The 72,089-nt window shown below is 30.1% G+C and overlaps 3 protein-coding genes across 3 annotated transcripts; 1 reads left to right on the top strand and 2 right to left on the bottom strand.

The window, feature by feature from the left end:
- Positions 1 to 33,242: 33,242 nt before the first annotated feature.
- Positions 33,243 to 36,896, bottom strand: LOC123297932 (probable ATP-dependent RNA helicase ddx20). The gene is made up of 5 exons (XM_044879768.1): positions 36,607 to 36,896; positions 36,369 to 36,542; positions 35,085 to 36,313; positions 34,002 to 34,982; positions 33,243 to 33,803 (listed from the first exon to the last, which is right to left on the bottom strand). The coding sequence occupies exons 1-5, from the start codon at positions 36,791 to 36,793 to the stop codon at positions 33,243 to 33,245; spliced, it is 3,132 nt and encodes a 1,043-aa protein (XP_044735703.1). The 5' UTR covers positions 36,794 to 36,896.
- Positions 36,897 to 40,316: 3,420 nt separating this feature from the next.
- LOC123297575 (probable chitinase 10) lies at positions 40,317 to 41,598 on the bottom strand. Its single transcript, XM_044879297.1, has 2 exons — positions 41,531 to 41,598; positions 40,317 to 41,472 (listed from the first exon to the last, which is right to left on the bottom strand). Exons 1-2 carry the CDS (start codon positions 41,535 to 41,537, stop codon positions 40,403 to 40,405), a joined length of 1,077 nt encoding a protein of 358 aa, XP_044735232.1. The 5' UTR covers positions 41,538 to 41,598; the 3' UTR covers positions 40,317 to 40,402.
- Positions 41,599 to 53,545: 11,947 nt separating this feature from the next.
- LOC123297930 (mucin-2-like) lies at positions 53,546 to 67,052 on the top strand. Its single transcript, XM_044879766.1, has 4 exons — positions 53,546 to 53,567; positions 53,642 to 56,965; positions 61,652 to 62,803; positions 65,656 to 67,052. The coding sequence occupies exons 1-4, from the start codon at positions 53,561 to 53,563 to the stop codon at positions 67,005 to 67,007; spliced, it is 5,835 nt and encodes a 1,944-aa protein (XP_044735701.1). The 5' UTR covers positions 53,546 to 53,560; the 3' UTR covers positions 67,008 to 67,052.
- Positions 67,053 to 72,089: the final 5,037 nt, after the last annotated feature.

Genomic DNA, 72,089 nt, shown 5'->3' with positions numbered 1-72,089 from the left:
TACTAAACATGACCTCACGCAATTGTCATATGCATAAATACTTTGCAAACGTGAAGTAATTTATAACAATTTCTTTGGGGTCTTTCAATAAGAATGATACTTTTTTTAATTTGAACAAAAACAACAAAAAACTTTTTATTTTGAAAAAAGTTTTAGCCGTACCTACCTTAAAAATGTCAACCGCCGACCAACAAACAGGGGTGCCATTAGTTTAACATGTCTGTATAATCTGTCTGTGGAATTGTAGCCCCTCGGCGGAAAAATTGAGTATGTATATTCAATAACACTTTAAATTAAAAATTTAAAGAAACTCCCGACACAAAATATATATTTGAATTTTTGAAAAGAAATTTGATCGACAGGGTTCTAAGTTATGTTTCAAATGCGAGTTTTTCTTGAAACATATCTAAAAGCACTCAATCAATCACCTATTAAGCAAACAAAGCAAACAAACAAATCACAATCTATTTATCCGTTTGGAAGCACGAATCGATCACATCTGATTTGGTGTCGGGAGTTTCTTTAAATTTTTTATTTAAAGTGTTATAAATCTTTTCTTGGCATTGGATTATTTGAACTCCTAAAAATCAACAATTTACGTACAATTCAAGTCACAGAAGTGTTGTAATTGAAAAAATGCGGCATTCAAATTGAGCCTGTAAAAAATTGTGTCGGCAGAATATTTTGTGGACAACATTACTTCAATGTCGAAGCTGCAAAATAAAGCACAATTTTCTCTTATACGTATTATATTTACTTTAAATAGTATCGCTCTTATTGAATGATTATATATATTAAACAAATTCATTTCATGTCTTTATTGTTTTCATTTTTATCAAATTGAACTGAACCACAAAAAGAAATTACTGTCAACAACTGACGAATTTATGTTAGGAAGTTCAATTAGGTACATATTTATAATAGATAGACCATGAGCTCATAATAAAAGAAATTTATATGATTCTTTTTAACCACAATTTGGGGTATTAAAATTCGTTGTGTGCGTTGTCATGGTATGGTACAATAAAATCGTTGCCAGCGCTTCCAGTGACAAATTTTGTCGATAAAGGAGGCCGTTATGACTAATTTGCAGTTCTTTACATGTTAATGTTATAGAAAACGTCAAATTAAAATTATTGAAAATCACACTAATTAATTAAACTTAAAAAATTGTGAAACTAAGAAATCAAATTGCACAAATATTTGTTTTTCGTTTCAGTTTTCGTATTTCGACATTTTTTTTTTCAAGTCAATTGAGTTAAAAATCGGTTCGATTAATTGCAAAGCTGCTCTCCTTTTTTAAAACTCTTGAAAGTTGGAAACTACCCGCCTATTGTTTTTGCGAATAATGTTGTCAAACACTTTCTTTTAACATAAACGACTGGCGAAATTACATCATCTCTATTAGAAAATTGAAATTATCAACTTTATTTTCATAAAATCGACACGGTTAAATTCTCATTTTTTTAATTACTCGACCTATTAACTTTTCAAATTGCGGACAACACGAAAGAAAAACTATGCTTCATTATGGGCGTACGGTCTAAAAATTGAATTTATGTCAATTTAAATGAAAATTTATATTTGAAATCAAATCAATTGTTTTTTGTTTAGTAGTCGATCGATGGTTGAGGTATTTTTTATTTGATGATCGATGAACATTTGTGATTGGTTGTGATGTGTTTCCCTATAAGTATACGTGTATTTATTGATCGGTATCTATTTATAATGGTTATCTCTTAAATCAATAAAATACTTCTATAATATTATACATTTATCTTGTACTCACTTCCCGACTTAGGCACTATTATTATTGCATTTAGTGTAGATTTTTTTTCAAAGAAAAATATTACTTACCTGCTAGTTTCTTAGTGGTACACACATTTGAAAATATATTCAGCTAATCTACAGTGATTTTTTGTATAACTAGGTCTGCAGTTTTTACGTATGTTGTAGTAAAAATTATATTTTCCAGCAGCTAATGGCAAATGGGAAAAGCTATTAAAAATATAATGTATGATGACGGACTTTGTATGAGAGACTTAAACTTTGATTAAAAAAACACTCAAAAATTTAAGCCAAATATATACTACATTTGGTTTCAAAATAAAAATACTAAATATGAAGTGTGAAGTGTGAATTTATTTGTGTATAATGCAGTGTGTCGCATTTAAGATGCAGACATCCTCATATTTTCGTTATTTATAGGAATATTGATTTGAAATTATCGACAGCCACACAGGGTGAAGGGTCACATTTTTTAAGATACTTAACCGAAATCTGGAATTTATATTCATCTTACGATTATTAATATTTTGCCAAGCGTCAGAGAAGATTAAAGATGTCGAAAGGAAGCTATTAGGAAAATTTCCTTCCGATCCTTACGAAAAGTTTTTGTATAAAAAGTTGTTAGGCCAAACATTATAAATCATTCAGCATTTTAAATTAAGGATTACAACAATTTTTAGAGGTGCACTTCCCAACTGCGAATGCGAGAACCCAGCTTATGGAATCATCGTCTTGGTATTCTGATCATCATTTCAAAATATGATATACAATTTTGGTTTATTTTACATTTTGGTGGAGGCGACATGAAAAAATGTATGTTAAATTCTACCTTTTGGTTTTCCAGTTCGGGAAGGTTCAATTTTTTTAACACGAGAGTGTGTAACCATCCATGTAGTTCTTATAACCATATGCGAGCTATCATCATCGTCGACTATAGTTCTGTACAGACGCATCGACGACATAACACTAACAAGATAAACAATTCCCAGACAGCCAGACCACAAATAAAATCTTCGTATGCGGCATGTGGTTATTTCTATGTTTGTTTCATCAATTATTATGCAGTATGTGTTGTTTTGAATTTGTAATGAAATGAAAAAAAAAAAAAATAAATAAATTGTATATGAACAGTTTTTGTTTTGCAACTAGTAGGGATATGTAATAGTAAAACGTAAAAAATTGTTTTTACATCCTTTCTTTGAGAAATATTATTTTTTACAGAAAACCATTTATTTTCACTGGATTACATATTATATAAATTGTTATCTATTGAAGGAAGTCATAGAAATTTCTAACAAATTTAAAATTATAAACATTTGTTGAAAAACTATCTATTCACCGATAAGAACTATTTCCTGAATTTAATATGTCCATTGATAAGAACTACTTTACTTGTTTAACAATTGAAGAATGGATCTGTTGATGGATTTTTATTATGTGTTAATGTAAAATTTTATGTTGTAATTATAAATATATTTTTGATACTACGCTAACAAAAAAAAAATGCGGCATTCATATTTTAAACGAATTGAAGGCTCAAACCACGAAATATATATTGCAAACTGTGTTGTTAAAATAAGCTACAGGAAATCTGGAAAAAGAAATATAGTCTAAAGTGCATAGGGGATTATGATTTTGTGACTAACACACATACGAAACTTCTTCTCATTAGTTATTCGCTTTTATTGGCATGTAATTTTTATGTTTGTTTTCTAAATTTTTAATGCAAATTATGCGCTTGGCATGTATCCAAGAGACCCAAGTACAACTCCCGATATGTGTGTATTAATTTCAATTCTCTTTAATTTAGAAACTTTTGTACCTAAATAATCCCGCTGCGGAATCTTTTCCCGGATTACACTTTTAACATTTTGCATACAATATACTTGACAGTCAGTAAAAGAAATAATATTTAAATATACTTGAGAATATTATAGTTCCATCTATATCCTCAGTTGAGAGGGAAAGGGGTCTTCTGCCAATGTTTCATCGATAACATCATTAAAAAAACATACAAAATGTACTAATGAGATATCTACATGATCGTGGAAAAATCATATAATAAAAAAGAATTAATTAATAATTTTTTCAAGATTAAAATTGAAATTTCTGCATATACTATTGAAATTTTATTACTTCAAAATTTTGCATGAAACAAACTTCAAATCTAAAATTAAATTCAATAGTTAATGGAATTCAATATGCATAGAATAATTTTTTATAAACTCATTTGTTTAGTTAAAGACTTTACTTCTAATATCGATTACCTATCGATAAATCATTATATTCATGATTTATTTATAATTAATGTCTTTTTATTTAAAAAAAAAATCAAACATAGCTTCAAATTTAATTAAGAATGCACGACATACAATTATCTGGTACATTTATTTGCTTCACTAGATACAAAATATCATTATAAATATCCTGAGTCCGAAATATCTTCCATTATTTGATTTGCAGAAAAATTTGTAGCTTCATTCTCAAAAGTATACAATACATAGAAATATTATATATTTTTCTACAATTTTCAAACTTTCATACTACCTTTTTCAAACTTTGAACTGTTTTTTCAAGAACGGATAACTTTAGAATTAAATGTATAAGAGATGGCTAGGCTAGCAACTGGCCGGTCCGAGACTATTTAACAAACAATATTCTTACCTAATAGCTAAGCTGAAGGTGAGTAAAATATATCTATAGATACTTTAGGATTATTATTAAATAAATACAACGCGGGATTTGAGAATCCCATAAGTCCGATAAGAGTTAAATTACTAAATATTTGTGCAATCTTACCATATCTCTTATTTCCCACTTTTCCATATACCTCTGCGTAAATTTCCAACTTTGCAACATCAAGATCGATAATAGAAACGATTATCATAAAAATTAAATTTTCACCAAAGAGGTTTTTTTTTGGGCCTTGCATAATCTCAATATTCAGACAATAGTAGGCTATCGAAAACTAATGAAATCATATTTCGGTTATTTTAATTTTGAATATTCCCTAACTATGATATTCTGACCTTCTAGATGCTATAATAATTGAGACGATGCGATGTGTTGTATTTCGGAATAATATGGTATTCATTTAAATTAAATGACAACGTCAATTTCTTCTAGATATTTTATTAGTAAATTATCTATAGGTATTATTATACTTTGTATATTATACAATTTCAATTAAATGTCAACGTATAGGTAAGACTTCGTTCGACTAGCCAATGGACGACAATAATGAATGAATTAAAGTGTACGGACATTAATAAAATAAGTCATTAAAATTACCTATATGTCTATTTTTTTTAAATAAATACATTTTATACATATATATTTATTTGTTATATTTTGCATAGTGATGCCGGGGGAGAGAAGCGAAAAGACACCATAATAATAAAGATCGAGAAGCTTCGTGGAACACTCGGTAGGAACTATATTCCTTTTATACCTTGGTACATCATAAATGTTGCACTTGCTTTTTTATTTACAAGATATTTCCTTATAGCTACTTTTCGTTTTACTGCATGAAATAATTGTAGTATTAGTTGAAAGAAGTCAAACTTCTGTTTAAAAGTCAATCCAATACGTGAAAACATTACGTTTGGTTTGATATGGATATTTACTATGACATAACATAAAAATTGCATGTACTTGCTATAAATTACCTATGTTTTCTTTAACTTCTGATAACTTCCACAACTCAATTATTTTTAATGACAAAACATAAAATTTTGAAAAAAATACAAATTGACAATTAAAAAAATATTTTTGGATTTTCGCAAAATTCGTCTCAATCTAAATCGATTGAAAAAGTTTTAGTTTCCTAGATAACCTGATGGCGGTTTTTGGTGTCTGTTACAGTATTTTTGGTTTTAACTCCCAACCACCAAACAAATATCGTGCGATAAGGAACATAGTTCCAAAATTTTGATCAACGAGAAATATTCAAGAGGTAGGCGATTTCCTTAGATTTTGAATCTTTGCTTTCGAATTCTTGTTAAACTTATGAACCAACCTGAGGAATAGTTACTATATTTGCTCCAGAAAGGGAAGCAGAGTTGCCCAGGACGGTCCCGAGTCCAGGTTTCATACCTTGTTAAAATTAATTCACTATTTTCTTGCCACCAAACATTTGAAAAGTCCTGGCACTGCATGAGTATTGGAACTTGTGGTATACAAATGAAAAAAAATTATTCCCAAAATTTTCATTTCTTCACTGTTAGACATCAGTCAAGAAATCATCATGGAAAGAGTTATGAATCTATAGTAAGGTTCATGGCAATATTTCAAGCGGATAATTCAATTTTATAACATGTTTCGTTGTAGCGAGAGGTTAGACTAGAAAATTTGTCTTGCTCTCGTCTTGCGGCAACACTATTATGCAAGTCAGCTCTTATAGCTGGCAAACCAAACAGGTAAATGATATAATATTTACGATTTGTACAAAATGATATACCCCCAACTGTTTATATACCTACAATTATATATTATATATATGTTGCCATTGTGGTTTTACATTTAATTGGTATGACGGTCATTTCATTCACCGCATCACACTAAGCAATTCACTCACTTTGAATGTTATAATTTTCAAATTATTATCATTATTATTATTATTTTATTATTAATATTGGGTCTTTCAATAAGAGTGGAACATTTTTAATTTGAATACAAAAAACAATTCGTAACGTAAGAAAGTAACATGTATTATTTTTGCAAAATCACGTCAAAATGTACAACACAACTTTTTGAACGTCTGAATTTCAATGTTCTAGAATTTAATTATGTAATAATGATATCAAGTATATTTTGGAATTCAATTTTAGATCTCCAAGTGATTGTAAACAATGTAATTCAGATTCATTTTTCAGATAAATTAGTCCAATGTAAAGAAAATAATAAAAAAAAAAAAGAAAGTAATAAATAATCCCCATTTTTGCATTACAAAAAGGTTTTGAATGCAGTCCTATTAAAGAAATGTTCGAAATAGGCTCTTTTCCGCAACAAAAATTGGTTTATACGTTACAGTAGTATCTGATTTGCACCAATAAAGTATTATTTTTAAAAAAATACCATTTATCTTATGTATTTTGCATTTTAAAAAACCAGTTCAAATTTACTTCTAAAGTAAGGTAGAGTGTCATAGCGTGCTGAATGATATCAAACAGTGACATACAATCATGTTTGTATATGTAGGCTTACATGTTTTAGTATTTGTAAGCTTACATAGCCTTTCATATGGCGTGACGTAGAACCTTTAAAATACATCTAATTGGTGTTTGCTATCACGTGACCGGATGTATAATATTTAAAAATTTATTTTTTTTTAAATAATCCTTATAATTTATAAAAATTAATTTTGTGTTTTGTTATTTGAATGTCATGATTAATCATTAGAAACTTTTATGCAGCCGAGTTATTCTTAGTGGACAAAAGCCTATTTTTCGAATTCGAGATATTTTGTTCACAACAAAAATTCAAAATTAAAATTTCAAAAAGTATTATTCTTAGTGAAAGACCCTATATTATAGTTTCTTTTTTATTTAAACCATTAATCATTATATTTTTTCTATAAATAACATTTTAAATTAACTTAATTTATTGCAGTATTTATTTTTATACGTTTATTTATATAGCATTTTTTATACAGAAAATATTTATAATTTACTATCCATTACCACTTCCTCTTCCACAATTCTAACTCTTTGGCCTCCTTATCTTCATTAGGTTTCATTTAATTCTCACTCCTTGGATACAAAAGCGGATGTCAGTCCTTCCTCCTGATGTGAATCTCCAGTTACTGATCTGGCTCTGTTGGTATATAATTATAAACTTAAGTTTATAACATAACACCCCAAAAGGAAGAAAAAGCGGGGCCTTTAACCATGCATACTACCCTCAAAAATACAAACATACTCTATGCTTCAAATAAATTTTACGAAATGTCTTGAAACTTCACATGAAATAGAAACTTTAGATCATAGGGTATGAACTTTTATTTTTAAGTTTAGTCTCACACTTCAATGTTTTTAATGCCCCAAACAAAATGTTATTGCATCGCAAAATGTAAATTTGCGGACGCACCTACAATGTCTTGTCTATTGATACAGATGTAGTATGACTTCTGAATTACTTACATATTATACCTTTATTTAGAGTTGAAAAAAGTTGGAAATTTTTGTTTTTTTATCCTGTACTATTATTTAAGTTTAAGTGACGATTTTTGCATTTTATAAATATATTTTAAGAGCAGTTTGAGCAAAATTTTTTCTCTATATATATAACCTGATCTCTTACAATATCCCCTAGCGTAACGGCTATTATTTAGCAACTATTTTCAGAACGCCTGCTTGCAGAAATGAAGAACTTTCCTCAAAAAGATAAATAACTTCCAGTCCAGTAGTTCACATAGCGACTTTAACAGTCGGGGCCCATTTAGATCTAGACCGGCTCAAATCTTTCCAATAATGCACCCCTACTGTTAAAGTTGCTTTGTAAACTATTGGACCTGTATCTTTCTTTTCAAATTTTATTTAACACGTCGGGTTTTTATTTTTCTAATTATTTATTTTATTGTAGACTTTTTAGTGTCGCACCACTAAAAGAACCCTCTTATTATACTATATTAAAATTTTTATTCCAATTTATCAATCCCCTGTTAATTTCCTTTATTCTGATATACTTCACGCCAAAAATTTTAATTTTTTTTCTGTTAAAACACCTGCCTAAAGACACTTAAGTTTTTATGACGCATATAACAATACCTTAAATGTCGAAATCCGTCGAGCTGTTTGGACGATACGAGGTAATAGAGAAATTAACAAACAAATATTCGTGCAAGTACGTGTGAAAAACACAACTAACCACTTCTTGAAAGTCGGGCAAAAGAGTATGTTGTAGCGACTGTCCATATATCTAGGCCATAAGAATCATTTGAGAAGCCCTCTTTCGCAGAGTATATTTCAACTCTTCGTGTATTTTGATAGGCAGTGTGTACTTCATGCATCTCATAACCCTGGATTTATCACATACGGAAATTGGTACACTTTAGCTTAGTTAAACCATCTGGGTTGGCTAGGATATATTAAACATTTATAAATATTGGCAATGGAATAAACATACTGGAGAGCATATAAAAAAGAGTACGAAGAAGTTTAGAAAGATACTTATAAAATATAAAATATAAAATAAAGAAACATTATATTAGAAACAGTTTTATAAAATGATGCAGTTTTTACCATAAATACAAAATGTTTATACACACACATACAAGATAATGTTAAATGTATGGATGTAGTTCTTTTTCTTGTTTCGGTCAACATCTAAAACTGGACAAATGTGATGAATATTGAACGGTCATGATGGTGGTCGCTAACATCAACCAACAAGAAATAATGTTCTTTATGTATCGCAACAACAACGTTACGTTTCGCTACTATACTTACTTGTTCTTCTTTATTTACACTGTGTGTAGGTTAAGGTGTTGTACCTTAGAGACAGTGTACCTTGAATCACCTTCCTATTAGACAGAAACCTACACTCTTCAAGTTATTGCTACCTATGATACAGAAATGATATAAAGACTGGTTTTATAGCTGTTCATACGCTTTTGTTTTCAAATTAAATGGAAATAGTTCTGATTAGTGCAAAAAGTAAACAAGTAAAACTTTCAGAATTTAAAACCCTTCGACATATTTTTCGGATACGAAATCATAAACTCGCACTTGAAACATATCTAATCTCGCTATGAAATTTGGTTTTTGCTTAGAGCCTTCCCCAAACTGATTTTCAAGATCAAGGCCTATTTTTTAGTTGTTCCAGGTACGGAACTCTAGTCTTGCACTTGAAAAAAAGCTGATAACACTCTCTGTTTAATTTCCTTTCAAACAAAACATCAAAATCAGTTGATCCGTTTAGGCACTACGATGCCACAGACAGACAAACATGCAGACACACACACATAGCGGTGAAACTTATTACTTATTATTTTACCCCTTCTTTTGGTTCGGGGTTTAAATATATGTTGAACTTCCAATTATTTATTAAGAAGTTGACTGTTGTGTTTTAAATTATTTTCGAGAAGATCGAGGTAATCGAAAGACCGTGCACATAGCGTAGATTCAACAAAATTCTCGCTTAAATACCAACATAAATTAAAATTTCCAAATTTTTTTCTGTTAGAAAAACCAATCTATGAAAAATATAAAAATGTAACTTATGACACAAGGTACAACACTATCCCGTACTGTATTGCTTGTTCAAAATAACAATTCTTTGTTTTAGTTATTGAACTTGAATAGTGTATGATGATAGAAAGAAAGAAACAAAGATGAAAACAATTCATAAAAGAGATGAGAAATTCGAATATTTTCTGTACACACATAAACAAACCAATATATATTTACAATTACTTTACTAGACTTTAAAACGTATTATTATTTGTTTGTATTGTCAGTTTAGATGATCAAAGATTATAATTCTTAGTTTGGTCATAAAAGGTTTTCCAAAGAGGTCCTCGAACGTAAACAACGAATAGTGTCATGTAGCTGTTACAATCACAACTGTGGTAGACAAGAACAATTGAAAAAATTTCGGGTACGGAACCCCAAACTCGCACTTGAAACGTATCTAAGAACACTCTCCATTAAATTACCTTTTCCTCAGAGCTTTCTCCAAACCGAACCGATTTTGAGGATCATCGCTTATTTTTTAGTTGTTCCGGTTACGGAACCCTAAACTCGCACTTGAAACAAAGCTAAGAAACTCTCCATTAAATTTATTTTCAAACGAAACCAAAAAATCTAAATCGGTTCATCCGTTTAGGAGCAACGATGCCACAGACAGATACATACACAGGCACACATATAGTCAAAGTCAAACTTATAACACCCTATTTCTTGGTTCGGGGGTTAAAAATGATGATGACTAGAAATAATGGAGAAGAAGATGTAAAATGATTAAAAAGCACACCCAGCTTTTATTAAGTTTCACGTCTTCAGGTGTCTATAACCAAATCTTGCAAGTTAAATTTCACCCAGTTTCCGATAGAGCTGCAATTCGTAAGGATGGCATGGCCTAATTTTTGGCCATGACATCGCTTCTACGGTATTTGAGAGACATATTTGTTTAAGTTTTAAATAATAAATTTTAAGAAAAAAAAGTACTTTTTAGGGGCAACCACATTTTATTGTACTAAAAAGATTCATACATGACTATTTTTAAAAACTTGAGGTGCTCCGAATCACCTTGATATTTATAGTCATAGAAAAAATTATAAGTATAAAAAAATATGGAGACAAATAAAAAACTATTTTCTACTATTTAGTAAAATAAAAACAAAAAGGTTTGTCCTTGTCCCTTAAAAAAATTTTTTTTATAATATTTTTTAAACACTGTTTACTGGCCAACAAAAATATATACGGCAGTTGTTAGTCTTCGCGCGAAAAGAATATCCTTGAAGAAGGCTACATTTTACGTATCATGGTCGATAGAAGGTTTCAACTACTCAGAAGTGGACAAAATTTAATGATCAAATTAATAATTTTTTAAGACATCGATGACACATATTGGATCCTTTCCAATAAAGCCAATACTATGCCTATTTAAACACACAATTTTAGCCATTGATAATAATATTAAAGCTAACAATTTCAATTGATTGTCTGTGTATTATATGCACGATGACTATGCTTAATAAAAATCTAAAGAGTTGCCAGTTTTATAGCATTTTAAGCCTCCTTATCTTAAAAGACATTGATCGAATTGGTAAAATGGTATGGTGAAAAATTTCTGAATATAAATTTCTCCAAACACATTCTAAATGATTAATCTACCGCATACCATATATAAAGTGTTAAATAAAACAATTTAGGTAAATTATACGTGTAAATAGGATCGTTAGAAATGACTAATATTATATTCTACGTTGAACATTTATAAATGCTCACATATGTGTTTATACTATTGTGTGCCGATCTTGACTGATTGATCGATTTATTGATTGAACAAATGACAGATGAGTATCGATCGATTGACAGTCGGATATTCATTTTATGCCTTGTAAAAAAAAAAAACAATCATAACCAAAGGGCATTGGTCTTATCAAGTAACTTGTAATGTACACACAAAACGTTTGATTATATTTACAAAAAGCGATGTATCAGTTTTTACAAGATGGTGTATTATTATTGTTGATATTATGGTATAAAAATATTATAAAAAAATAAACAATGTACATTTCATATACATACCTGGTAATAACTAACCTAACTCGTGTTAAAAAGATGGTAAAAGATGTCAAACACTTCTTATATAAAGAATTATACATTTGTCTTCACCGATTAGGGTATTTAAGACAAAAAAATAATACCGTAGGATTTTAAATAAATCTTTATTTCAGAACAAGAGCCAGTAAGAAAACGAGTAAATTTATGAATACCTGCTGTTAAGTCATATCCACTAGAATACAACCCTGACACTAAGTTGCCAATTTTTTAAAGAATTTCTAGAATAGATCTTTAAATTATTCTTTTCATTTTTTATCTCCTGAGTAAAGAAACTTTCAGGGGAATCTGTTCATACAGTGTGTAAAAAATACACAAATATTTTTGTATTTTTTTTATCAGAAAATAATGTGTTATTATTTCAATCGCTGGAGGAATTCGCTTAGCTAACCCAGCTCCTGCGTTACGATTTTTTTTTAAATTTTGACAACCTTGATTGAAAAAAGTTGATCTTAATTGAAACTAAGGTCAGATCCAATTATTATCCTTTTACAATGACTATTTTCTTTTACAATATTATCCTTTTACAATGAAAACCAATTCTTTTTATTTTTACTAACTCTTCTTTGTATTGTTATTGATACCTATAGATCGATATTTAATCTAGAATTCACTGAAAAATATTGTGTTCTATCAATTTGTCGATATTTATTTTAGAATAAATTGAAAAACCAAATGAATTTTTGATAGCAAAAGCCAAAATGCTAAATTAAATGTCGATATGTAGGCATAAATTATCAATGCAAAGAATAGTTACTAAAAGCTACAAAATTTGTTTGTTTCATGATAGATGGACAACATTGGACCGTAATTTTTAATTTTTCTTAATAAAGATTGTCAACTGTTGGGCAAAATTCACATTTGGCGACAGAAGCCCTTTTCATTTTTCAGACGGCCACAACTTTTCATTAGATGACACAGATTTACGTTTCTTCGTGCTGGCTCTTGGTCCTATTTTGCATTATGAAACATTACTTGATTTGTTTATTTGTCTAAATAATCAATTAGAAAAGCAACAATTTGTTGATGTCGATCGATACCTTTATTGAAGTATGAATAATATTGAGAATTTAATCAGATTGCAGTGCTAGAAAAACTTGTAATTTTATTTGTTTTATACATTTTCTTATTTGGTAAATCTTGTTGAAACTTTTAACAACATTTAAAACGTTATGAATTATTTTTAACATCAATGATTTCTCCAAGTCATAGAATACAATGGCAGACAATTAATTATGATCCCATATTGGAAAACTACCTTAATTGTTTATTTAAAAAAAGATATTATACCATGGTACTTAAACCTGTGTGGACCTATGGCATTCAGCTATGGGGATGTGCTTGCAATAGTAATATCGAAATCTTGCAAAGATTTCAATCAAAAGTGTAGCGAACGAATAATCGTTCATATTACAATGACTCTTTTAATGAATAAATAAATCAAAGTAAAAGTTTGATTTTTATGTCAAAATTTCCTACTTTCTCAGAAATGAATATACGATGTGCGATGAAAGTAGACTATCGTATATCGTACATTAGCATGTACGATAGATGAACCGTACATGCGGCTTCGAACCCTGAGAAAATTTCTCTATTTAAATAAGTTATTTTTATTATATCGTAAGAAGAAGCTTTGTTTCTCGATTGCATTGATATCATTCGAAAAACTATTTGAACACATTCATTTTAGTTTCGATTTAGTCTTGTACTTACTGTTTGAAAATATTTTAATATCACAATTAAGATAATTTTTCTCACACGAATTATGACAAATCGACATCTTCACATAAACTTTTTATACAACATGCCAAACACGCATATTTACATTTTCAGAAACACACACATTATAATACACACAACCAAAACTTTCATAAAATGTTCATAATTTTCAATGAAAAAATATTAAATAAATGGTTTTAAAATTTGATGGTACATATATATATAATCATTTTGTTCAAAAAACAATATAAAACTGACCAATGTATATTTACTAAATAAATAATCATCCAGTAAACGAGTACACCGATTTAAAATATCTTAAACATATATTTACTTTTAAAGGACCCACAACAGTTCAATAAATTCACCAATATCATACCTATATTATGAATGTTGTTATATAGTTCAACCAATTTAAATTATATAACAATATACCGCAAGCCAACATTGATATAATCAGCTTTGATGAGACTTTGCATATGTGTCTTTTATGTCCTCTAGTAAAATTTCTTACAAAAGAAAACTCCCGGGAGCGGGTCTCTTTCATAGGTTCTTTAAAAATTTTGAATGCAAATCTGAACTTCAAATTGATGAATATCATTTTTGTATTTTTAGCTTAAAGATAATTGAAAAATAAATGAAAATCATTTCGAAATTAAACAAAGTAGGGTGAACTAAACTGAAAACTAGAAAATAGTAATAGTAATTTCCAAGCGTTTTATTATTCAAAAATATTCATGTCAGAATTACAAACAAAAAAAAACGAATATTTATCAAATTTCAAGCTCGAAAAATCAAAAATTCCCCAGACCACGTGAAAGACAACGACCCGCTTTCGAGAATTTTTGCAAGTAACATATTCACAATCCAAATTAAATACAGTATAACCTCGAAGAATTCAATGAGATGCAAGTATCCTTACCACAAGCCTATGACCTGCTTAACAGTACTATTAATATTTCAATATAAAATTATTAAAGTAATAAAGATAAAATTATTCCTTCTCATTCTGGTCTAGATATTGGGACAAAATTATAAAATTATTGTCATCGGACCTTGATATATGTACAAATTTTCAAGGTAATCGCACAATTAGAGGTTAAAATTTTCTTTTAAGATTTTATTACATTGTTCTTAGTAAAGTTGCTGCAAGCGTGTTAAGGATGTACGAGCGCCAGGGCAATCTTGGATAAAAAGCCTTGATTTTTTTTTAAAAATGAAGATTGATTAAGTCTAAATTTATAAGGGGAGTTGTCTGATTACATAAATAAATTCATGACTTCAAAAGTAGGCAAATTTAACCTTTTTTTTTTTTTTTCGAAAACGGTAGATGGATGATATTTTCATAGATTTCTTCAAAACTAGTCGGTGATATTTAAAAAAAAACTACTTAAATTAAAGCTTAAACCTTAATAAATTATTGAAAGCAAAAAACACGTTGTGTTCTACTCAGTGGTGGATTTACACTAGGGGCAGTCGGGGCAAGTGCCCAGGGCGGCAAATTTTCTAGGGCGGCAAAATTTGGAATGTAAGAAAATATTTTCTATACAATATATAATTAACTAATTCTTTTAAATAAACATTTTATTTTTCAAGAAATATAATTTATGCATTATGTATCAAATCAAAATTTTGTATATTATAATATGGGAAATTTAAGTGAAAACTATTAAAATAGTTTAATTAATTTATTTCCATAAAGGTTTGCAAAAATAAAATTTGATATTTTTATTTTCTGGAATTGATAAATTAATATACTTTTTTTGAAGAATTAAAAATATTTTCAAATTATGTATGTCTTTTTGATAAAAGAAAGATATCAAAATTATTAAAATAAAATTTCAGTCATAGGGCGGCATTTTCTAAAGTGCCCCAGGGCGGCAGAAATTTAAATCCGGCCCTGGTTCTACTAATTAAGGATGTATATGAACACGGTAGTGGCGACACAAATTTAAATAAATATATATTTTCAATTTTAATGGTGAATTATGTTATAACTTGACAGTGTAAGACGAAAAGAAATAATAAAATTTTTCGTTATCTGGAGTAATTTTCAAAATATCGAAAATTAAAAATTTTGTTTAGTTAATTAATTTTCGATATTTCAAAAAACAAGGCAGATATCGAAAAATTTTATTTTAATTTTTCGACTACATTCATGAAGCTATAACAAAATTCATAATCAAAATTGAAAATCAGGTATAAATAATTTCAACCACAAGTCTAAACTTGCCTTGGCGCATGTACTACCTTAAAAAAAACTTGTAATAAAAATTGGAAACGGTCATACTTATATTTTTAGAAACTTATCAACTAAATTCTGTATTATATAATACCGAATTTATCCAACATATGTTAACATTTAATAAACGGTACACACAGTATACAGGGTCCGTCACCATATGTGGTACATTGAGTATTTTAAGACGGTATCAATTTAATTTAATTTAGTATTTCATTGGATATATATATATATATATATATATATATATAGATAGATATGGACACACACACAATATTTTTTATTTTTAAGTAGTGGGAGATTTTGGTACATAACAAAAAATAAAAACTAGTATTTCATTGGATATATATATATATATATATAGATAGATATGGACACACACACAATATTTTTTATTTTTAAGTAGTGGGAGATTTTGGTACATAACAAAAAATAAAAACTATTATTTTTTGTTATGTACCAAAATCTCCCACTACTTAAAAATAAAAAATATTGTGTGTGTGTCCATATCTATCTATATATATATATATATATATATATATATATATATATATATATATATATATATATATATCCAATGAAATACTAAATTAAATTAAATTGATATCGCCTTAAAATACTCAATGTACCACATATGGTGACGGACCCTGTATAGACATACGTATGTTTACAACACATACGCATTAATACATGTACCTAAGTACTGATGTACCTACCTACCTACCTATACGAGTACAAAAATACGTATAGAAATGACAACGAAGAAAATGCATTGTGTAGTCCTTTTTGTCGGCATCGAAAAAAAAAATGATCATCATGACATAGCGTATACAATTCACTGTCTTATCTGATTTGGTCATTCAAAAAGCAAATAACATTTATACAAGCCATGCTGGATTTGGCTCTTGTAGAACACATTAATAACTTTCGGATTAGGAAAATTTTTGTATTGATTAAACATATCTTTCTTTGGAGAAATGTTGGTAGGATATAAAATCTGGAAAAAATTTAATTACGAACAATCTTTAAAATGGAATCGAGGTTTCATTTTCCGTCAAAATTCAAATTGCATACTAATCGCATCAATTTTTCGACAGTTATTACATGACAAAAATGTAGCCTCGAATCATACATACTGCACACATATTTTTTTTTTTTCGAAAAGGTATCATAAAGTTATGGACACCTCAAAAATAGAAGTTCATTGTAATGTATATAACGTCACTTGAAACAATGAACTTACTTCTAACAAGTGAATTTAGTATCTTGTGGAAACATTATTCCTACACACTTCGTATTCTTACCCGACGTATTTTTGTCCAGGAAGGAGATGTTTTTCGCGCGTAACTTGTATGTATGTTTGTAAATTTCTTTATTACCTCGTATCTTCCAATCGGCTAAATGGATTTCAACATTTAAGATATCGTTATATTTGTCTCAAAAACCTAATGTGTTCTTAGATAGGTTTTTGAAAAAATAAAACAAAATGACGGATTTTTGGAGCAAAATAGTAATACGTTATTTAAAAAAAATGTAGAAAACCTATCAAGTAGGGTATCAAAATATACGAAATTAAAATAATATACATAAGTTACATGTGTAAATTAAATTTGGAAAAATAAATTGGTTTAAAAGTTTTAATAGAGTATAATGAGAGGGTTTTTTTATTGCTGGAACACTAAAAACTCCAAAATAAGTAAAAAAATAAAAAAAATAAAAACCCTACTGCGTTAAATAAAACCTGTAAAGAAATAAACAAGGCCAGTAGGTAGTTTACATAGCGACTTTATAACAGTCGAGGTCCATTAAAATCTAGACCGACTGAAATCTTTCAAAAAATGGGGCCTGACTATTAAGGTCGCTATGTTAATTACTGGACTTGTTTCTTTCTTTTCAAATTTAACGCAGTCGGGTTTTTTATTTTTTTAATAATTTTGAGAATTTTATTTTTCAATAAACAATTATAGAAAGACTTTATGTTTGTATTTTATTAAAATGTAATCTTTGGTATAAGACAATAATATACCATTAATTACATACATCCTGATGTATTCTAGGTCAGCCCCACCAGTCTAACGGGAAATATCATCATAGGATTCTATTCCGTATGCGATTGAAAAATCTTGCTTTTATAGGCATTCTCTTCTCTGAGAAGCCAAGAATTGCCATCATGTTACAACCATATTTCATGAAAATTATTGAAAAAATATATTTTTATTTTCGGTATGAATACAATGGTTTTCTGCCAGAAAGTTAAAAATGACCAACCAATGTGTACATACGTATTATATACGTACACCTTAAATGTGACTTTTAAATGTTTTATATAACGTATTTATATAATAAATATAATATCTAAAATTACGACATTGTGTATTATAATAAAACGGAATTAATAAATTATTACTTGTGGAAGATTATTATTATACCTTTAAGTTTCTGTGATGAATTTATTCTTTTGTAATAAATATACATTTTTGTATTTAAAATACAATAAACTGCATTTAAACGATGTTTAAAAAGTATCATTAAATAACCATATATATTGGTTTGAAGTAGGAGATGAAATCGGCATTATAGGTGCCGTGCAAGAATTTCTTAAAACAATTTTAAAAAGATGCTATGGTCATAATTACTGTCAATAGGAATTTAGGACTGAGAAAGAATTATTACTTTATGGACAGGCAGTTGGTAAGATATTTTATTTGGTGATTATGTCTTGGATAGCAAAAATACCGAATCAAACAGTTGATATTATTCATGAGAATTTGAAATACTACCGCGTAACTATTGTGTCAAATATTGTTCCAAATCTTACACGAAATTATGGCAGTCGAAGATATTTAATCGGAGCTACCTCTTAGAATACCCACAAGCAGTAGAAATTGTCCAGAGGATTATCCGGTCAACTATTTGTTTTTATATACCTTTCAGTAGGTACTTTTGGAGGCTTAAAATCGAAAACTGTCAACGCAAATTATTCGGTATATGATTATTTGTTAAAATATGCACAATCAATTGCAGATTATCACTCGACTGTTTATGCTACGAGTCTCATGTCTACAAGAGTGTTATTTGTTGCAATTAACTATTTCAACCTAAATAAATTTTACTCTTTTTGCAAAGAAACGATTTCACAATTGTATTAAATGCGAGACTACAGGGGCAAAATATAGTTGTAGGTTGTTTTTGGTGAAGAGGTTTTTTAATTTTATAAAACCCTAAATCTTTAATATTTTAATATTGAGGGAACTGAAACTTCCATTTTCATGGACATCAATATTTGACTTATTATTATTATCACTTTGACTTATTATATATAATGTACTAGCTTTTACCTGCGACTTCGACCGTGTTTTTCTCTTTAAATAACTGACAAAGATCATTAAGAAGTAAAAAAAATAATATGCAAATTTTTTTATTGCTTAATATATATAGGTACAATGTTTAATAAATTAATTCCTCTTTAGAATAACCCAAAACATTATTCTAGGATGCTACTGTATACTATATTATGTGTTATTCGTCCGATGCAAAAATGGGAAGATTTTGGACATTGGACACACGCAAACAGGCTAAATATAATTGTCATTGGAAAAGCGTGCAAACAAACTTTCTTTCACATTTATAATATAATAAGGATTTGTATGTATGAGTTGCAGTAAGTATACATGCAAAAATACTTTTGTGCGGTAACATTTCTCATAAAACGGTAAACAAAAAGAATAAAAAGCTATTTTATATTTCGTGTATTCATAATTAATTTACCTACCTTTTTACATTTTTTACTTCTTTTTATTATTTTTGAATATAGTTAGTAATAAATTGTAGTTTTAATCACCATAAAAGCATCATTTATGAGTGCAACAACCCATTTTATTCAAGTGAATTGTACCAATGTGATTCAACAATTTATGACGATGATATCAGAAAACATATCAAAGATAACATAGAAATGTATGACATGGCAAGCCATGTTTTTGTATGACTACAATGTTTCCTTGCTTTTACATTGTACCATGCATTCATTGGAATATTAGTATTATGTAATTATTACCTAAACTTATGAGACAGACGTCGCGTCGTATATGCAATACCATTCTCATGGTATTGCCTATTCACATCTTTTCGAATTGTTTAAAACTTTTCTTATAAGTCAAAATAAATCTTCACCAAGATAAAATTAAGTTTAAGAAATTTAATGTCATTTTACGATAAAATCAAAATTTTATGTGTGTTTTGATGTTTGTAAGAAAAAATTTGTCTCCTACACTCGAAAGCGGAGACATAAAAAGTATTACTTAATTATAACAAACCAATTATTATATTAGCGCGTTACCGTTAAGTTTTTAACGTATCCAAATGCCTATTTTCAAATTCTGCTCTATTAAATGCCGTTCATTATAGCTTGTCGTTATCAATGAAGAGTCCTATATCATCAATCCACAAATTTTTTCTGGAATCACAGTCAACAAAATATAGACATATTTTGTCAATTTTTTACCGATATAGACACTTTTGGATATTTTGACAGATTCTAGTCTCTTTTGTAGACTATAAAAAATGTCAAAATTTTAATAAAAAATAATTCTTAAAAGACAAGCTTTTATTGTACTAAAATGTAGAAAATAATTATTTCTACAAGTCAATTATATACATGACTATTTGTAAAAGATGTTACTATCGTTAAAATTTATATAATATATATATATATTCGTTAATGAGAAATATCGACCGATAAACAAGGGGCGGGGCGATGAGCAAAGTACAAAATTTTTTCACTTGGCGCTAAGTTTTTCAAATAAAAATTCTTGAAAAATTAAAAATGCAATATTCGATATTTAGAAAAATGTGTTATTTTTTCAACCTCTGAGGGAATTCGCTTAGCTAACGCAGCTCCTGCGAAACGAATTTACGAACTAAATGGTGTTTTAAAATGTATCAAAAATACAAAGATTTACTTTGATCAAAGCGTTCCTAGAAGTCCCAGAACTTTTCCTGTTCCAACTACCAAGTTAATCTATGAATTTAAACTCAATGGATGTATTACTGGTTTTGAATAAATAAATAAATTATAAATGAGTTATTTCACTGTCAATCATAAATCATTATATAATATCAATAACTTACGAATGCTTCGTCTATTAAATGTATTTTACACATTCATACATTTGCCAACAAAGATGATAGAAGTACAAACTAAAAACACGGTCTACTGGACAGGAAGGTACTACTAATATAATATATGATATATTTTAGATGTACTTAGATAAATATTATACCTTGCTGTGTTGTGAATTACCTGATGAAAAAATTAGAAACATCACGAAAATGTTGTAAACAATATTACAAACGTATATAACTTATGTATTTTATCACATCAAAATTATAAAGTTCATCAAACAAATAAAATGAATTGCAGAACAAAGTTTTTTTTTTTTACATTTTCATCAAACTATGAGCACGGTAGTGGGGGCAAAAGTTTTAAAAATTGATATTTTCAATTTTCATTGTGAATTACTTGACGAAAAGTAAGAAATCAATTTTTCGATATCTGGTGTATTTTTCAAAATATCGAAAATTTTGATTAATTATACACCTTTCGATATTTGATAAACCAAGGCAGGTATCGAAAAATTTTAATTTTCGTTTACATTCATAAAGATATACTAAAATTCATCATCAATGTTTTAAATAAGTTTAAAAACAATTTCATCCTAAATCTACCCTGCTCGTACACATCCCTTATATGGGGATGGAGACAATTAATTTATTTCTTTTCTATGCCATTGCTAATATGTTTAGTTTCTATTAAAAAGTTTTTTTGAAGTTGTTTTCATTCGCTCCAATTGAAAAGTATCAAAAACTTTCAAACTGTGTCGTTTTTTTGAGATTTCTCCATAAGAGCAGTGTATTTTATATCGATTTTCAATGATATTTTTCTTAAAAATTTGAATGGATATCTAAGCTGAAATTTAAACCACATATTCTTTAAGTAAAAGTCTACCTATAAAAAAATTTCGAGCCCTTAAATCAAAAAATATTTCATGCTCATACATCCTTAAGTATATATTGACAAGTCAAATGGTGGATATACATTGGACCTGAAATTTTTGACCTGGGTCTCGTTCTTACACAAAAAGTTTTGTTCTTTCATTACTGACTTTGTTTTGATTATAGAAAACATGCAAAAAATTCCAAAATTCTTTCGAATTCAAATTTTTGACATATTTCTATCTTTTTTTTAAAATCTATGAATCAATCTTTAAATTGCATTCGTTTAGTTCTCAGATAGCACTATATGAAGAAAATGATCATAGATCATTAATTACAGGTATCAGGAAGAAAAAACAATAATATTCTACTTCAAAATTAGGAATTTTGAATCGCAAAGGCTGTACGTATATCTAGAAAATGGTACTCTATTTTAATTTTTTTAATATTTTTATATCTCCGGAGATTTTTATTAGAGAATTAAAGAATATTTGCTAATTTTAAATATACAATGTGTCGCATTTAAGGTGCAGGCATCCTCATATTTTCGTTATTTATAAGAATATCAATTTAAAATTTTTCACATTCTGTCATACAGGGTCATGAGCATAGATAATAAATATTTATATGTCATGAGTAACATTTTTAAAGATTAACCGAAATCAGAACTTTAAACTCGACCTAATGCAAATTGACAAATATGTCGGATTCTTAATATTTTGCCTAGCGTCAGAGATGGTTAAATACATCGAAAAAATGTATTAAAAAAATTTGTTTAAAAATATTTTTTATACCCATATACCGATTTAAAACTATTACATAGCTCACTGGTTACAAAAGTTTATTTTTTATTTTATAACTAGTGCGCTATCGGATGTTAAAACTGGACCAATTGATAATTTATTAGTATTATGTATTTTTCAGTAAACTTGTAATAATGAGGAGTGTTGACTAAAATAATGAAAAAATTAAAAATGCAAATTTTGTCATGAAAACGTATTTATATGGGTATAAAAGGTTATTCTAAGCAATTTTTTCTAATAACTTTTTTTTCGATATCTCTAACCACCTCCAACGTTACGCAAAATAATAAGAATCGACCCTTTTTGTCAATTTATAGTAGGCTAAGCTTAAATTTCAAATTTCGGTTAAGAATCTAAAAAATGTGATCCATCCCTGTATGATTGTGCAAAATTTCAAATCGATATTCCTATAAATGATGAAAATATGAGGGTGTATTCTTCCTAAATGCGATACGCTGTAGATAATGAGTCCTATAACAACAATGATAGATTTAATAGAGAAACAAAATTTCAAACCATTTGTTAAAGCATGTCTACCCGTCCAATTTTGTAACAATTGAAAGGGAAATAATAACCACAGTGCTGGGCGTCGGGGTTTAATTGAAGGACGATTGAAAGAACTTGTTACAGGCGTTATTTTATTTTAGTTGTTAGTTTCAAAAAGCCACTTTTTAAGAGGCTTGGGCACGAGGAAAGTCATGTAAGTCTAGCTGTTGCTATATTAAAATCTATTACACCCATTCATTAACAAAACTTTTCCCACATTTTGCATACAACTTTTTTTGATGTGACTATGAATTATCTAATTGCTTCACTTTTATTTTAATCTATTTTATTTATAGTCAACCATGAATAATAAAATGGAGGAAAATCGTGACAAAATAAATATATAAAGACTTTTAAATATGGGTACACTATACCTATAGATACTTTCAATTTTAAAACAATAGCAGTAATAATTTTAAAATAATAATGTCGATATATATCAATAACAATTAAGCGCGTCACCATAATATAATTCAATTTATTGCTTCGATACACAAAAATGTTTAATTTAAAAATATTTTTGTTTTTTAATTGATTTCATGTTCTGCATTAACAAACGTTTAAATGAATTTTAAAACATAATTCAGGTAATTAAATTCAGAATATTAACAACAACAAAAAAAAAACTCAAAAACGAAAATAAATTCCATATCATATATTTATTATTGATCGATAATCAATGCGGTTTAATTGTACAAAGAGTGAAATAAATTTCTTTAATTTACCATTTTTAATTTTGATAAATTAAATAAAACTTCACGGGAGAGTTGTCAATTACGTACCGGTGCTTAAATCATACCCGACGGTTTTCTCACAACTATGATGGTTTTTAAATGATAAATTATTAATCTGAAAAAAAGACTCTTCTTGATAAAACGGTTAAATGTAAAAATCTAAGCGTCAAAAAATCAGAAAGTTTTGTTAGGGGGGTTGTCCGACGATTTTAATAAATAATGACTTCAAAAGTAGGCATATTCAACATAGGTCTTATGGGAAAACGGTAGATAGATGATATATTTTCATAGATTTCTCCACAACTAGCCGGTGGAAATTTACAAAAAAAAAAAAAAAAATTAAAACCTTATTAAATTATTGAACAAAAAAAAACGTTGTGCTCGACTAATTTAGGCTGTCTGAGCACGGTAGTGGGAAAATAAAAAATTTCTTTTTTCCAATTTTAATGGTGAATTATGTTATAACTTGACAATATACGCGAAAAGTAATAATAAAATTTTTCTATATCTGAAATAATTTTCAAAATATCAAAAATTGAAAATTTTGTTTAGTTATTTAGTTCTTTTGATATTTTGAAAACAAAGGCTAATACCGAAAAATTTTATTCTTATGTTTCATCTACATTCAACAAAATTCATCATCAAAGGTACAAATAATTTCAACTACAAATCGAAACTTTCCTTGGCGATTATACTACCTTAAACAATAGATATTGATATTTTTCTTAACTTTACTACATTTTTATAAAACTACAGTTGTTTTACGATTTAAGACAATATTAATTTTATACAATATTTTTAATAGATTTAATTAATTGTAGAGGTTAATCTTGATTTTTTTTAAATTGTACCATGTTGCCTAAATGGTACCAATACAGAGTTGCTAAAAAATTACAATTCAATTTCTATTTCTAAATATACAAAATATGTCTCTTTCGAGTATTTATTCACTTTTTTTTGCTCCGGAATGTTTTGAATATAGACTAAGAATTCTTCTTTCTTTCTTTTTTTATAAATCAGATTGATGCACTTGCTCTTGCAAGTTAAGAGGTACGATTGACTACTCTCCTTTATGAAATTATATTGTATTGATGTTGGTACATTTATTTATTTCAATCCGTTTAATCGATTAAAAATGTAGACATCTATTATACCCGGTATGGGTAAGAGCTCAGAACATTCCAAAATTGGATATCGAGTTGCTACGGTTAATACCGTTAGTTGGTTCGGCTTGGTATATAGATTTAAAAAAATTTGTAGCGGAGGAGCTGCGTAAGCTAAACGAATTCCCACAAAGATAAAAAAATTACACATTTTTCTTAAAATCGGTTAAGTAGTTAATTCAAAAATGACGAATTTTCATACAAACTATCATCCCCTTTTTTTTCACCACCAAAATTACGGAGTTTCATATAAACTTTCTTCGGCATTTCGAAATTCTTCTTAAAGAATGGATTTTTATGAAAAAAGTAAAAGAATCTTTTGTCTCAAACCATGAGCTCATATATCAAGTTTTACATTTCTAATTTCAATAATGACAAAGTTTCATATAAACTTTCACCCCCTATTTTATCGCCTTGAAGCATGAATTTTTTGAAAAGAGTAATACAATAAATTTTTGTTTTGAACCATGCTCATATATCATTTTTTACATTTCTAACTTCAAAATTGCCCAAGTCTCATACAAACATCCGACAATCATTTTAAAACCTTGAAGGATGGATTTCGAAACATCTCTTCTTTGTGGTCCACCCAGCGGTTGTTTCAGATGTGCGTTGATCGATCAGTGAGCTTCCATTCTTATATCTATAAATATATAGGAGACTTTCTATAGATCTATATAGATAGATAGTCACTCATTACGATATCTCTGGAACTATAAGACCTAGAGACTTGAAATTTGGCAGGAATATTCCTTTTGCCAAGTAGAGGTCAGCTAAGAACGGATTTTACGAAATTCCACCCACAAGAGGGGGTTGCGGGGGTGTTCATGAATAAAAAATTCATATTTTTAAATTATGGCTTTTAATAGTTCAAAACTTGGTCAGAATGTTTTAAATTACATTTAGAAATTTTTTTTACCTTCGGAGGGTAGAAAGGTGTAGCGAGAAAGTGGGAAGGAAATATCGAATATTTACAAATATACCTAAGTGGGGTATCAAATAAAAGAGCATGACGTGTACATTACAAAAATGTTATCCAACGCGAGGAAATGTGGAGGGAGGGGTGCAAGTGGGGATGTTGCCCAGCAAAGCGGGTATATTTTACGCCACGCAAAGCGGGCGGGTAACAGCTAGTATATATATATTAACATAAAATACTGTGTATTGCACCGCTTATTTCAACAAATTCCAACTAATTTATAAAATATAATTATTAAACGAATAGAAGAATAGTTCCAACCTTTTTAATTATTAACTTCATCTATTGTATTATTATCAGTAAGAACAGCTATGGTTATAAAATTACCCACAACGATTAACAAACATTAAAGGTAGGTATGCATAATTGTGTATCTATACATATTTATTGGCATTTTGTACGATTAAACCGTATAAAGTAAAATACACACCTACGCATATATTGATTAAAATCAAATACATTCACGACTGTAATCAAGTGAGTTAATTATCAGTGAATATTTAAATGCACAGATTTACACTTAATGTTATTCGATCACTATAAGTGAAATAAAAAATAATATAATTTCATTTTCCCATTACCTATATAAATCAAAACAAAAAGCTTTATCCTCTATATTGAATTTTCCTCGAATTCATTTCTTGCGGTACTTCGAGATTTACCTAAACATATAAAATGAGCCAAGAGATACTTTTAACACAAAGCTTACTTTGGTTTTAAAATGTAATTCTAAAGAAATTAATGTTAGACAATCCGAAAATCTCAGTTTTTCTTAAAATAAATCTCATGTGTTATTCTTAAAATAATTTAAAATCACTTGATCAAATACCTATGGCCAAAAATTGACCTACTTAGGTATCTCGCTTGGAAGTTTAGGAATCATATCAAAATATCTATTATCAAAAATTGATTGCCTTAGATATCTCACTTTTTTCAGGTTTTAACTTTTCAAAAAATGATGGAGTAAAACCTATTAAAATTCAGATAAGCAATAAAACAATTGTAACGTGAATATTGGGATTCAGTCTTACGATAACACTTAGAATTCGAAAATGCCAAACAAAAAAAATCCTGTTTAACTGACGCCGTACGTTCATACCATATAAAGATACCATATGGTACTATAGAGATAATACCATAAAACTGTATAGTTGTAGAAAACGCAATAACTGAATTCCTGACCGCAATGAAAGAGGTAGAAAGAAACAGAAATGATAGGCGTATAAGAGAGACGAAAACAGCTGTAGGGCCTACTCTATCTGTCTTTATCTCTCTCTCTTTGCTGCGATCAACCGTTTGGGTGACGACATTGCAGCTCTTTGCTATTATATCTATGATTCGGATTTCATAAATATAAAAATATAGACTAAAATCGAAACTACATCACCATGTCAGTTCGTCCTTAGAAACGGACAAAGACAAGCATACATGCGTAGAATGGGTTTTTTTCGGAAAATTTAACCACATTTTACTTGCATATTTTCTTTTGCATGGCCTGAATTTTTTATCAAATTTCTTTTATTTATCACAAACATTTTTATTGTAGAATGACTTAATTTTAATTTTTATTAACATTATAAAAGCCTTTTTTTTGTCAAATAAAATTGAATAAAATCGAATAGTGAAAGCGAAATGATTCATCCAGTAATCGGATATGTAGGCATTTTGAATATTATAATCCTTAGATAATGTATTGAATAAACTTAACATATTCTTATATATATAAAAAATATTATTATTTTATTATAGCCTTTGCCCTGAACATGTAATAAAATAAATTTTATCTGGTACTTGTTCTTTATAAAATTAATAAAAAGGTGAAATGAACACTAATAACTTTTATGGCATATATAATTAAAAATTAAGAAAATAATTAGTTGCAGTGGACCTAAATGCTGTTTATTTTAATTAAACTAAAGAATTATGTACATCATCATGACACGTTTCTGTGTAACTCTGTATAATTAACGTTGAATATGTTAAGAAACCTTTCATCTCATCTGATGAACTAAGATTAGCTTATTTTAATGAATTATAGTTTTAAGATTAAATTCTCTAAATTTTATCAAAAATGCTTGAAATATTTGTAATCTGGTGATTTTCTAGTCAAACGATGGATTTGAGATAACTGCCTTTTTTCGGAAAATTAAATTATTCAATTAAAATATGTTTCACTCTGGGATTTTCGAAGGCTGGTGAGCGTTATTTCTTATTCGAAAAAGTAAGAAACTGAAAAAAATCTAATCTAATACAGAAAACTTTTTAAGGGAAATTTAATTTTCTACGATTTGAAATTTTCCAATTATTACATTAACTACCTTAAATCTTGGAAAATGGATTTTTGTTCACTTTCATTTTTAATTTCCTAAAATAAAAGGCCATCCATATTCCATTCTATATCTTCCGATTTCTATAGAATCAGTAGGATTGTGTACTTTCGGTTTCTAAATTAGAAACAATATACTAACAACTTACCAATCTACAAATTTGTAATTTTCTCTAAAACTAAAGGCCAGCATTTTACGAATATTTTTTGTTTTGTAATTTCAAAGCCTGTGTGCTTTGTAGTTGTAAACGTTTGAAATATATATCCTCAAAAAAAAAGGGTGGCGCGTTTATAGTGCAAATCAAAATGTGAAATTGAAACTTGAAAAAGTATTGAAAGTAGTGCCACAGACCAATAATTATAACCATCGATATGACTAAATTAGAAACTCTCATAATTGGATGAATATGCATTTCGAGATGGAGACTCAAGACTAGACCCAAGACTCAGATATTATGTGAAAGATTACTATTTGTCTTCAGAGATTTTTACAACAGAAACGGCAAAGATTATTACACTTCATATTATAGGTACCGAAGTATTCAAGTCCTCCGAAAGGGAATAATAAAATACACATGGATATTGCAATGTTTGGTTGTAGCAAAGGAGACAAACAAGCAATTTTTAGCACGTATCAAAATAATATTTATGAGTTATATAATAATAATAATTTACTCAAAAGTAAATGGTATTTAAACACGTCATTGTATCATAATCATCAATTATTATTCAAAAGTCGTGAAATGTCATATCCATATTAGTAAAATGTACCTATATTTGTTTATAATGACTACATTACCTATTTTTTATACCCTGTATATACATAATATACGGGAGATCTATTTTATTAAATCTTAAATTTGAAACACTTAGAAATTCAGATGGAAATAAAATGATCTTTTAATTCGTCAATGAAAACTTTTAATTTTGTGAATTGTTAATTACGGGAGCAGAGTTTTTATTCGCGTAGGAAGTGAGTGCGAAATTAATTACGAAAAATCGCACTTAAGAAATTAATATCGAATTGCTTGTGAAAAATTTCTTGCACCTCGTTTATGTATAGCACGTCGCTTTCACAGACAGCTAGAAAATTTTAGCGATAAGTTGTCTCACTGTTTCACCCCTCAGCAAAGAAGAAGAAATGTCTATAAGATTTCAAATAAGTTAAGGGTAATTTATTTATAGTTATCCAATCATTTTAAGCGGAGAACTAACTGTTTAAAATTTGAGGAAAATTGAAGGACAACAGGTATCAATTTTTAAATGCTTAATGCTTTTCCGTTTTTGAGTCAATTTTTATGTTCGTTATTTTGTTATGGTATTGTGACGACATTATATTCTTAGGTTCAAGATCAAATTAGATCCATGCCCAAAATATCGGAATGTTTCCTTGGTTATAGTCACAACCAATGCCCTCATTATAAAGACAATACATCTCGCCTATATTTGGTTTTTTATTTGATAATTTTATTTCATCAACAAATGTAAGGACAAGCCTTTACAGCATTAAGTCTAGTTTTATAGTTTGATGTTTAGTGTCGTTCGGCCGTTGTAGTCAAGTCCATAAAACATGATCCTATTTTTGTGCTCTATTTGCGAGAACAGTTTGCAATGCTAGGACATTGTATCTACAAATATACAATTTAATTTCTGTATGGATCACACTGGGTTCTTTATACAATAAATTATTATTTTTAAAAACTGAATATTATTCGTCTAATTAATATATCGTTATGATTCATTAATTGTATAATAATTAGTTATAAATTATCACATCAAACGGACATGATTTGTCATCAAGAATGGTTTCTATTAAATTATATACAGCAGCATTGAGATAATTTTCAAAGTTAATAAAGCACCTGCATTTAAATTAAATTTATCGCTTGAATAATTTGATAATTTTGTTGAATACATAAATATTAAAATATTTAATTCAATAAATTAATTAATTTTTTAATAATGATCAGTTAATAATTTCTAGTGTTTTTATAATCTTTCTACAGTACCATACCCATCCATTATTATTAAGGCAGTTCAGTCTCACAAGCAAAATCTTCAATATTTTGCATATAAATAATTAAAAGCTTAATTCACACGCTATTAAACACATACAGCATGGCATAACACACATAGAGAGGCGTGGAAACATGGCAATATGTTTAATTTTTTCTAGAAATCGGAAACAAAAAATTTTCTTCATATTTTTGATGTTTCCGAACTCCTTAAAAAACAAAAAAATTCGGTTGTTTCTGCTTAGGTTATAAAATTTACTTAATACGGTCATTTAAATCCAAAAAATTGATTCGAAAATTCTATTTGAAATGATTGTTTCTGCGATATTGCTTAAATACAGTGCAACGATCGATTCCCAGGTCGATTTGATTTGATAATATTATATGTGTGCAATAACCATTTGTTAGAGCATAGTGCTCGATTCTAAAAACAGAATTACTTTAACAAAATAACAAAGCCGAAACAATCTTCTTTTAATTAAAACACACGACAACAATTTTTAATTTAAATCCTTCCAGCAGTTCAAGGTAAAATATTTCGAAAACGTCAAGGAGTCAAGTTTAGAAGAAATAAAAATTATGTCTTATCACCATATAAAAATCTTCCAACTATCTCAGACGATTAGGATTTTTACATAAAAATGTATGTAATCTTCTTAACTAGCAAGAGAGTAAACGAATCGTTCAAATTTACTTTTTGTTCAATTACAAAACTGATAAATACTTACACATAGGTGAATAATGTAACAGGAATACATAGCGTGATTCAAGGTCCAATAATGATTTCCGTGAATTTGGTATATTTTTATTCAGTGTTCAGTAATAATTTAATTTGTACGATTCTAAGAAGTAATCATAATGGTCGAGAACGGACTGTGTAATGGATAGATAAAAATTATTCTAGCATATCATTAAAACAAGTAGTATAATTGTTCTATACAATTCATCAGGTTTGGGAGTGAGTAGAGAATGCAAAATATGAGAAACGTTAACTGTTGACTAATTTATATATCCGGCATCCTCGGCAGCCCAAAAAAAAAAAAGTTGTCGGTTGCCATAACTTTTTATATTACAGGCTGATAATTAGGAGAAAATGGTAGTTTTAAGAATACTTTGGAAAAAATAGGGGTGTACGGAGCGATTTTTTAAAATCAGTGCATAAAATTGCCAACAAAAAAAAAAGGGAAAAAGCATTTTAATAAAAAAATAAAAAAAATAGGGGTTGTAGCGCTAAAAAAACGAAAAAATGAGACTAGCTGAAGTCAAACCTAATGAAAAGTATACGAAAAAACAAGGTTATATGGCAAAAAAAAGCATTTTTATCCTTTTTTTTTTTTTTTTTTTGCTTGTATGAGTAATAAGAAATTCGTTCGAGGCTAAAGTTATAGCTTTTTAATGGTATCAAAATAAAGTTTCCGCAAAATTTTTTAAAATTCAAAAATAGGTGCTTCGGTAAAGATAATGGTAAAGAAGCATCCTACGACATTTGAAAAAAAAAAAAGAATTTTCTTCGTTAAAAGTTGCCCTACACCCTCGCATAATTATTAATAACGTAGATATATGATGAAACCGTGAAACCCAAAGAAAAATGAGAATTTAGTTTTGTGTCGATCAACTGTTACAGTTAGGTCATGATCGGATTAAGCGTACCTATTTTTGCATTTTCACAAATTGTGTGGACAATTTGTATTATTTTGCGACGAAAAAGATACTATTCAAAGCTACAATTTAAACCTCGAACGAATTACCTGCGAGCCATGCCAGATGAGAAAATATATATTTTTTGTGACCCTGTTTTTTCGTAAGGATTCCATCGGATTGGACTTCATTTTGTCACCTTTTTTCTTTTTTTAGCGCTTTTTGATATCATTATATAGCAAACACTATGTTCAAAACTTTTAGAAATAGGTTAAATTTGGCCGCAAATTCTAAAAGTATGACCAAAAAATAGTACAATTCCATACTTGTTTTATTAAAATTGGATATATTTTGGATGTGATAGAGCAAAGTTTAATTTTTTGGATATTCATGACGTCATAGAGTTCAAAAAATCAATTTTTTTTATAAAATACCCAAATTTTATCTGATCTAAATGAAAGTTGGTCGAGTTTTTATTTTTTTTAAATATTTATAACTATTTATTATGCTGGGAATTTATTTGTGTGCACCTTAAGGATCGCACCAGACTCACCCTAGGCTTGTTTGAATTTGTGAATAGGTTAATTAACAAATCGGTCTCATATAATGTTAATCAACTTTTTCACTATTTTTTTACACTTATTTAATTTTTTAATGACTGTATTTACGCTATTCGGTAACTTACGATAGCGATAAAATAAAATATTCATTATTTTAAAAATAATGCACGAGGGGCAGCAAATCGCAATTTTGTTTAAACACAAATAAGACAAATAATAATTTTAAGAATATATTTAGAAATAAGTTTAAGTAAATAATAGTAAGTTTTGTAATAAAAATAATAATATCATCACAAATATAAAGAGAAGAGACTGGAGAAAAACTATACTTAATTCATAATGGAGAAAAATTAAAATTGTATAATAATTTAATTTTTAATATTTAACTGTATGAACAAAACTTCTTGAACAAATAAACAAAATTTTTTACACAACCTTTCAGAATACTTTTACTGATTGTATTTTTTCATTTCTCTCATATAGATAGTCTGTTGCACGTGATTTCGAACGTGTAAAACTTGCTCCCTCCACATATTATACCAAGAATTAATATAATTATTACCAGAATAAAATGAAGTATTAATGTTTGATTGACGGTAATTCTGCTCTTGTAATTGATAGTAATCCGGCTGATTAACATAATTCGTATTGTCTCTAACAGTATTACACGTACATCTGCAAGTAGGGCATGCTGAAAATCTTGAAACATTACTAAAATCATATTTAGTATTTGAATAATTTATATTCGGATTATAGTTTTGAGAATAATAAAATTCATCATCACTTTTTTGTGTTGGATCACAATGAAATTTACTAGTTTTAGATTTCGAATGATTTTTAGGTTGTGAATTTTCGAAACAAGGTGATATTTCTTCATTGACCCTTTGAGAATAATTGTCAATTGATTTACATCTGTCTGATGTTTCATCGTAGGTTTTTTTAGTAGAATTTGAGTCTATTACAACTTTAGATTCAATTATTCGAACAAAATCACTCTTTTTTGTTAAATTCTTTAAGGTTATAGGTTTATTATTTAATAAAGCGTCTAAAATTATTTTGTAATTTACTTTCTTGAATTTTGTTTTATTTTCATGGTACATTTCTTTATCATTTTGAAGTAACGACAACAAATATGATAATTTAGAAACTATGTCATCATCGATTTTAGTTTTTTGTAAGTTTTTCTCGTTTGAATTAAAATTGGTTACTTTTTCAACATTAATAGCTGCCTCTTGTAATTCTGAAACATTCACCTTATCGATGTTAGTATAAGTTGATTCGACAATCGATTGATTTTCATCACCATTAGTGGTTTTTAGCTCACCATTCATTGTAGTATATTGCTTTGATTTATCGACAAAGTTTTCTATTAAATTTAGAGGTTCTGGTAATGTTTCTTGAGTTTTATTACAATTATTTTGATCATTACGTATATTTTTCAGTTCTTCGAATGATTTGAAACCACTTGGTTCACCATTATCCAATATAATACCAATTTGCTTTTCATTCACATTTTGACGACCAACAAGAGATGTTTTTAACTCAGCAAACGATTTAAAACCATTTTCCAATGTTTTACTTCTTGTGTTTTCCAACTCAGATACCCTTGATGGATAATTATCATTACGATTTACATCTACATGTGATGTTTCATTACTGCCATCAAAACTTTCTAAATTAGAAAATGATGAACCATTTGTTAGTTTTTCATGCGCCTTGTATCCTTTCGTTTCAACTTTATCCATTCGATCTCCAGTTTGAGTACCATTGATATGTTGATGACTAGCAATAGACGTTTTTAGCTCAGCAAATGATTTAAAACTACTTTTGAATTTTTTATTCGTCGTTTTTCCTATATCAGATTTCTCCGGTGAAGAATTTCCATTTCGATTTACATCTAAATGTACTGTTTTCTCTTGAGGATTATCGAAATTTACTAAATTAGTTAAGCCTGAATCATCTTTATCTATTACGTTTCCGTTTTGTACGACATTAATATTTTGATGGCTGGCAAAAGATGATTTTAGCTCATCAAATGATTTAAAACCATTTGTCATCGTTGTTTTAAAAACTTTTTGTTTTTGATAATCACTACTATTTTCATTCACATCCTCATTTGTTTTCACATCTTTATTTTCATCAAAATTGTGTAAGTCAGTCGATTTTGAATCATTTAACTTATCAACAGACTTTTCGGATTTCAGATTAATAAGATTTTCAAAAAATTTAAATGATTCAAATTTTAAATCAACATTATTAATTAATAAATTTGTAATAGCAAGTAGAGCAACGTTTTTTTCTTGTATCAAAAGCTTTTCTTTTTGAATTTTCATAGCATGTGGTGTTGAAGATAAATCTTGGAGCATTGGTGTACCAAAGTCTGAAGTTTTTTCTTCATTAATTACGGATTTATTGTTATCTTTTTTCGTACTTTCCATATTTATTTTGTCTTGCGGATTATACGTTGAATTCAAATGATTTTCAACAAGTGAATTCATATCAGCTTCCAATTGTAAGTCACTAATTTTTAATAAATTATCACTTTGAATTTCGTAAGTGTTTGAGCAACCATCATTATTTTCAAAAGTATTTTCCTTTAAAGATTGATTAAAAGAAACTTTTTCAAAAGTCATGTTATCACATTTCCATAAATTTGATGGCATACTTTCGTTTGTAGGTAACTTCAATAATTCTATATCAGTACTAATAGTACCAATCAAATTTTTAAATTTTGTATACTCATCGCCATTACAACAAATTGTAATACATAATCCTAGCGACCCATAGCGTCCCGCTCTACCAATTCTATGTAAATAAGTTGCTCCATCATATGGAACATCGTAATTAATAACTAAATTTACATTTTCTGCATCAATACCCCGAGCAGTTAAATCGGTTGAAATCAATAAACGGCATTCATGATTCTTTAATTTTTTTAATGCTTTTAAACGTTGCTCTTGTGTTTGACTGGCTGCTATAAATGTTGATGGCCAACCCGTTTTATTAAGATCATTACTCAAACTTTCAGCTCGAATCTGATAATTTGTAAAAACTATACATTGTTTAAAAGGTACTGTAGAAAGAATTCGAGTTAATTCATTCGTTTTATATTGTATTTGACGAACAATGTTCAAGTGGTGTGTAACTAACGATACGAATTGTTTTAAACCAAGTAAAGTAGGTATATCGGTTTCTACAGAAATTTTTGTAGGAGATTTCATATATTGTGCCACTGAATTATGTAATTCATCTGTATAAGTTGCACTTGTTGCAATAATTTGTTTTGATTTGGGAAGACTTTTGTTAATAAAATCTATATCATCTTTAAAAGATTCGTACATTAATTTATCTGCTTCATCCAAAATAAATAGTTTTATGTTTTTAGTTTTTAAATGTTTGTTTTCAATTAAACTTTTTATTCGTCCTGGTGCTCCAATAGCAACATGAATATTTTTATTTACCAATTTCTGTTTGTCTTCAGCAACTGGTAAGCCTCCAATGAAATATTCTGCGTTAAAATCTAAAATAAAATTGAACATTACAATTGATAAAATTCATAAGAATATAAACATTACCTTTTAATTCAGATCCGATTGTATTTAAAACATGTTGAATTTGAACTGCAATTTCTCTAGTAGGTGTTAATATTAAAACTTGTGGATCTTTTATCTGTGTAGAAATTGATTGAAGAGCCACTATTGAAAACACAGCAGTTTTCCCTGTTCCAGACTTTGATTGAACTATTAAGTCTGCAAAATTTACAATAAGTATTCTTATTTCTTTGTAATTATTGAAATTTGTACGAAAGCTTACCAAAACCACACATTGCCAACGGAATTGCTTTCAACTGAATGGGTGATGGTTTTTTAAAGCCGGCAGCATTTAAACCATTAAGAATATCTGGAGATAACAACATTCCTGCAAAATCAACATTTTCACTAATATATACATCATTCGTTCGTTGTTTATCGTCGATATTGTGTGCTAACGATTTAAACATTATTCACGTTTGTTTAAAATAATATGTTATTTTTTATATAGGTTATGTTTGAATGCGTTTAAATGTTGACATTAACTCATTTTTGACATTAGTATATTTTACGTTAGTGACACCTGACGTTTAAACGAGTAAGTGTATAGATTTTTATTTAAAATTCAATTCAATGTCGTTGCCTACTTTATCTTCTAACACAATATAACATGGATCTGTACGTAGCGCCAACGATGCATTATAGTAAATTTTGATACTAAACAATTATAACATTTACAACAACAATAAAAAGGAGAAATATAAATACCTAAATATAAGGAATACTTATAAAACATGGTGTAAACTACTCAAATAATGATGAATTCAATCACAATAATCAATGAAATTGATTTTGTGATTATAAAAGTGAACATCTGAAATTTTAAATAAATGATAACCCACAACGAACATTTTGGCTTCGTTTAAAAAAAAACTTCGCCCAAGTTTAAAATCCAATGAACTGATACCAAAATTACTAGATACCTTAAAAAGCAATTTTCATCAAAACTGAAATTAAAAATTGCATCTCTGTTTTAAAATTGCTACAAGAGAAGAGATTTTTTCAATTCGACAAAACACTTGAACTTGAACTTGTCAAAAACGTTTTTTTACTTGTCAAAAACGTCAAGATATGACGTTATCAGTATCTAACGTACTGATAACGTTATATCTTGAAATATATTAAAAAATACGTTCAAATGTATCCGATTTTCATAATTTTTTCGTCAAACTTACCTTATTAAAATATTTTCAAATCTCTTTGGTATTTTCTCTTAAGGATTTTCCTAAAAAAATCGTAAAAAAGCCGATGAAAATATTTTACAATTTCTACGTAATTAATTTGAACCATTCGAAATCGTTGCCGCGGACTGAAATTTATTTCGACTTATACTTCTCGAGATATCAAGTTTATAGCTTAATGAACTAACAATATCATATCTTACAAGAGATAAGCAATATTCTCACATAAATCAGAAGTTGAGACTCTTTAGTTAAAATTACCTTTACCTTTACGATTTTCATTATTATTTTCAAATTATATTTTATAATTGAGATCCACCTCGAATTTTTCAAGTTTGTAACACGCGAGAAGAAGAAAGTTTATCTCACTTTTTGATAAAATGTCTAATATATTCCCAAATACGAAACTCCAAACTGCGCATTTACATAAACTCAGCCCAGCCTTCGGAACAAAGTCTACTAATCCTACTAACCGAACTGGATAAGAAAAAAATTAATAATAGACATTTAAGATGAATTAGAAACCTTCACACTTTTACCTTAAACTCAACAAGTACCACAAATTGACAATAAGGCCAATTCTAAAAATTTTGCCTAGCGCCAGAGATGGTTAAAGATATCGAAAAAAAATTAATAGAAAAAGTTGCTTAGAATATTTTTTATGTCCATGTATCGATTTTCATGACGAAATTCGCATTTATAATTTTTCAATATTTTGGTCTTTACTCAAAATTATGACAAGTTTATTTTTTAATTTTATAACTATGGAATGTAAAAACTGGAAAATTGATAATTTATTAGTGTTATGTATTCAAATATTTCAATAAATTGGTAATAATTTTGAGTGCAGACCAAAATAATGAAAAAATTACAAATACGAATTTTGTCATGAAAATCGGTATATGGGTATAAAAAATATTCTAAACAACTTTTTCAAATAATCTTTTTCGATATCTCTAACTGTCTGTGGCGCTACTCAAAATTTTAAGAATTTGCCCTATTTGTCAATTTGTAATACTCTGAGTTTAAGGTTCATATGTCGGTTAAATACCTTAAAAAATGTGATCCACCCCCCTGTATGACTGTGCAAATTTTCAAATCAATATTCCTATAATTGACGAAAGTGTGAGGATATCTTCAACTTAAATGCGACACACTGTATATACCTATAAACAGTTACGGCACCTAAAATCCGCAGTTTCATTCTAAACGAGTAATTTGTTATTGCAAAATGTTGCTCTGAAAATCATAATGTACCAACCCCTATTAAAGAACCTCTATAATAGGCATTCTTCTCAAATATGTATTATTTATTATTATATTATTATTTATTATTATAATCAGGAACACAAAATTTATCGAGTTTTTTAAAAAGAGAATCATACAAATTCCATTAAAAATTTTCACCAAAATTAATTTTGAATTAAGGTTCTCCAGATAGGGTTCTACATTAAACTGACTACAAATTATCTTGAAGTACCTAGATCAACATTCAATCGAAATAGTTGGACAAAATTACACTATATTCTCGATAAAATTGCAAAAGAAACTCAAAATTTTTTTTTCAACAAATTTTCCAAGTGGTATTTGTATATACAAATGTTCATATAGCTTTAAGAGAAGTGTAGAGCAGACATGGGCGAGTTATTTTAAGCCGAAGTCACTATTGTTATAACTTTATTGTGTGCCATAAACTTTATTGTGTGTTTCTTTATCCAAGTCCGCATTGCTCATAGAGGAGGAAGCGAGACGGGTATACGACTCTTCTATCTATCTCAGTTTCTCTAATAGTAATGAGATAGATAGACAAGTCACAGTTGTCTCTCTGTCTTACTCGTAATATTGGACACTGGTTAGGTTGTCACTTGCTCGTTATTTAGTTACAGAAGTGTAAGGGACTTCTCTGAGTCACATTTGCCCATGCCTGACATAGACTCAATGTTGACTTAACATTTTCCATTTTCAAGAAAAATAAAAATATTCATTGAATAGATAATAAATAGAAAGTTTGCATTCAATTTCTGTATGTCAATAGAAAAATAAACGCCGGAGGTTGTGTTATGTTTTATTTCTGTTTTCTTTGATTGTTTTATATCTTATGAAAAGGTATGTTGAATTTTCATAGTGGAACTTCATGTTTGATTTTAAAATTTTGAAAGCCTAAGTACGAAGTTTTTGTCATCTGATTTGTAAAATTTGTGTGGATTAGACTAAGCATTTTTGTTTTTACCTCTCACTATTAGTGAAAAACGAAACTTTTGCTCTTGACCAATCTTTTCTCGGGAATTGCCTTGATTCATTTTGGTATTCCATTCATTTAGTTTATATATACCATTTCAGTTTCAGACCTATACTGTTGTCGACAGTATTTTAAAAACCTTATGTTTTCATAATTTATTACGAAGATATTATTTATACCGTTCATGAAATGGAAACTAACATTTTAACCGGTGACATACTAAAATATACGACAGATCCCTTAAAATTGGACAGTAAAAAACGTTTTTTTATTATCGATCCTTGTCTTTTGTTGACTTATTCTAATATCTAATATAATTTACGATCGTTCCTCTCGTCTAGCACGGTATCTCCAGAGAGTAAGCCAATTTGTGTGTATAAAAAAGGACGGTAGGGTTGCAAGGGAAACTATGTTCAAGGAAACTTGATGACTCACAGCACCTTAGAAATTGTGTACCAATTCATAGGTATCAGTTTAAAATAAAATACAATGATTGAATTTTAATTATGGTGGTTTATTTAATAAAAAAAATAATAAATATGATTTAAAAAAAAAATTATAATAATACTCGGAAATACGATTAAAATAGTACCCGGTTCTTAACTTTCCATTCCTGTTACACCTTCTACGCAATTGGCAACATCAGGGAAATCACAACGCAACATTATATGCGAAAATTTGGTACCTGGTGGACAATCTTCTACTTTAGCATCACCAAAATCACATTTGTAAAATTTATCACATACTCCAGGAATTGGTAACAAAGTTTCATATTCTCCATTGTCTGATGGGCAAATATTACTGGGATTTTTTGGTGTTGTTGGTTTTGATGTTGGTGTTCTTGGAGTTGTTACTGTTGGTGTGTCAGTTGATGATGAAGGAGCGGTACTTGTTGTATTTGATGATGGTGTACATTGAGCAACTTCTGGCCAGTCACATTGCTGAAGTTCTTGACTCCATTCTAAATTTTCCGGACATTCTTGTAAAGTTGGTTTGCCATGATCACATTTGTAGAAGTGTTGACAATCTTCAGCTGGTAAAAGAACATCTTCACCTTCGGGATTCTCTGGAGGACAGCTAACATTTGGTGGTGAAGTGGGTTTTGGTGTTGATATCGATGAGGTTGTTTCGGAAGTAGTAGGCTTAGGATTTGGTATATTTGATGACGATGGGGTACATTGAGCAACTTCGGGCCAATCACAACGTTTCAATTCTTGACTCCATTCTTGATTTGCTGGGCACGGCATTAAATAGGCTTTGCCATGGTCACATTTATAAAAGTGTTGACAATCTGGAGCAGGTAAAAGAACATCTTCTCCAATAGGATTTTCTTGTGGACAGTTAACATAAGCAGGTGTGGTTGGCTTTGGCGTTGCTGTCGTTGGTGTTGGTGATGGGTTTTCTGATGGAGTAGGCGTGGGGCTTGTTTGTGTAGGACTTGATGACGATAGTGTACATTGGGCAACTTCTGGCCAATCACAACGTTGAAGTTCTTGGCCCCATTCTTCGTTTGCTGGACATTCCATTAAATACGCTTTTCCGTTATCACATTTATAAAAATGTTGACAATCTTCTGCAGATAAGAGAACATCTTCGCCTAAGGGATTTTCTTTTGGACAAGTAGGAGTCGCAAATGCCGAACATACGACCACCAGTAAAATAAAGACACCTGCAAAAATAAACTTTCCTTTAGCATTGTACATATATAATTAAAATTTTGCACAAACCTTTCATTATTTGTTCTTGAACTTTATTTCTATATTATCAAAATTTTATTTTCACAAATGCTTTCAACGGAACTGATTTACTTTACAAATTTTTCCTTTTATATACGTAAAAGCAAACGATACTTGAGTGTTTGATAACATCTGACTAATTAAAATTTTTTAAATTTGAAGTAGGTACTCTCGCAAGTTTCTGTAAAACAATTGATTCTTCAGAACAAATCGCTTAAAAGTGCTTACCTGTCGCTTTATAATAGTCTAGAAAAATATTGATTTTGAATATGGACACATATTTATCATTAATTTCGGTTAATTTTTAGTCATAATTTCGAACATTAATGGATTTTTATTTAAACAACATAACTTTTTCAGGCACCTAGCCTAATTAGCCTAACAATATACTTATTTTTGTTAATAAGTTGCCTCACAATAAGATACAACCTTAGCAAGGCCTTTTTATTAGCTACATTTCAGAAAAAAATGATTTTTACTATACGATAATTTAGTAATGGATGCATAAGCCTTTTCACAGTCAACTGGTCAATAAAACCCCATATGCAACTCCATTATCCAACTTGGTTGAAAGAAACCAGCTCTTAGTGAAATATATTGTATGTGCTTAAGCGCACAGTCATGTGGGTAAAAACAAGCAGTATAAAATGTTTTAAAACTCAATATTTCTTTGGTGTCTGATTACTTGGCAGATGAAAGATAATTGATAACAGAAGTAGAGAAATATCAAACATTTGTTCGTCTAAAATTCTTCGCTGTAGCTGTAGGTATCCAAGAGCATCAACAAACATGAAAAAGCTGAATAGTTACAAAATTGAAAGTCAACATGCGGCTATTGAGCTATGCTGAAACATTAAAAAATTCGTAGCACAGGAGCTTCGTTAGCTAAGCGAATTCCCTCAGAAATTGAAAAAATAACACATTTTTCTTAAAAGCGAATATTGTATTTTTAATTTATCAAGAATGTTTAATTCGAAAACTACGCGTCCATATAAAAAATACTTTTCTGCTTAAACTTGGTCAAAAAAACAAAAAATTAAAATTTTGTACTTTGCCTATAGTTTTGTCTAGTTTTATTTTCTAGGAGCACCATCCGGATCAAAGGATAATCAACTTTAAAATAAAACATAATCCGCTATAAAAATATGTAGTTTCATTTAAAAAAGGAAGTTCGACCCGGGTTTAACACACCAGCCCCACCTTTTACTGGAAATAAGACCCGGAAATTACCCCCTTTTTTTAAATTAGCCGAAAACTTTTTAAAAAATCACTCTGTATATTACGCAAAATGGTTTGATATACTCTTTTAAATAAATAAAAAATTTATTCAAACATCGCCCAAAACTTTAAAGCAATTCCAAAAAAAAAAAACATTTTTCGGTATTTTCGAACTCTGATTTGGTACTACATATCAACATGACGAATTCAACGAATAATAATGTACTTAGAAAAGTATAAATAATTTACATTTATTTCAATTAATATTTAAAACAAACGTAAGTAATCAATATCTATTTATATTATTGTAAATTATCTTATCAAACTTTCTAAATTGGCTATCAAAGACAATTCCCCTTGTTGGATCTATTTGATGATTGTTTTATTTTCAGAATCATTTACACAATATTATATGAATATAGCAAGCACAAGACATTGGCTGACGACATGCAGATTTCGTACTTTGATTTACGTATGAAGTTTCTAGCCAGGACTTTTTCCATGTTTGACTATGATCCAATATTCATAAAATTCAAATCCATCAATGCCAGCCACCCTTAAAGTGAAATAAGAATACCACATACTCTAAATTAAAAAAGTAATTTCCAGTTTTTTCAATAATTTCGGGCTAAAATCTCGTTGTAAAGAATTGTATTGAGAGGAAATATGAAACAATTTTAGGTAGTAAGTGTTAATGGTTACTACTTTGTAATCGAAGTAACACGATAAATTACCTTTAAACTGATAAAGGAAAATGCGACAAAAACTTTATTTCAAAGTTTACGTTAGTAAGTAAGTATTCATACAGCCTAGTGCCATTTATCTTTTTTATATTCAATAAAAAAACATATGTATTAAATAGATGGCGCTATGTTAAAAATGCAAAGGTTTCCTATAAGCTATATTTTAATAGCATAACCACCACGTGTTGCAGAGGCTAAGGAATAACCTAAATTTTGCTTTGACTGTTGTTACTAGGTTTACTACAATGTAATATAACAAGAACCTTGGCAACAGCAACGCGTGGCCGAGTCTGCTAGTTTAAATATAATATAGAGTGAGTTTTTAAGTTCCATTGGTTATTAGCGGAACACATACGCGTGCATACGGTTTCGGGTACGATTTGTTTGCATATTTCCGATTGAAAAAACGAAATAATTTTCCGATATATTCGCCAGTATATGCACCTTTTTTAATTATTTGTGAGAAGACACAATAATTATTTTATTTATAACAAGTGAAAACTAACAATTGATTGAGCCAATTGTTGAAATACCATGTATAGACAATGTTGATTAGACCATCGTTTGTTATTTTACGTCATGTAAGTAAGGACAGGCAACCACTCTTACACACAAAGTAATAAGAGTATCTTTCTTTACACTTTATTTCCTCATAGTGAACATACTATATCCTATTAACAAACACATATATACAGGGTTGCTAGTTAAGTTGGCAACATACGGAAAACTTTTTTTACGAAAGGTTTGCGAAAAAAATTTATTCTTTATAAAAAGTTGACATAGAACCTATAGGTTTTCCACAAATTGTGAAAGTTCGATAGGAATGTTAATGATCGTTTAGCAATGTAAACCATTTTGAACAGAAAATGAAAGAAAAGGTTCAAGAAATCACTCCCGAGATATGTAGGACTGTATTTAAACAATTTTGTAAAATAACTTTTACATTTATGGAACGCGAAAGTGGATACGTTGAGGCAAAAACGAACTGAAGATAATTATTTATGAATTAATTGTTAACAATGGGAATGTTTTGTTTGACCACTTTAATTTTAAATTAAATTTTGCCAATCCTACTTATAAAACATTTCTGTTATCCAAATTAATCAGTCATCGTAAAATGTTTATTTGCGAATTTGAAAAATTTACAAAAAAAAAAAAAAAAATTAATGCAGAACATTTATTTTTCATTTTTTACGTTAAAATTTATATTGATGACGTAAGTAAATACAATTATCTTCGGTTCGTTTTTGCCTGAATGTATCCAACTTCTCGTTCCATACATGTAATTGTTCTATTACAAAATTGTTTAAATTCACTCCTACATATCTCGGGAGTGATTTTTTGAACTGTTTTCCTTATTATCTGTTCAAAATCTATATTTCTAAACAATCATTAACATCCCTATCGAACTTACTCAATTTGTGGACATCCTATACATTCTTTGTCAGCAGTGAATAGCTTAATGTTAATATTTTTGAAAGAAGAGCTGTTTATAAAGAATAAATTTTATTCGTATACCTTATTATAAAAAAGTTCTCCATATGTTGCCAACTTAGCTAGCCACCCTGTATATATAATAAATGTATACTTGATACAAAAAACCTTTATTATGCCTAATTTCCGGCCTCACGGGTAATGAGTGATGTTTACAAACAAAAGTTGTTTATTTTTGTATAAGGAATATCTCTAACGGTTTACAAGACGGACCCAAGACCCAATTGCTTAATGTTGCTCATTTACAAATTCACTTACTTTTTACCTCCTGAACACGCTATAAAAATTTCAGCATATTTCTTTTCGTTTTTGAGTTATCGTGTTTACAGACGGACGGATAAACTGACATATGGACAGATTTATTAGTTGATTTTATGACTACCTTTACCAAAATTATATTCGTAGCATTAATATTTTTAAGCGTTACAAACTTGGGATTAACTTTAGTATACCTTGATATGTTGCATGTATACATGGTATAAAAGTACAAGTATTTACGTATCAATATATTAAGGTATTTTATCGAGTTATTTCTTATCTGCGCTATGCAATTATAAGACACAGGATGTAAACACTTTATAGGTAGGTAGTAAAAGACTTGAAAAATTTCTAATCTAGCACTTATCGGCCATGAAAAAAAATTTTGCGCTTGTGTTTTGGAAGTATATGCAAATATGTAGCCAACCTGAAATAAAGCGTACCATCAATATTCTTTTCGGAAATTTTATATCTATGAATAGTTCCCAGAAGGATTTTGGACGCAGTTGGGCAATTTCCGGTTTCATTCAAAACCCAAATATTTTACTTATTCTTAACAGTTTTGAAGTTGCTTATTCCGAGAAGTATGGTAGGTAATCTATAAAAATCCTTTTGGACTTTTTGTACCGATCAAATATCACTTTAATGCAAATTGCACATATTGATAAACAAATTCGTATAAAATTATTTAGAAAAATTTCACTATAAGTTATCTGTAGCAAATTATTGCTCGTCAAAATTGTTGGCAGTTGAAATTGTTACACTGCCAAAAAACACAACAAGTTTTAGGAGAGGAGTATTAAACTTGACAAAGCCAAGAAAACTTAAAGGAAACTACCGTTATAATAATTTTCCACTTAAATTTAACAAAAAAATTAAACTTTAAACGTGACGTGACAACATGTGTAAAAATTATTAAGTGCGTGTGCGCCTTACTGTTCAGGGCTCCGTAAAATTGTATAGAAAGTGTTTTATATTATATAATAGGTTCTGATTTCCCATTACACGCTTTGTCCAACTTACAATTTAAACCTTTTTTAGTGTCTCTGTACGAAATTAGTGATCACATACATAAAGCCATATATAGGCCCAGAGCTAGGTCGATTGAGACTCTTGAGGTCCACATATATAACTTCCCAGTATAATAAAGAGTTATAAATATGTAACGAAATTTTTTTCGGATCATATTGCCGTTAATACGCTTCGGACAAGAAAATTCCCACGAACGTACGGACCATAAAACGCAAAGACATGTAGAAAATTTCGATTTTGAAAATCGGACCCATTACAATAACTTCTTATACTGGGACGTTAACAAAATACAACTACGCAGAAAATGAGGATTTCTTGATGCAACAAAGTTTTGCTTGAATTAAAAATATTTTAAAAATTGTGCTATGTCATTCTAAATGTAATACATATAAGTGAAAACAAACAATTGACTGAGATAACTGTTGAAATACCATGCATAGACAGGGGTGATTACTCACATTCCACATACATTCGTGTCATACATACATAACTAATAAGTGATATTCCCAAGTAATACTTACTATACAATTTACGCCTAATTTGCGCCCTCACGGGTAAACAGTGATGTTTACGATAAAATGTATCAAACAAAAGTTGTTTTGTTTTTTATAAGAAACATTTTTTACGTTTAAACTTTTGTTCTATCTCTAACGGTTTACAAGATGGGTTCTGCGGATCCAAGGCCCAATTGACCTATGTAGTTCATTTTCGAACTCACTTTTTACGTCCAGAGTACGCTGTAAAAAATAAAGCTTGATAGGTATTTTTTGGTTTTTGAGTTATCGTGTCCACAGACGGGCGGACAACCCGAAATGGACTAAGTAGGTAATTTTATGAACACCTATACCAAATTTTTGTGCGTAACATCAATATTTTTAAGCGTACAAACTTGGGACTAAACTTAGTATACCTTGCATATTACATATATGCATGGTATAAAAACTTGGGACTAAACTTAGTATACCTTGCATATTACATATATGCATGGTATAAAAATTTTAGTTCAGAAACAAAGTTTTTAACTCAACACTTGTATAAACTTTAAAAGTTCAAATTTATTTTGCAGTTTTCAAGTAAAAAGGTTTTAGCACATAAAAAGACCTACTTTGAAAACGGAACCTTGCTATAATCTTTGTGTTTAACTTATCTATAAAAATTTATCAATGTTTTTACATATATTTGGAATTTAGTATCTACGTTAGTACCAATGTTTATTGTGCAGTTAATTCAATTAGATACGTGTGTTTTTAACGGCCTTCAAAAAGTACAAAGTGAAGTTCTGAAATCCAATATAATATACAGCTCCAAGTGAAGCTCACTCACTCATCTCTACAAATTCTAAGGCACTTCTAGATCTGCTAGAACAATACAGAGTTGCTTGAAACCTACGGGAACAATCGTAAAACTGCAACTGATGAAAAATACACCTCAAAATAACATTTTTCTGTTGAATATATATTAGAATGACAAGATTTCCACTAATCGACCCAAAATAAAGTCAAATAAAGTCATAATACTTGGAAAAATTCCATTCCCTACATCATAACCTCGCGAAAATGGGTTGTCAAATAGATTTCTGTTGTCAATAGATGATACGTTTTGGAAAATGTAGTTCTATATTGAAAAAAAAAAACGAGCACAAATAAATCAGGAATTTCTCTTTTCTGGATTTACGTAAATAAATCTGTAAACTACTGTAATCTCCTCTGACGATTAAAGCTGTATATCCAAAGTTTGAAAAAAAATTACTATCCATAAATCAATGTTTTCTTCTTCGGCACTAAAAACTGCAATCAGGAGCTAATTGTTTTTACAAGTCTTATTTTTATTTCGTCCAAGATGACAACATCCAGCTTTCTGATCTTTCACCAGTTTTATGACATATTAGGTATCCCACAGGCATGGTGTTTGTCTTTCTCTGTATTTTTCTGGAAATATCATCTTCAGCGACGTTGTAATCGGTGTTGATTTTGGAATCAATTTCTCTGTAAAGGTATTAATTTCTGTATAAGGTAAGCGAAGCCACTGCTGATATTATGACAACCACCGAGTCTCTGCGACGCCAACATATACAGAAAAGGAACCTTCTAAGTGAAGGAAAGTGAATTACTAAGGAGATACCAAATTCATAAGATTAAATATTTACGCTACGAAAGATTATTCTAGTAAATAATATAATAATTATAAACTCGATATTTCGAAATCCGTAGGGTTTAACCTGTCTGTGCGTACCCCTGGTTTCTGGCTACGAGATGTACTAAATATGGTTTACAAAATAGGTCCTACGGACCCAAGACCCAATTGACCTATGTTGCTCATTTACGAACTCGACCTCACTTTTAACGTCCTGAGTACACTGTAAAAATTTCAGTTTGATATCTTTTTTCAGATAGACAAACAGACAGGCAGGAAACCGAAAATGGACTAATTAGGTGATTTTATAAACACCGATACCAAACTTTTGTTTATCGCATCAATATTTTTAAGCGTTAAAAACTTGGGACTAAACTTAGTATACCTTGCATATATTATTCATATGCATGGCATAATTATGCAGGCCATAGGTCAAATGTTCGCTACGACTGTTTCAATAAATGGCTGCAATAGTAGAAATTTTTGTAGATCTTTTTCAACATGGTGGTTTTAAAGGCATTTTTAATGTTACATTTTATAATCTAAAATTTCCACAAAATAGCAAGAAAAAATATTTAAAAAATAATTAAATAAAATGTAATGTTTAAAAATTGCATAGAAGATATTGAGAAAATCAGCTTTCGATTTAAATAGGTATTCAAAGTCTTCTAGGAAAGCATCTAAATTATAGTATTCTAAGCAACTTTATTCAAAATATCATAATGCATTTGGAGAACTGATAATGAAGATTATACAGATAAACATGAAAATATTCCGATGCAATACGATAAATTATTTTAATCTTTAAAAATGCATAAAAATTTTCAAAATATTATTTAATACGGAGGCTTATATTGTAGAAAACATTACATATGGTGCAGGTATTAACGTTTCCAGGAAATATATCTTAATCTTTTAATAAAATACTTTCCATTGTTTCTAGCAAGTCGAAATTAAGATTGTAAGAAAAAACTATAAACTAAAAATTTTGTTTTAGATTACAATTTTGATTTATAGACGTTAAAATTTTGAGGTCTGGGGTAATTTCTAAATACGGATTTTTCACAAAAGAAAAAGATTAAATCAGCTGATTAGAATCCTGTACAAAAAATTTAATCTTTAGACAATTCTAATGGTGTCGATTTATTATGATTTTAATTTATTGCAGTATAGGAAATATAAGATAAATATAATAAATATTTTCGCCATAATTTTGCAATCAACATTTAGTACAGGCGCTGGTTGGGGTTGAGTGTGCAAAATATGAGTACCGCATTTTGTCAAATGATTCTTGATCAGAAAAGCTTATAGATTAATATTGGGGATCTTGCCAGAAACCTTATTACCACCGACCTCCACAAAAACAGTTAAATGACATTTTCTTGAATCAATTTAATCTTACCCTAGGTTCTATGGGCCATTTAATGTCAAAAAGGCTCTTTGTGATTTTTTCGTAAACTTCTTCGTTTTCGACATATTAACAGTTCAATATTTGGAAAAACTCCAAAAAAGCCATTTCAATTTCAGTTCATCAAAATTATAAAATAAAGTTTGAACATCCTTTATGAAGCTCTGAAGAGTAATTACAGATTCTTTAATTCTAAAGTATCAACCTTTAATTCTTTAAAGATGTTATAATTCTTATTAACAGTGTGTAAGACTGAAATATTAGTATCTCTGTCTTACTTCTTGTTAATAGTGGGAATTAAACATCCTTTTAAAAATTGAAAATTGAGCTTCTAGAATGAAGTAACCTGTATTACTCTTCAGAACTTATTAAAGGATGTTCAAACTTTATTTTAGAATTTTGATAAGCTGAAAAATCTAGCTTTATGTTTTTTAGCAATTAAATCGGCTTTTTTGGAGTTTTTCCAAACATTAAACTGTAAAAATCACAAAGAGCCTTTTTGACGTTAAATGACCCATTTCTGGCAAGATCCACAATATTAATCTTAAAGCTTTTCTGATCAAGAATCAATTAACAAAATGCGGTACTCATATTTTGCACACTCAACCCCATATAGCTTCCGCTGTAATTTGGAAATCTAATTATTTAGTAAAGCATTATTGTAAAACCTTGAAAGATAATTGTGTTTATCAAAATACTCCTTGTTTATCAAAATAAACCTTCTTAAAATCCGTAGGTAATATATTATTAAATTTTACTCGGGTATTTTGCGATCTGAGTACGTCATCACGAATATATCTTACCAATTAAAGTAAATATGCATAAAATATAAATTTTAAGTATTACATTTAGAATGACATAGCACAATAGCTTTGACGTTGTATTTGTTATGTATGTCAAATATACCATAGTATATTAAGTTTACCCCCAAGTTTGTAACGCTTAAGAATATTGACACTACGAAAAAAATTTTGGTATAGGTTTTCATAGAATCACTTAATTAGTCAACCATTTTCGGTTGTCTGCCCGTAAGCATGATAACTCAAAAACGAAAAGAGATATCAAGCTGAAATTTTTATAGCGTGCTTAGGACGTTAAAAGTGAGGTCAAGTTCGTAAATGAGCAACATAGGGCAATTGGGCCTTGGGTCCCTAGGACCCATCTTGTAAACCATTAGAGATAGAACATAATTTTAAATGTAAGAAATGTTCCATATAACAAATTAACAACTTTTGTTTGAAATATGTTTTCGTAAACATCACTGTTCACCCAGGAGGGCGCTAATTCCGTGCAAATTTTATAGTTTGTTTTAATATTGGAATATCAGCTATGTGATATCACAAACGATTGCGTCATCAACACTATTTATACATGGTACTTCAACAATTAACACAGTCAATTGTTTGTTTTCACTTGTTTATACTGAAAATAAAAAATGTAAAGTGATCGGCGTTGATTTAAATATTATAGAATATGATAATAGAAGATAAAGGGAAAATTTGAATAGGCGAATAAAAATTTGATACGCAAATACTTGAATCTATTCTGATATTTTTATTTTTTAGTAAAATTAGAAGCAATCAAGTAAATCTCGTTTGCCTCGCAATTCTTGTTTATTTTTCTTGCTCCTTTTCGATTTCCACTTCACTCTTCAAGGGGGTCTTGTGCTGCCATTATTGACATAGTTTTTGATGCAAAATTTCAGTTTTACAGGATGTTCCATGAGTCTTGTAACAGAAATAATTTAACAAGTTTGCTGTAACATACTATGTCTAGAAAGCTGGCATTTTTACAATGATAACACTCCTTCTCATCGAAAGACCGTTTCTTAGATTTTGCAGTAATTGTAGCTGACAATGGCAGACCGCTCCCCTTCTAAACTCATGCCTTTTAACTCCTCCTTGATCGTGTGATCTGTTGAGAAAGCGCAACAGTGCCAACTTATTTAAAGGATTATATAAAATTTGTCTGAAAAACAAAACTACGGTGCATATGATGAATTTTCCTATTTAAATAAATTGAATTTTTTTCTTGAAGAAATTGACACACATTAAGTGATATTTGCAACATTGTATATATCAAAAATTAATTCGATCGTTAACTTTGACAACACAAAGCTAGAGAGTGTACACTCCCGATTTACAAAAGTAGACTGGCGGAATTTTAATATTAAATTAAATTTACTTCTAAATTTAAATAATTATCAACGAAATTTAAAAAAATAATATATCTGCAAGCCATAAGTAAGTACATTCATTTGCGATATTCTATATGACCGCAACTTTGGAAGAATTAATGTCATGTTGGGTGGAGTTGGTGTGTATTTATGTTATAATGTAACTACCTAAGCTGAAATGTATGTAATAATTACGATTCGTTGCATTTTTTTTAAATTTCGTTGGGCCTTAGCCCTTATTTAAAGAGATATTTCCTATAAGGCAAGTTAGGTATAGAAAAATTTTCAAACCATAATGTTTCGTATTAAAGGCAGGTTTCTCATAGGGTATCTTGAATTGGATCTTTACCATCAAGGTTAGTTAGAGGTCAACACGTTTTTGTAACTAGTAAAAGAAAGATGATCGCTTTACTATGTAAAGATTTTCCTCCTGGTAAATATTTTTTGTTTGAAACACTTTTTTGTAAATATTGGCTAAAATTGAATGTACAGGCTTCTGAATTTTGAAACTCTGCTTGGAAAGATTTTTTTGAATGTCGACTTTTTTTTCTAAAATTTCCCCAAGACTGAAAATTCTGGAGCTAAAGTGCAAAATTGTGCATTAACAAAATAAAAATAAACATGAAAATTATGTACTAGACTAAATCGAGCATATTCGTTTTAATGAAATTCCATTTAAATTGACAAAAAAAAAATTAAACTTTGAGTAAATGACAATACATGTAAAAATAAATTAAGTGGGTGTTAGTCTAGCCTTTTCAGGGCTCTGTAGCATTTAACATAAAGTTTCTGATAATATATTAACTCTATTAATTGTTTTTTTTTTTTTACAAATATAGGTGGTATTTAAGTTCGGCACCACGATACTGATTGGGATCACGTTCTCTCCAACTTACAATTTTAGGATTAGTTGTTAATATTCTGTAAGAAATTAGTGACCACGCGATTTTGAAATAATATATAAAAGGGAAGAAAAGATATGTACTTGTCTACAATTTAAAATTTGTAACCATAACTTAAGAAAAAATGTTTTAGGCAAAAATGTTATGCTTCATAAATACAACAACTTTTTAATTTGGCATTCTATCCCTTACCATTGACTAAAATCCAATAACATTTCACTGACCTTTAAGGTTAAGATCAGATCTGTGGTGACTATGACATTTGCTTGAAACATTTGTCTATATCTGACTTATCTAACAGAAAGATTTCATTAAAGAGTGTTTGAGGATTTTTGGGACATACTGTATAGGAAAATTTTTAGTTTGTACTCTCCATTTGATATCTGTATGTCGATATTATTCAATTTTGATTGATTGATTTTGAAACGAAAATTTTTCTTTTTTTTTTTCTTTAATTAATCGAATTAACGCAGGGATAAATGATAAGAACATTTTTAACACTTCATTTTACTAATTGCTTTTATATTTATTTTAAAGGCATACTTCATTGTAGTACAACTCAGCATTATTGTTAAGAAGGATTACTGCGTAAATAAACAAACTGATACTATAGTGGAAAATATTTTTAGTGTTTCTAGTTTAAAAATAAATTGAAAAATGAGAGGTAAGGAGCCTAGATTCTATTACCTAAAATAGTTTATTACATGAGCTACATAATCATTTTGTGTTCAATGCTAGGTTGGATATTTGCAATATACTTGATGTTGCATGGGCAGTGCGTGCTAGGAGCGCTTGATTGTTCAACATTTTCTTCAAATGAAGTAAATTATTTACAACATCCCGAAGATTGCAGTAAATTTTATACCTGTGTAGGAGGTGTGCCACTAGTGACACAATGCCCAACTGGATTGCTTTTCAATTCAAAAATACAAGTATGCGATTGGCCACAAGTTGTTGAATGTGTATCAACGACACCACCAACAAGTAGCTCTGAAACAACACCAACATCACCATGTAGTTCTGAGACTACACCATCGCCGACAACACACCGTCCATCAAATCAAGATAACCCATGTGCTGGTTTAAGTATAGATACAGAAATATTAGGTGGATATCATAAATGTCCAAATATACCAATTCTTGATGAAAAAATTCATCTTGAAATACCCGATGATTGTGGGTCTTTCATTCAATGTGATAATTATAGAAGAGCGTTCTGTAAACGATGTGCTCCTGAAGGACTTGTTTTTGATCGTTCAATAAATAAACAACAATGTATATGGCCACACGAATCAATAAGAAGAGATTGTCACAAAACTACTGTGCCCACAGCGCCTACATGCCCTACATGTCCAACATGTAGTACGACTACACCACCACCTACTACTTCAACTACAACTGAAGCCCCAACGACAACAGACGAAACCACAACAACTGAAGCTCCTGCAACTACAGAAGGGCCCATTATAACTGAAGTCCCAACGACAACAGACGAACCCACAACAACTTCAGCACCGTCGACTACTGAGGAGTCATCAACAACAGAGCAAACAACAACAACAAACGAACCTACAACAACTGAAGCTCCTACAACTACTGAAGAACCCACTTCAACTGACGAACCCACATCGACTGAAGCTCCAACGAGTACAGAAGAACCAACTACAACTGATGTTCCAACCACAACAGACGAACCCATAACGACTGAAGCTCCAACGAGTACAGAAGGGCCCATTACAACTGAAGTCCCAACGACAACAGACGAACCCACAACAACTTCAGCACCGTCGACTACTGAGGAGTCATCAACAACAGAGCCCACAACAACAACAAACGAACCTACAACAACTGAAGCTCTTACAACTACTGAAGAACCCACTTCAACTGACGAACCCACATCGACTGAAGCTCCTAAAACTACCGAAGAACCCACTACAACTGATGTTCCAACGACAACAGACGAACCCATAACGACTGAAGCTCCAACGAGTACAGAAGAACCAACTACAACTGAAGTTCCAACGTCAACAGACGAATCATCAACAGTCGAAGTACCAACGACTACAGAAGAAACTACGACAACAGATGCCACAACGACAACAAAGGAACCCACAACAAATGAAACACCATCAACAACAGATGAATCCGCAACAACTGAAGTAACAACGACAACAAACGAGCCTACAACAACTGAAGCATCATCTACAGCAGAGGAGCCCTCAACAACTGTGCCACCAACAACAACAAACGAACCCACAACAATTGAAGCTCCTACAACTACCGAAGAACCCACTACAACTGATATTCCAACGACAACAGACAAACCCATAACGACTGAAGCTCCAGCGAGTACAGGAGAACCAACTACAACTGAAGTTCCAACGTCAACAGACGAATCATCAACACTCGAAGTACCAACGACTTCAGAGGAAACTACGACAACAAAGGAACCCACAACAAATGAAACACCATCGACAACAGATGAACCCGCAACAACTAAAGTACCAACGACAACAAACGAGCCTACAACAACTGAAGCATCATCTACAACAGAGGAGTCCTCAACAAGTGTGCCACCGACAACAACAAACGAACCCACAACAACTGAAGCTCCTACAACTACCGAAGAACCCACTACAACTGATGTTCCAACGACAACAGACGCACCCATAACGACTGAAACTCCAACGAGTACAGAAGAACCAACTACAACTGAAGTTCCAACGTCAACAGACGAATCATCAACAGTCGAAGTACCAACGACTACGGAGGAAACTACGACAACAGATACTACAACGACAACAAAGGAACCCACAACAAATGAAACACCATCGGCAACAGATGAACCCGCAACAACTGAAGTACCAACGACAACAAACGAGCCTACAACAACTGAAGCATCATCTACAACAGAGGAGTCCTCAACAAGTGTGCTACCAACAACAACAAACGAACCCACAACAACTGAAGAGCCTACAACTACCGAAGAACCCACTTCAACTGATGTTCCAAAGACAACAGGCGATCCCACAACAACTGAAACACCATCCACCGCAGATACTTCAACAACTGAGGTCCCAACGTCAACAGACGAATCCTCAACAGTTGAAGTAGCAACGACAACAGGGGAAACTACGACAAATGATACCCCAACGACAACAGACGAGCTCACAACAACTGAATCATCATCGACAACCGGGGAGTCCTCAACAACTGAATCACCAACAGCAACAGACACACCCACAATAACTGAAAATCCTGCAACTACAGAAGAATCCACTACAACTGAAGCTCCAACAACAACAGACATAACCACAACAGTTGAAGCAGAATCGACTACAGAGGAGTCCTCAACAACTGCAGCCCCAACAACTGAAGGTCCATCAACTACAGAAGAACTCACTACAACTGAAGGTACAACTGAAACACCATCGGCAACACATGAGCCTTCATCAACTGAAGTTCCAACAACAACTGACGAACCCAGAACAACTGAAGGTCCAACAACTACAGAAGAGGTCACTACAACTAAAATTACAACGACAACAGAAGAAGTCACAACTGTTGAAGTAAAAACTACAACAGATGAACCCTCAACAACTGCAGCCCCAACAACTGAAGGTCCAACAGCTACAGAAGAACTCACTACAACTGAAGCTACAACATCAACAGACGTACCCACTACTGTTGAAGTACCAACCACAACAGATGAACCCTCAACAACTGCAGCCCCAACGGCAACCAACGAACACACTACAACTGAAGCTCCAACCACTATAGACGAATCCAAAACAACTCAACCTCCAACGCCAACGGACGCACCCACATCCACTGAAGCTCCATCAACAACTGACGAATCCACAACAGTTGAAGTACCCTCGACAACAAATGAACCCTCAACAAGTGAAGCTCAAACTACTATAGAAGAACCGACTTCAACTAATGCACTATCGACAACGGATGAATCCACAACAACTGAAGCTCCTACGTCAACCGACGAACCTATATCAACTGAAGCTCCAAGGACTACAGACGAGTCAACGACAGCTGAATCGACACTAAGCATTATCATAAGAAAATGATTATTTTAGATTACTTGAATCTTTAATAAAATGTTCTGTTATTGAGATTTTAATTGCTCTTAAGCAGACAAAATAGTTTTTAAAAAAATGAACAATTCAGAGAAACGAATTCAGCGCCTCGCTCTGAAATTTTTATTTGATCTATATCTTTTCATAACATAATTGAAATTATATTTCACACAGTTATTCAATCAATTTAATCAGTGTGTTAGTTGCAGGAATATTGTCTCTTTTTTTTTAACCTCTTCAGTACTTAATTATTTTGAAAATTTGACACTCATTGATGCATTTTGTAGATCTGCTCTATGAGGAAAAATAACTACTTTCACTTCAAAACTTTTGTGAAATATGTTAACCAGTTAATAAAATTATTTTTGAATATTAATAAATCATATTCTATGATATTTGTATTCATAAAGACGTTTATTATTGGACGTTCATTATTGGAATATTTCAAAAATCCAAAAATAATTCAAAATTTTTGTTTTATTTTAATAAGGATGATGCCAGATGACCAAATTTAAGACAAAAAACATTTCCTCCTCTAGAAAAAAATTGGTACTATTCATATGCTAAATTTTTTTGTACAATATATTGTATACCAGTAGTGAAGAGGTTAAAATAAATAAAATTTTATATATATATATATATATATATATATATATATATATATTATTTTTAGGCATTGTTATTATATAAATGATGAAATCATTATTATGTTAAAATTCATTATAATAATATAAGAAAAAGATCCTTCACGCCATGACAAATTGTAGTTCTGAATAAAAATGTTTGCTCATTAATAAATACAATGTTTTACGATTGTTTCATTAAGAATAAAATTAATCTGGTGATTTATTATGCTCCCTAAATAACCACTCTTCACAAGCTCTGTATTATGCCCAAACAGATTTTTAAGCCATTTTAATGTACCGGTCGATTTTCTTTCAATTTTTGCAGCTTCTTGAAACATTTTCTGTATTTGACTTACTTTAAACGGATTATCCTATTCAAAGGTCGGACAAAATATTTCGTAGACATACAATTAGAATCATAATATAAATTAATAATACATTGGTATTAAAAAAAAGAACCATATAAATAGTTCAATGTAATAATTTTAAAAAATGCATCTTTGAACTACAGTTTTCAATCTTGAAGAAACAACAAAATATCAAATATATTTTTAAATTAAAGAGGTTGTAGCACATAGTATGGCATTTTTTTGAAAACGGAGCCTTGATATTTTATTCAACTTATCAATAAAAAATATTATCAATAATATGTTTTTGGAATTTAGTACCCATATTTTATTTTGTGGTTATTGAAATCTATTAAATATTGAACAGCCTTGAAAATGTACAAGGTGGAGTACTTACTTTAAAATTCACTTAGACAAACCTAAGGTCGATTTACTCTGTAAAAACGCTTGTTAAATAAGAGATAGCAAGTAATAGTAAGATAAAAGTAAGACCAAGGTCGTAGCCAGCCATAGAATTTGAAAGGCTGTACAACCCCTTCCCAAATTATTCCAAATCTAAAAATTGAAGATTAATTCATATCTGGAAGAGATGTTCATCAATAACGTGTCGTTTTCTATACCCCCTCCTCCTGAATCAAATCTGTTACTACAGCCACTGATAAAAGATACCGGTAAAAGATATAATTCAAGTCGTATTGCATACGTAAAAAATTGGCCACGATATGTGTCACAAATGCCCAGACATTTCTAAGAGTAAGAGATGATTTTTTACAAAATTTATTTAACCCCAATGAGGGTTCAATCTTGAATTGAAGGAGAAAGGCTGTATAGTTGTTGCCTTTGAAAAGAGGATGCTAAATTTTGTCTGACACCCTGTTTTTAAAAGCTTTCAAAAACTTTTTCGAATAAGGTACTTGATTGAAGGCACAAACTCATCGTACAGCACATTGCCGTGCGTGATGTAAGTTTTTTACCACTTTAAATCATTTTGATAACAATATGGTGCTTCAAGTGCATCGTGATTATATGAAATTTTTCTAATTAGCATTAGGAATGTAAACTCATTGTAAACGATGGAAGTTTATGGGTTTAATTGGCCGATAGCCTATACCAGGGGTGGCCAAAACTCCTTGATTTCAAAGTTTGCGAACCATTTTTCAAAATTTGAAATTTTTCCCGAGTCACAATTAAATACTTATTTTACTTTTCTTGATAATTCTTTAAAATGTGTTGAATAAATTGGTAGCAACACTTCTGAGTAATTGTTTAAGATGCTGGTTACTGATCGGTGTTTGGATTTTCGAATTTTAAAGTGGAATAAAAAGACTAACATAAGTACGTTGTTCTGAATATTGCAATAATTCGACAAGCAGCTTTCTTTAATTCAGAATATAATCGATTCCAGATTACAAACATATCCGTAGCAAGAGTGATACAAAATTTTTCCTCTAGAGCATAATGTCAAGTGTCCGTTGCAGTGAAAGCTTACAAAATAGGTCTAGAGTCGATTAATTACAAATTAAATGAGCAACATAGGTCAATTGGGTCTTGGGTCCGTATCACCTATCTTGTAAACCGTTAGACATAGAATAAAAGTTTAAACGTAAAAAATGATCCTTATATAAAAATAAACAACTTTTGTTTGAAACGTTTTCTTGTAAACATCACTGTAGCACCCACGAGGGCGCTAATTAGGTGCAAATTTTATAGTGTGTATTAATATGGGCATATCAGTTATGTGTGTGAGGCTATTTAAGAGTGGATTTCTTTCTTTATTTACGTGACGTCTGTTAATTGTTTGTTTTCATTTACCTGTAGAAAGGTATTTTTTCAAATTACTATGAAATATGATGGCCTACGTATTTTAGGAAATATTACATATCGTGTAGGCATTACTGTTTCCAGGTAATAAATATATATCATAATCTTTTAATTAATTACTTTCCTTTGTCTATAGCAAGCCGAATTTTTGAATTTTATAATTTAGATTGAAAGGAAAAATTACATTTTATTCGTATTGCAATTTTGATTCATTTTTGTACTTGCATTAGTCGTTAAAATATTGAAATATTAAATAATTTCTAAATATTTTTCCAAAATATAGGTAAATCAGACTTTTAGATTTCTTTAAAAATATCAATTAAAGCGATTATATGCCTAGAATTGTGACGCTCAATTATTAATTAAAAATATTGTCTATATTAAAATAATAAATCTATTTGCAATATTTTGAAATTTTACTCGGGAATTTTGCGATCTGAATACGTCATTACAAATAATATATCTTACCAATTTAATTAAATATGCATAAAATAGATATTTTATGTATTACGCATATAATGCTTACTACTTCATTAAACTTTGTAAAAATTAATGACGTAATCGATCAATTGAGATAGCACTAATAAACCTATATATATTTGAGCACTGGAAATATATGAAAAATGGCATCGAACAATATTATAACAGAAATATAATTTTTAAACACAAATAGGTAATACTTATAGTTCACGAACACCTATACCCCACACATATGAAATTTATGTCAAGGTATAATAATTTTAGTCCCAAGTTTGTAACGTTTAGAAATATTGATGATACGAACAAAGTTTTTGTATACGTGTTCATAAAATCACCTAATTAGTCCATTTCCGTCTGCCTGTCTGTTTGACTGCGCGATAACTCAAAAACGAAAAGAGATATTGAGCTGATATTTTTATAGCGTGTTCGAGATGTATAAATTGAGTTTGAGTTCGTAAATGGTTGAATGAGTAGTAAAATTTAGTAAACCTTTAGAGACAGAACAAAAGTTTAAATATAAAAATTTTCCATATGTAAAAATAACCAACTTTTGCTTGAATCGTTTTTTTTTTTGAAAATATCTTTGTTTACTTACCCGTGAGGGCGAAAATTAAGTTAGAACATAAGTTTCCACTTTCTGCAAAACTATACAAGAAAGAATGTTGAAGGTAGTTTCAAATATCTAACCAGGGTACGTCAACAGCTAACAACAAAAAAATACAAGCTTTCGAGTAGGGTTAAATGATCCCGATTTTCGGAAATACAGCTTTGATTTTCAAATAAATTTGAATTTTCATAAAAAGTTGGATTGTTTTCTTGGAGAGTTTGTATAAATATATACTGCAAATATTACAGTCAGGTCTGTCAAATCTCATTGCGAGATCAGTTCGCCAACATATTCGAGAATGTTGGCGGACCGATTATTCAAAATAATTACCCTATTGTTAAAATTGTTATGTTTCAACAAGTTTATAATTATATAGTCAAAAATGTTCAAAATAAACTATTTTGAGTGTGCTTATTTTATTTGCTAACTTACATGGCTGTGAAACAATTCAATTTTTATTGATTGATTTGAAATTGAATTTTTTTAAATATCCTTTTTAAATTAAACGAATTAACCAAAGTATAAATGATAAGCATTTTTTTAACACTTCATTTAACTAATTATATTTAAATGAATGCAATTAAAACTTCATTCCAGTTCAATTGAGTTTTGGTGTTAAGAAGGATTAATGTGTAAATAAATAACTTTTGTAGAACATATTTTTGATAACGATAGTGTAAAAGAAAATTGATAAAATGAGAGGTAAGGAAGAAAGATTCATTAACCTGAAATTTTGTATTATATCTGGTACATAATTATTTTAATTTCATTGTTAGGTTGGATATTTGTAATATACTTGATGTGGCATGGGCAGTCCGTACTAGGAGCGCTTGATTGTTCACCATTTTCTTCAAATGAAGTAATTTACTTACAACATCCCGAAGATTGCAGCAAATTTTATACATGTATAGGAGGTGGGCCAATAGTGACTCAATGTCCAAGTGGATTACTTTTCAATTCAAAAATACAGGTATGCGACTGGCCACAAGTTGTTGAATGTGTAACAACAACACCACCATGCTCTGGAACTACACCAAAACCGACATGTAGCTCTGAAACTACATCCACACCAACATGCAGCACGGGAACTACACCGTCACCGACATGTAGTTCTGAAACAACACCAACATCATCATGCAGTTCTGAAACCACTCCCACACCTACAGTGCCCACAGCACCTACATGCCCTACATGTCCACCCTGTCCTACAGAAGAACCTACAACCACTGATACTCCAACAACAACAGAAGAACCAACAACAACTGAAGATCCAACAACTACCGACGAGCCCACTACAACTGAAGCTCCAACAACAACAGACGAACCCACAACAACTGAAGTTCCAACAACTACAGACGAGCCAACTACAACTGAAGCACCAACAACAACAGACGAACCCACAACAACTGAAGTTCCAACAACTACAGACGAGCCAACTACAACTGAAGCACCAACAACAACTGAAGTTCCAACAACTACAGACGAACCCGCAACAACCGAAGCACCAACGACAACTGAAGAGCCCACAACAACTGAAGCTCCAACAACCACTGCAAAACCACCTTGCCCTACTGAAACTCCAACATGCAGCTCTGAACCAACACCAACACCATCAACGCCAACACCCTGCCCCCCAAACCCAGATAATCCATGTGAAGGATTACATGATAATGAAGAAATATTGGGTGGATATAAAAATTGCCCAAATAAACCCATAGGTGATGAAAGAATTCATTTAGAAATTCCTGGTAATTGTGGCTCTTTTATACAGTGTGATAATTTCCGGAGAGCATTCTGTAAACGATGCGCTCCAGAGGGACTTGTCTTTGATCGTGCAGTAAATGATCAACAATGTATTTGGCCACATGAATCAACGCGGACAGATTGTAAGAATAGATCATTTATTTTAGATCATTTAAAACTTCAGTAATAAAACTTATTTAATGTAACAATCTTATTTGTGGCGTGAATAACCGTAAATTTTGTCTCGGGCTTGGAAATATTTATAAGAATTCTATATATTTTCATTATACAATTAATTCTTGCACAAGAAAAAATCGTACAAAAGGTATAAGCAAAAGTGTAGGAAATAGATGCTGTAACAAAAAAGAAAGATAAAATGCGCGGCACTAAATTCGGTTCTACACACAACAAATATTTCTAGTTCTTGATTTTTATTTAATTAATTTAAGAAAATTTTATTTATTGTATTTATTGAAACCTTTTGTATAAATGAATAAATTAATAAATAAATTTCTATATGGCAACTTTAATAAGTATGTCTGTATTTGCTCCATAAATAACCACAAGCCAAGCCTCTGAAATGCGTACGGCCTCAAATTCAAACACATTAAATTAGTAAAAGCACTCGTTTATTAAAAATTATACAGTATCTTGCAAGCATAGTAACATCCCATCTTCCTTGGTACCGTCTCTCGATATCGCCGACATCCTGGTGAAACCGCTCCCCCTGTTCTTCACTGTAAGCTTCCAGGTTTTCAGGAAAATATTCTATGTGGGAGTGTAAAAAATGGACTTCCAATCTTGCAACCTTGAGCTTCGTATGCTGCTAGTTGAACAATGGTTTTGTAGCCAGGATCCTTAGTATTTCCCAAAAATTTTCGCACTACATCCTTGAACGATACCCAAGCTTCTTTTTTCTTCTCAATCATACTTTCCACAAAAAGGGTGTCTGTTAAAAGCTTTCTTATGTCGGGGCCAGTGAAAACTCCCTCTTTCTACTTTGTTTCTGACAGCTTCGGGAATTTTGTACATAGATATTTAAAACAGTCTCCATCCTCTTGCAGTGATTGTACAAATTGTTTCATCAACCCCAATTTGATATGGAGAGGTTGCAAAAAAACTTTTTCTGGCGGCACCAAAGTAGTATTGACAACATTTTTCTCCCCAGGTTTTAAAGTTTCTCGGGGTGGTCAATCACTTTTAGTCCAGTGGTGTTTTCTGGATATACTATCCCATAAGCATAAGAAGCATGGGTATTTAGTATAGCCTGCCTGCTGACCCAAAAGCATCGTGAGTATTTTTAAGTCCCCACAAACCACCCAATGATGGTCCTGATATTTGAGTCTTTCCAGGGTAATAGCTAAATTGTTATAGTTATTTTCTTCCATATGCACAGAATAACTAATTGGAAGCGAAGCTAATTTATTTTTGTTGTGCAATAATACTACTTTTAGACTAGTTTTATATAATATTACTATAAAATACTATATATTACTACTTTAAGACTAGTTTATGTTGTTACTTATATCTATGAAAACCTATGTGATAGAATGTTTTGAATAGTTTTCCTGTTTTGGGAGGTCAAAATCTATAAGAAAATGTAAAAAAATCCTATGCAGTTTTTTAGTCGCAGACCTGTTTATTTATAGATTACTCTTTCCAGTTAGATTTCCAGTTAGTTAACATAAAGCAATAAGAAACGCATCCCTGATACTGAATCGATAGTGGGTAATTATTGTTCAATGAAAATTACATTTCGCTGTAGAAAATATCATTGCGTAAAAGCTGACTTACTAGACCTGATAAAATCTATATAGAGAAATAAATGAAATTCGTAGCACAGGAGCTGCGTTATTTAACCGAATTTCCTCAGAATGGCAAAAAAATAACACATTTTTCTTAAAATCGAATATTGCATTTTTTTCGAAAGAATTTTATTTGGAAAACTAAGCGTATAGAGAAAAAATTAGACGAGTAATTTTTTGCCTAAAACTCATTTAACCATAACTTATTTGTCAAATTATGACAAGTATTTTAGAAGCTAGGTCCGAACAGATGAACATACATTAATATCGGTCAAACATATAATACTCGCCATTGTCGGGGTAAAAATAAAAGGATCTATGGTATAAGCATATGAAAACTGCACTCTGATGCAGCGTCTGATAAAGGGTTCTTACCTAGTTTTTATTGATTTTCATCTAAAATTGTCGTAGACTTAATCACGCACCCCTAATCCCTATAGTAAGGGAAAAATAGGTGTAAAATCCCAGGAGGTAAAATTTTCTTCTCAGTTATTATTATATATTTTGTTTAGAATTTTTGTAATATTAGCAACTGTAAGAAACGAGAAGGATATTTTTTATACTAGTCCCCAAAGTGACACTTGCCAAAAAAATATATCTTATTTGTTGATCAATTAGGTAATCAACTTTTGTTTAAATTATTTTTTTGATTGGTTACCAACAATGTTGCATGTTCACAAGAAAAAATTGAGTTGATTATGAAGAAAATAGTTGTAAGAAAGCAATATATTAAATTTTTTACTAAATTTTTATGAATATATGAGTAAAGACAAAATGTTTCATAAAATTTCCAACGAACACTTATTAATCTGATTAATTAAAGTTAAGATTTACATGACAATTTTGTTCAATTGTCATGCAAACTTTCATGACAATTTTGTTCAATTTTTTATTGAAATATAATAATAAATTTTTTTTTCCGATTTAATTTTTTAATTCAATGAATTAACTAAAGGATATGGATAAAATGATAAGCCATTTTTTAATCCATTATTTAATACTTCACTATTCTTATATTTAAATGCCACTAATACATAATTCTAGTTTAATTTATTATTGGCTTTGGAGGTTTGAAAGTGCAAATATAAAATCAGAGGCTAGCTATTGTTCTAGAAATCTTTAGTGTTGAAAGTGTAAAAGAAAATTGATAAAATGAGAGGTAAAAAGCAGAATTACATTCAGTTGAAAACTTGTATTACAACTGGCATTAATTGTTTTGATTTTATTGCTAGGTTGGATATTTGGAATGTATTTCATGTTGCATGGGCAGTATGTGCTAGGAAAACTTGATTGTTCAGCATTTTCTTCAAACAGTGTACGATATTTACAACATCCCGAAGATTGTAGCAAATTCTATACATGTGAGTGGGGTTTAGCACGTGTTTTTAATTGTCCAAAAGGATTACTTTTCAGTTCAAGAATACAGGGTTGTGACTATCCGCAAAATGTTGAGTGTGGGCCGGTAACGACACAAGCTCCGCCATGTGAAACCACAACCAATACGCCAGGTTGTCCCAGTCCCACATGTACCACATGCACACCGAGTACACCTACAACTTGTCCTACATGTCCGCCATGTACATCACCTACCCCTACGACATGTCCTACATGTCCCACTTGTTCTACCGAGCCAACTACAACACCTTCCTGTGAAACTGAATCACCAACAACACCCACACCTACTACTGAGGAAACAACAACACCCACTCCCACTACCCCGGAGCCAACAACACCTACACCTACTACAGAAGAGCCAACAACACCCACTCCCACTACCCCAGAGCCAACAACACCCACACCTACTACAGAAGAGCCAACAACACCCACTCCCACTACCCCGGAACCAACAACACCCACACCTACTACAGAAGAGCCAACAACACCAACTCCCACTACCCCGGAGCCAACAACACCCACACCTACTACAGAAGAGCCAACAACACCCACTCCCACTACCCCGGAGCCAACAACACCCACACCTACTACAGAAGAGCCAACAACACCCACTCCCACTACCCCGGTGCCAACAACACCCACACCTACTACGGAAGAGCCAACAACAACCACACCATGTAGCTCCGAAACAACACCAACACCACCATGCAGCTCCGAAACGACATCCACACCACCATGTAGCTCCGAAACTACACCACCATGTAGCTCTGAAACAACTCCAACACCACCATGCAGCTCTGAAACTACACCAACACCACCATGCAGCTCTGAAACTACACCAACACCACCATGCAGTTCCGAAACAACACCATCGCCAACAACACCGTGCCCACCACCTCCAGATAATCCATGTGCTGGTTTAGGTGTAGATGCAGAAATATTGGGTGGATATCATAAATGTCCAAATAAACCAATTCTTGATGAAAAAATTCATTTAGAAATACCCGGTGATTGTGGCTCTTTTATACAGTGTGATAATTTTGGAAGAGCATTCTGTAAACGATGTGCTCCAGAGGGACTTGTGTTTGATCGTGCAGTAAATAAACAGCAATGCATTTGGCCACATGAATCAACACGACGTGATTGTGAAGAAAAATCATTTATTTTAGATCATTTAAAATTAAACTAAGATCCATTGACATGTGATTTTCTAAAATTACAGATTTTCATTTGCTCGACAAAACAATTTAAAAAAAAGAAACAAAATAAACGTTTTAAAATAATATTATCTAACTCATTACAAGTAGGTTATTATATTTATTTAAATTAAAAGAAAGTTTTGTTAATAGACCTCTTATTTATTGAAACTTTTCTTAATAACTATTAATAAATAATTTTTTATGAAAGCTGTGTTTCAGATATTATTATTTTTCAAAAATTTACCTGTGTTAATACATATGCAAATCAATTAAATCCATGCTAAAAAGAATTTCAAATACAGGCAAACTTTTTGTAATTATTAACATGCAAACTTTATTACAAACACTACTATCTATTAAGCGAAGTCATCCAAAGTTCATCCAAAGTTTTTTAAGACAGTAAAATAAGTGAAAAAATTTTATTTCCCGCAATTTTTTTGCTGATTTTAAATAGAAAGGAAGTTCTTCGATCTGAATTCCAAAAAGTTGATCTATCTCTAGTATATCCATTGAATTTTATCAAACATACTTAATATCTTTTTGGTAAAATTTTTGATCAAGAATCAATTAACGCGCTCGAATATTCTCGATTATTTTGATTTTTCGATTATTCGAAGCTCAGGGATTTATAAATTAAAGGAAATTATTCCGTAATTTTAAAATTAGTTTGGCATTTTTACTTCATAAATGAAAATTATATTATTAAATTTGGGTAACTTAAGCAGATAAGATTATCCGCGGATCGGGAGTGGTTGAAAATGGCTGCTCTAGGCAGCACAATTAAACCAGATGGTAAAGGATGCTTTTGTAGTTAAGTCTTTATTAATTATCTTTTTGCAATTATCATTTTTCCTGTAATCTTCAGTTTAAGCATTTTCTTTGTCCAAATGCTGTTTATTTAGAGCACTTAGTAATCGAAGTGCAATCACTATTTTAACCAATTAGCTTACCACATTTTAGTGATTGGTTTAGAAAAATTTAAACCGGTAAGTACAGATTTTATTTAAAAATACTAATATAACGTAATTTAAAGTAGAACGTAATTTAAATTTTCACTTTGAAAAATGTGCTAAATAAAAGGTTCTTTAACAGTTTTTTGTGCTACAAGTATTTTATTCTTAAAATAAAATTAAGGACAGAAGGTTAAGTTGTTATTTCCTTTTTGTTATCTGTTTATATTAATCCAGCTAAAAATTAAGCCGTTTATATTAAACAATGCTATAATAATTATTTACAATTACTCATTATTCCTGATAACAAATTTACTGGAATAGTTTATAAAACAATTTTATAATTTAAACAGCCTTTGGATTTAATATTTTATTATTAAATAAAAACTTCAGAGGAATCTTAAAGGAACGTTTCACTATTCTTAGCTAGATGCCAATCTTTTCGCCTACTGATTGTTTCTCAATGCAATTTAATCGACGAAAAAAAACATATAAAGTGTCTCGATTTATCATTATTTCTGGTTCATGATATTTTTGCTAATTATGAACCGACTCTAATGATTCTATTTTTATTGAATAGATTACCGCCAGTTCCTTTCAAATAGAGGGGAAGACGATAACAAAACTCCACATTCTTCAAACGAAATATTTTTTATACCATGTATATGAAATATACCAAGGTAGGTATACTAACTTTAGTCCCAAGTTTGTAACGCTTAAAAATATTGATGCTATGAACAAAATTTTGGTATAGGTGCTCATAAAATCACTTTATTAGTCCATTTCCGGTTGTCTGTCTGTCTGTCTGTCGTCTGTCCGGCTGTCATCACGATTACTAAAAATGCGAAAAGAGATATCAAGCTGAAATTTTTATAGCGTACTTTGGTATAAGTGTTCATAAAATCACCTAATTAGTCGATTTTTGGCTGTCCGTCCGCCGTCTGTCAACTCAATAACTCAAAAACGAAAAAAGATATCAAGCTGAAATATTTACAGCGTACTCAAGTCTTGTAAACCGATAGAGATACAACAAAAGTTTAAATATAAAAAATGTTCCTTAAAAAAACAACAACTTTTGTTCAAAAAATTCTTTCGTAAACATCGCTGTTTACCATGAGAGCTCAAATTATGCGCAAATTGTATAGTATGTTTTATATGGGAATATCAGTTATATAATGTGTAACATGTATGTATGTGTAATGTGGTAGAGTATTCAACACAGTCTATACATGGTATTTCAACAAGTAACTAAGTCAATTGTTTGTTTTCACTTGTTAAATTATAATAAAAACACATTTATCTATATGTTTAAAGGTAAAAAATGTTCCTTTATTCACCTGCAAATTAGAAAAAACTTTTGCATCTTTTTTCTCCAAAATTATAAAAGAAGGGAATTGAAAATTTGTACGTGGCCTCAACTAGTGGTATTGTGAAAGATTCTTGAAAAACTAAGAAAATTTCTGTAAAGTCACCATAGTTGTGTCGGTTTTTTTAAGACTTTTTTTACAGAGTATTTCAACAAAGAACTCAGTCACTTGTTTGTTTTCACTTGTTATATGCATAGATTTTTCAAAACACAGGTGATATGATTCATAAAATTCTTCATTAAAATTCCCGGTCTAATAACAATTGTAGCTACAAATGTGACAACGACTCATTGAAAATAACAAACTTTGTTATAATTCCATGGATTTTTCTGCTTATGATTTTAATCAACTGATCATTGTATTTTTTGTTCATTAAGGTTAGCTCGTTTAGCAAATTTTTCGAATTCGAATGTACTTTAGAATTTTTGTTTTTGTTTCTGCCACGGTAAAAGGCTTCCTTTTATTTTCATGTCAAATATTTGAATTTATTACAATCTGTGATATTTCCCATAAGAATAATATATAGTCATTATTGGTGTAATTGCGTATGTGACGATGTACTACATTGTATATGGGTGTAAGTATATTGTTACCCATCTAACATTGACTATAGCAAAGAGAAGCGAAATCAACGGTGAAATCAAGCTCGTATGTAGCTTTTGTAACTTTATGTTGTTTTAATTTGTTTACTTGTGGAATAGAAGAGAGTAGATTCAGCTTAAATCGTTTAGAAATGCATTGAAAAGTTGATTTTAATTTTTGTCAAAAAAAAAAGTAATTATAAGGGCAGAAAAGAATTCTACTTTTTAATTTTCTACCTCAAAATATTGCTACATTAAAAATTTCCTACCTAAGAAAAATTCATTTTAAATTCTGCTTAAATTTTAAGTATTTTTATTTCAATATATTTTTACTTTCTAAGAATTAATCTTTTCTTACCCCTTCTATACTATGGCAAGGGTGATGTGTTTGACCAAGATGTATATATCTGTTCCCACATAGCTTCTAAACTACTTATCATAATTTGACAAATGAGGTATTGTTAAAAGCGTCTTGACTGCTCGCTGGTTATAGACTATGTGGCGTCACATTAAATTGAATAAGGCGTCCGCTAGAGGACATAAAGCTATGCTCGAAAAACAAATTTCGATTTAATGATAGCGTGTTTTGTATCAAATTAATGGGCCTAATTGGCAATTTTCAAAATTATATATATGATGAGGTATCGTTAAAAGCGTCTTGATCGTCCGTCTGGTTATAGGCAATGTGAAGTCAATTGAATATGGCGCCCTCTAGAGGATAAAATCATGAACTTAAACTAATTATAATTTAACGATACCGTGTTAAGTACAAATGAAAAGGCGTAATTAGCACTTTTCGAATATAATTAGAATACTTTATCACAAAACTTTGTCGAACTTTATTTTTTTCAATATATTCTTAAATAATACCTACTACTAACACTTTAATTTTTTTGTTACTCTAAGATAATTATTATATACTCACAAAAATTTATCCTTTTAAATATTTATTCTTTTCATTTTAAAAACTACATTTGCCCAACATGGGTTTTGCTAAACGGGGAATATCCAAGGCTATATTTATAATTTTTCACAAAATTGTTCAAATTTTTTTATTTTATGATCGGTTGTGTTCAATATCATTAAATTTTTGTCCACCTATAATGGCTATCATGTTCCACCTAACAAATATTTTTTAAACAATAAACGGTTTTTCATTTAATATGATAGGACCTTAAACTTACAGTATTTCCAGCATGGTAATTGCAGTTAATATAATAATATCTCGAAAACAAAACGACGTATTCCAATTTTTTTTTTTTCTAAAGTTTTTGCAGGGAGTTGCACATACTTTACCTTCGAAATCGTGAACTTTACATCTGATTATCTCGTGATCTAAACTACTTAAAATTCTGCAATTTCGGTATCTAACTGCTAACGTTTTTCCGAATCTGTGAAAAAGGTCAAATCTATCAACAAGTGGTTTCATTCTGGAAATACTTTAAATTAAAAATTTATTTGAAATATAGTGAATTTTTATTTGAAAAAGTTTTTTTGAGTAATTAATATAATTATGTAGCATTCGATCATTGAGAAGACGTTAAGATGTTTTTTGATTATTTACTAAACCGGTAAATGGGGATCAAAAATTGTTACCAAACTATAAACTCGGCTCGACGACATGGGCCAATCATCAAATAATAGCCAAAATAATGTTTGAAAAAAATTTGATATCTACTGCACTAGTTGTTCAATTTAAGTTTTATCATTTTAGATGGAAAACGTTTTATATGAATATTTATTGTGTAAAATTAGCTATTAATAAAGTTTTTTTGTTTAAAAAAAGGTGTGACATGTTTTATTGCAGTTAATATAAATTTATTTGAAAAGTTGACAAAAAAAGCAATAGATTTTTAAATTAACATTGATAATAATTGTTTTAAACCTGTATATACGAAGACCAGAACATTAAGACAAAAAAATCCCATTGTACATAATTTACAACTTGAGCAGAAACATTTTGATCAAATACCCACCCAACGTCTCTGGAGTTAGTGCTAGAAATAATTAGATATTGTTGGAAGATTTGAATATCGTTTATTTTTCTATATACATTTTACACAGAAATTCTTTCTCCATGGAGAAAAACGAAATAACATCAATACATACAATACAAACCTTGCTCCTTTTTTCCGATTTTTTAATGAGCTGATAGGTGCAAAGTAATTTATGTG

Source organism: Chrysoperla carnea, chromosome 4 (assembly GCF_905475395.1).
Source record: "Chrysoperla carnea chromosome 4, inChrCarn1.1, whole genome shotgun sequence".
NCBI lineage: Eukaryota > Metazoa > Arthropoda > Insecta > Neuroptera > Chrysopidae > Chrysoperla > Chrysoperla carnea.
This window is presented reverse-complemented; position numbering and strand designations above follow the sequence as displayed.

Bases quoted from the DNA above. Each gene is read 5' to 3' on its own strand.
- LOC123297932 (XM_044879768.1), bottom strand. From the start codon at position 36,793: ATGTTTAAATCGTTAGCACACAATATCGACGATAAACAACGAACGAAT. The intron at 36,543-36,606 runs GTAAGCTTTCGT...TAAATTTTGCAG, and splicing joins GTTGGCAATGTGTGGTTTTG to ACTTAATAGTTCAATCAAAG. The intron at 34,983-35,084 runs GTTGCTCTACTT...AAATCCGAAAAG, and splicing joins TTTTGATACAAGAAAAAAAC to TCTGTTGATAAGTTAAATGA.
- LOC123297930 (XM_044879766.1), top strand. The intron at 56,966-61,651 runs GCATTATCATAA...TTTCATTGTTAG, and splicing joins GACAGCTGAATCGACACTAA to GTTGGATATTTGTAATATAC. The intron at 62,804-65,655 runs AATAAAACTTAT...TTTTATTGCTAG, and splicing joins AGATCATTTAAAACTTCAGT to GTTGGATATTTGGAATGTAT.